At 44.6% G+C, this 72,089-nt stretch overlaps 1 protein-coding gene across 1 annotated transcript; it reads right to left on the reverse strand.

The window, feature by feature from the left end:
- Window positions 1-8,535: 8,535 nt before the first annotated feature.
- LOC135570953 (CXXC-type zinc finger protein 4-like) lies at window positions 8,536-45,336 on the reverse strand. The gene is given in 5 exon segments (XM_065016771.1): window positions 8,536-8,588; window positions 42,309-42,475; window positions 42,478-42,560; window positions 42,562-43,304; window positions 45,129-45,336. Coding segments are annotated over 4 exon segments (906 nt in total). The 5' UTR covers window positions 43,173-43,304; window positions 45,129-45,336; the 3' UTR covers window positions 8,536-8,543.
- Between the last annotated feature and the right edge of the window lie 26,753 nt (window positions 45,337-72,089).

Raw genomic sequence — 72,089 nt, forward strand, 5'->3', positions numbered from 1 at the left:
TCAGACCAAGCTGACTCCACACTCCAAGACTGCTTCCATCACGTGGACTGGGACATGTTTCAGATTGCGTCAGATGAAAATATTGACGAATACGCTGATTCGGTGTGCGAGTTCATTAGAACGCAAGGTCAAGATGTCGTTCCCATAGCAACGATAAAAACATTCCCAAACCAGAAACCGTGGATTGATGGCAGCATTCGCGTGAAACTGAAAGCGCGAACCACTGCTTTTAATCAGGGCAAGGTGTCTGGTAACATGTCCGAATATAAACAATGCAGCTATTCCCTCCGCAAGGCTATTAAACAAGCTAAGCGTCAGTACAGAGACAAAGTGGAATCTCAATTCAATGGCTCAGACACAAGAGGCATGTGGCAGGGTCTACAGTCAATCACGGACTACAAGAAGAAACCCAGCCCAGTCACGGACCAGGATGTCTTGCTCCCAGGCAGACTAAATAACTTTTTTGCCCGCTTTGAGGACAATACAGTGCCACTGACACGGCCTGCAACGAAAACATGCGGTCTCTCCTTCACTGCAGCCGAGGTGAGTAAGACATTTAAACGTGTTAACCCTCGCAAGGCTGCAGGCCCAGACGGCATCCCCAGCCGCGCCCTCAGAGCATGCGCAGACCAGCTGGCCGGTGTGTTTACGGACATATTCAATCAATCCCTATACCAGTCTGCTGTTCCCACATGCTTCAAGAGGGCCACCATTGTTCCTGTTCCCAAGAAAGCTAAGGTAACTGAGCTAAACGACTACCGCCCGTAGCACTCACTTCCGTCATCATGAAGTGCTTTGAGAGACTAGTCAAGGACCATATCACCTCCACCCTACCTGACACCCTAGACCCACTCCAATTTGCTTACCGCCCAAATAGGTCCACAGACGATGCAATCTCAACCACACTGCACACTGCCCTAACCCACCTGGACAAGAGGAATACCTATGTGAGAATGCTGTTCATCGACTACAGCTCGGCATTCAACACCATAGTACCCTCCAAGCTCGTCATCAAGCTCGAGACCCTGGGTCTCGACCCCGCCCTGTGCAACTGGGTACTGGACTTCCTGACGGGCCGCCCCCAGGTGGTGAGGGTAGGCAACAACATCTCCTCCCCGCTGATCCTCAACACGGGGGCCCCACAAGGGTGCGTTCTGAGCCCTCTCCTGTACTCCCTGTTCACCCACGACTGCGTGGCCACGCACGCTCCAACTCAATCATCAAGTTTGCGGACGACACAACAGTGGTAGGCTTGATTACCAACAACGACGAGACGGCCTACAGGGAGGAGGTGAGGGCCCCCGGAGTGTGGTGTCAGGAAAATAACCTCACACTCAACGTCAACAAAACTAAGGAGATGATTGTGGACTTCAGGAAACAGCAGAGGGAACACCCCCTATCCACATCGATGGAACAGTAGTGGAGAGGGTAGCAAGTTTTAAGTTCCTCGGCATACATCACAGACAAACTGAATTGGTCCACTCACACTGACAGCGTCGTGAAGAAGGCGCAGCAGCGCCTCTTCAACCTCAGGAGGCTGAAGAAATTGGCTTGTCACCAAAAGCACTCACAAACTTCTACAGATGCACAATCAAGAGCATCCTGGCGGGCTGTATCACCGCCTGGTACGGCAACTGCCCGCCCTCAACCGTAAGGCTCTCCAGAGGGTAGTGAGGTCTGCACAACGCATCACCGGGGGCAAACTACCTGCCCTCCAGGACACCTACACCACCCGATGTTACAGGAAGGCCATAAAGATCATCAAGGACATCAACCACCCGAATCACTGCCTGTTCACCCCGCTATCATCCAGAAGGCGAGGTCAGTACAGGTGCATTAAAGCTGGGACTGAGAGACTGAAAAACAGCTTCTATCTCAAGGCTATCAGACTGTTAAACAGCCACCATAACACTGAGTGGCTGCTGCCTACACACTGTCATTGACACTGACCCAACTCCAGCCACTTTAATAATGGGAATTGATGGGAAATGATGTAAATATATCACTAGCCACTTTAAACAATGCTACCTTATATAATGTTACTTACCCTACATTATTCATCTCATATGCATACGTATATACTGTACTCTACATCATCGACTGCATCCTTATGTAATACATGTATCACTAGCCACTTTAACTATGCCACTTTGTTTACTTTGTCTACATACTCATCTCATATGTATATACTGTACTGATACCATCTACTGTTTGCTGCTCTGTACCATCACTCATTCATATATCCTTATGTACATATTCTTTATCCCCTTACACTGTGTATAAGACAGTAGTTTTAGAATTGTTAGTTAGATTACTTGTTGGTTATCACTGCATTGTCGGAACTAGAAGCACAAGCATTTCGCTACACTCGCATTAAAATCTGCTAACCATGTGTATGTGACAAATACAATTTGATTTGATTTGATTTGATTTAGCTTGGAAAGGAGAACTGAATGGTCTCCCCCCGCAAACATCTGGATATCGGTACTGATTGAATATAGTAGTCACCAACACTGTAGAATCACTTTGTCAGTTTCGCCAAACTCTCTCCATCTATGTCTTGTACAGTAATACAGCTACAAATAATTGAAAATGTTAATGCATTTATGTGTGTGGGCTGTAAAACATTCAAGAACATTCAGGCAAATGGGTAGGTCTCTCCAAGTGCCTGATTTCAATCACTATGGTACGCAGGAAATTACCTGGCCCTCGAAAGTCCTACCTGGTACATAAAGGCTTGACCTTCTAAGGTCCTTCCTGTTACACCTGCATACGGGTAGCTGAGTCTTGTCTTGAGGAGACTTCATAACCTCAGACAATATGAGCCCAGGTGATTTTTTCCTCCCCCAAAAAACGTTTTGAAGTTCCTTAAAAACACTTCTCACCCTGAAGACTAAACTACAAACTCCTTTCAGAGGGCAGATGTGTTTTCTCTCTCTCTCTCTCCCTCCTCCTCCTCCTCCTACCTGCTCTTAAATGTGTACCGCGGCTCTAGGCCTGTCATATAGCATCAGCGCTCCGCTGATTACTTCCACCTTGTCTCCCTCGTCAGGGAATGATTCTGACACGCACTCACACCCCTGCTTTCTCCGCATCAATATGCGTGCGACGGAATAACTGCAGACAGTAAATAAATAATGAAAGAGGAGAGAGAGAGAGAGAGGGTGGGAGGGAGGGAGAGAGGGGGTGGGAGGGAGAGAGAGAGAGAGAGAGAGAGAGGGGAGAGAGAGGGTGGGTGGAGAGAGAGAGAGAGAGAGAGAGGGTGGGAGAGAGAGAGGGAGGGTGGGTGGGAGTGACACATCGAGCTTCCCTCTCTTTTCTCTCTGTCTCGCTTCCTCTCCTGTGTGGTGTGACTCACCCAGAGTGGCCAAGTGTTATGTCGTGCACTGGGGAAGGATCGCGCACGTGTGTGTGTGCACTGTGCATACATGAACTATCGCCTCACAGACGGAGTTGGATGTGACGGTGTAGGTTTGATGGGTTTTGTTTGGAGAAAGAGACCATTTAGAATACACATTAGGATGAACATAAAACGGATAGAAAACACAGCAGCTGTATACTTTGGAATTAATAGCTAGCTAGGCCCATCCGTGTACATACAGTACATTAAAATGAGCACATGACCTGATCAGGAAAATCTCTTGGCCCTAAACCACAGCCTGTAGTGATAAACGCATGTCTGGTCAGATCACGTGATGAAGAAAAACACCTGGCCCTTAAACTAAAACATTATTTTAGATGAGGTGGCAGTTAAAGATGCACTATGCAGAAATCACTACGCCAATTTCTGGTTGCTAAAATTGTAATAGTTCGCCTGATTTCAGTTTATGTAAAAAGTAAAAAATAAGTATAGTGTAGAGAATCATTGTACCATCTAACTGCTGTTAAATATATTTTCTATAACCAACAATATAGCATTTTCAGCTGTTTGTGGCTGGTGTACAAAACCGAAAGTAAAAGATGCAAAAAAAAAAAACTTAAGAACAGGAAGCATAGAAATAACACATATAGAACAGCACTATTGTTTCTTATACATGCTTTCAATAAGAATGAATGATCTATAAATCACATTTCTATGTGAATTTGGTCAGGTCACCTAAAAAGTGACATATTGCAGGTGTAAAGGAGGAAAAAACCTGCACCGTCAGGATACAGACGCATCACTTCCGCCCAACTGGAAACTCCATATTTCCCATCAACAACATTCCCATTCCCTGAGCAGCGTTCCAGTATTCACTCATTCCAAGAAAGTGACTGTGCGTTTTTCCCTGTGCTAGTCCTGTGTGCCAGGGATAACTCCTTAACGGTGTGAGCATCCCTCCCCCTGCAGTCAGAAATCCCTAAAGGGATTACCAGGAGGACCACAAGGACTCCAAATCTCAGTGAAGGGCATGGTTGGGGTAAGCATCTAATCTCCTGGATGTATTCCCCTGGAAGATAAAGGGCATCACCATAGAAATAGAATCCATAGAAAGGGCTTGCAAAGCCCACTCATTATGCCATCATGGATTTCAATGGAGAAGCCCGTTCTATATTCCTATGGGCAACTCACTAATTATAACAGTGTTCAGTTAGGTGGTGTAGGTTTGTTGTTTAGGGCTGGTTTCGAGACACAAATTAACTTTATAGTCTGGACTAAATTGCCTACTCAATGGAGAATAAAATTTCTGAATGCAGGGAGGGAGGGATGCTCACCCGGTTAAGGACATGTTTTTGGGCCTAGGTCGAGGTTTCATTTTGATCCGGGAAAACGGACATTAGAGTTTCCATTCTATGACCCATCCACCTAATGAAATCCTATGAAGCGGGGCTGGAAATGATTTTGAACGTTCTAAAACCAGATAGAAAGTATTTAGAAATGATAATCAACCTACATATTTTTAAACACCTGCACTTTTTCTGGCCCACAAATTGCTTTTGACAAACAAACTGATTCGGAAAAAATGTGTGGCCCTCTGCTGATTTTTAAAATCCACATGTGGCCCTCGAGCCAAAATGATTGCCCACCCCTGCTGTATAGAGTCCTCCTGGCACAGCCTGTCTCACCAAGTCCCCATCCCTAGCTCCATTCCCATCTCCATGGAGATGAGCGCTGCACACATTTCATGGGAGAATACTCAGCTCATACATCTTCATCCCGTTTACTTTACCTTTTTTTCTCCCACCTCCCCCACACACACACACACACTCTCAGTGCAGGAGGGGGAAACGGTACACAGGGGCCTGAGGACTTTAAATCCCAGTTTCCAGACTGATCCAGGAGAGGAGAGGGAGGAGAGAAGAGGGGGATTAGAGGAAGCCAATCTCTGATATGGTTTAATCTCAGCGGCCGGCGCTCCCGATGCACGTTATTTATCACCTTCCCATCACCGGCGGTGGCGGGGATTTGCCACACAGACGCATCTGCCGCGGAATGCACGCAGAACGATTTCCAATGTAGCTCTCTCTCGGGCCTTTTGCCGCCAACAGCTCAAGACGCAGGTTACGGCTGCGTGGGTTTCGTTACCGAGGAGGAAAAAATCGGTCCCGGATGATTTCATCTTCCACCGTCTCCTCAGCGACCCCAGTAATTCACAGCAAACGCGAATGCACCCCTCTATCCCCTCCTCCACTGTCCCCTCACTACTCTCGCCAACCCCCAGACCTGGAAATCATTCGGGCTGCACAAGCCATCTCAGCGTGTGACAAACCACATGGGATTTCACTAGTTCTTTAAAGCCTGCTGCCTCTGGGAATGACTCTCTTCCACCATGCGACATTTTAGTATTCCGGGGGAGACGTGACTAGGGATGCAACCAATGCCGTTTATATATCCTCTCCTCGTTGTTGTTTGAGTGATGCTTCGCAGCAGCAGCAAATGAGAGAGGAAAAACATTGCAGGTGAATCATAATCCAATATTTAATTGTACAATATGAGGATAAAAATGTTGCGTTATTCGTTGACATTCAAAATATTTGTTTTTAGTCCTTTTTTTTTATTTTAACACATAAAAGCATCACAACAACAATATACAAATTCTTGTTCATCTTTAAAACCAAAACACATTTACACATGCAACAATAGGGTTTTGAAGACGATGAGTCATTTATTGAATCATTTTTGTCGTTTTTGGAATGTGTTCACTTCTTGCTTCAGCTCAACAGACATTTGTTGTTATTGTGGTCTCTGGAGGAGAAAGGTATGGAAAGTCCCGTACTTCCAGAATAACTGTAGTCAGACAGATACTCACAGTGAACATATATCAGTTATAATGTATACAACTGTTGTCAGATATGTAAACTGTACTGTTGACTTAATATTCCATTTGAATCATGTTAATTTAACCTCAGAATTCCTTTACTAGTATTATTAATAACTCCCTTTTAGACAGCTTGGGTGTAATAACCGGTAACACTTTACTTAGTCTGCAAGTATATATATCATAAACCTCATAAGACATTGTAACGGACATTACATACTTATAAACAAGTAATAAAGCATTATGCCTGCTTATAAACAAGTAATGAGGCATTATACCTGCTTATAAACAAGTAATAAAGCATTATACCTGCTAATAACAAGTAATGAAGCATTATACCTGCTAATAACAAGTAATGAAGCATTATACCAGCTTATAAACAAGTAATAAAGCATTATACCTGCTTATAAACAAGTAATAAAGCATTATACCTGCTAATAACAAGTAATGAAGCATTATACCTGCTAATAACAAGTAATGAAGCATTATACCAGCTTATAAACAAGTAATAAAGCATTATACCTGCTTATAAACAAGTAATGAAGCATTATACCTGCTTATAAACAAGTAATAAAGCATTATACCTGCTAATAACAAGTAATGAAGCATTATACCTGCTTATAAACAAGCAATAAAGCATTATACCCTCTAATAACAAGCAATAAAGCATTATACCTGCTAATAACAAGTAATGAAGCATTATACCTGCTAATAACAAGTAATGAAGCATTATACCTGCTAATAACAAGTAATGAAGCATTATACCTGCTTATAAACAAGCAATAAAGCATTATACCTGCTAATAACAAGTAATGAAGCATTATACCTGCTAATAACAAGTAATGAAGCATTATACCTGCGTATAAACAAGTAATAAAGCATTATACCTGCTTATAACAAGTAATGAAGCATTATACCTGCTTATAAACAAGTAATAAAGCATTATACCTGCTTATAAACAAGTAATAAAGCATTATACCTGCTTATAACAAGTAATGAAGCATTATACCTGCTAATAACAAGTAATGAAGCATTATACCTGCTTATAAACAAGCAATAAAGCATTATACCTGCTTATAAACAAGCAATAAAGCATTATACCTGCTTATAAACAAGTAATGAAGCATTATACCTGCTTATAAACAAGTAATGAAGCATTATACCTGCTAATAACAAGTAATGAAGCATTATACCTGCTAATAAAGAAGTAATAAAGCATTATACCTGCTTATAAACAAGTAATGAAGCATTATACCTGCTTATAAACAAGTAATAAAGCATTATACCTGCTTATAAACAAGTAATGAAGCATTATACCTGCTAATAACAAGTAATGAAGCATTATACCTGCAGGATATAAGTAATGAGGCATTATACCTGCAGGATATAAGTATAGTGTTACCTATAAGATGACCTTTGTATTTCAAACAGAAACCAGAAGATGATCAGGAGGTGGCAAGACAGTTACATGAAATAGCGAATCATAACACCATCTTTGCAGCGTATCAAAACCAAAGAGAAACAGTCTCTCACAACCACCCCTTTGTCCAGTAACTGTAACACAACGATGCTTCTTTTTGTTTTCCAAAAAAGTACAACTCGCTACACAAGACAATGTGCCCTGTTTTTCAGTAACGTGCTGGACAAAAACTGAAAGAAACCCCAAATGAAAGCATCTAAATAATAATGCCGTTCTCTCTGGCATTGTGCGTCACTTATATGATACATCACATTTACCAAGGAGGACCTTATAGTTTCCCTCAGTCAGAGGCGCGCACACACACAAACAGGGAATGCAAGCATTAAACAAAATGACACATTTTATAAAAAATAATTCCGCTTCGATATAATAATTTGAAAGCGGAAATAAAGGGGAAAACACAAGCAGAATAATCAACTTTAAAGATTATTGCTCCAAGGTTGTGTGTGTGATCACATGATCAATCCCAGCAGCGGCCATCTTTGTTGTTGACGTATTGGTGATGATTGTCCATTGAGTCCTTTACATAAGATTGACTGTAAACTTTACAGCCAAACAACACTGAAACACATTCATATACACCCCGAAAATAGACATTAATATGATACTGTCAAAAGGTACAATAATTACACAGGAAAGGAAATGACAGAGTTAAACCAACACCATAATGTTTATCGTTTCATCTTTTGAGTTTCTGCCTCCTGGTTTTTAAAAACTGGGAGGGTTGTTTTGGGTTCTCTGAACCCCCAGTGCTTCCTGCAGTGATGTCATCAGAGTTCTAACTGGACCTCTGACCGCGTGTTGATGTCACTGGTCCGGGCGCTCTAAAAGAACCACCGGAATGCCTCGCCATTGTTGACTGGTGTCCTCTGTAGGAGAAACGAAAAGAGCAAAGGCAAACGGTTAGCAACAGTTACCAAGGCGAAGGGAAAAACTGTATCTTCTTTTGAGCATTTAAAACCAAGGGAAAAAATGTGAGTACAGTATGCAAGGCCACTGGGGCACCAGGAGGCCTACTGTATGTTGTCTGAGGTGGCCCAGATTTCACCTTAGAATCTTTATTTTCTCTCACAAAGAACACTTTGTTTGTAGAAAGACCACAACAGCTGAGCAGTCAAACCACTCACTTCTTCAACCCCAGACATACCTTAGTTATCCCCGTCTGCCTCACTCTAAGAGCGTCCCAAGGTTAAAGACACCTCAGTACCTACCACCCACCTCCCAAAAAAACACCCACACCCAAATACATCACTACACCATGATGAAATATTCACCACAAAATTCCCATGATGCAACAATGAGGCGTTTAATTACGGGAAGCTCCAGCCGCAGTGAGGAGAACCAGCGCGTCATTTCAATTTGGGGCCGCGCCAGCCCCCTACACTGGAGTGACAACCACTTCCTTTTTGGAAACCAACTACCATTTTTAATTCACAACATAAAAAAGAGTCCCGGAAATCCCCATAACCAATTAGCTGTTTTTGTGTGTTTTCCCCTCCAGCTCGATGGAAACGGTGGTGTCTGATTGAAACAAAAAATCACTTTACTCTGAGCAGAGAGGAGTGGAAGAGGAGGGGGAAATGTGATATTTCAATATGAGTATAATCACTGACTCTTCACAGAGGAGGTGGATGAGTGTCTTAGGGCTAGGTACTCTGATATAACTTCAAGATGTGGGCTGCATTAACAACAAGTAGCTAGCCAATTCTGGTGCTATGATACAGTATGTCATATAATCCTACGTGGGATGAGCTTAAATATTGAGTACGCAAATGATGTATTCATTCAATCACCCGTTGATGCATATAACAAAAGATCCAGCAACATACAATTTATTCAACTTTCCTTCTGTATTTTGTCAACAAACTGCCATGTGAGATATACCAGGTACACAACTTTATATTGCAACATTATATTGCAACAAGTAACAATACATATATTGCAACAATAAACAAGGAAGCAAATGCACATTTCCCACCACAAAACAGGTGTTTCTCAGAAAGTCACACAGATCGGACCTCAAGGGGAATATGGGTGAGATCCAGCACTGTGTTAGTGAACCGGAGTGATGGGTTAGTGGCAAAACTGCTAAGCACTTGTGTAACAACAACCAACTAATTGATGTACCAGCAGTCAGTCAGTGAACCAATGACGCAGAGGGAGGAGGCTACAATTCTATCAATACGGCCAAACACTAACATTACTGAATACAGGCCTACAAATTCCTGCAGTATACAGAGAAAGTAAGCAGTTGTACAATTAGAAAATACATGTTTCATTCCTACAGTATACAGAGAAAGTAAGCAGTTGTACAATTAGAAAATACATGTTTCATTCCTACAGTATACAGAGAAAGTAAGCAGTTGTACAATTAGAAAATACATGTTTCATTCATACAAATTCCTACAGTATTTAGCTGGCTAATTGAAAAAATGCCACTTTACCACTTTAGTAATGTAGGTTAATTTACAGGCCCAGTTAATGGAATTTACAGACTACCTCCCCTCAGTGTAACCGTCAGCCAACCAGGAAAGCATTTCAAGTACATCTTATGGCAACATTATTCAATTAGTAAGGTTCAACACAACCATGTATTCATTTATTCAATTAACACACTTTTTTAGGTGTTTTTTTTCTCTGCTCTTTGGTTGAGTGCTCTGTTTACCATTATTTCAAGTGGGCTAAAACGCAGGATAACCCCACACTTACAGGAACCTTTTCCCCCACTACTTCCCACCTGTACTGGCAGGCTAACGCTTACTGTCGCCTGTTAGGCGATACAAAACGGCTCAATGAAATACTGGAGATCACAACATGGAAATGACTGAATGTCCTCAAAGCTTCTCCTCTGGTTGGAATAGAGGTGGGAATGGAAGACAGCAGAATCCAGGAGAATGGAACCGGTCCAGACGCAGCTAACAGAGAGTTAGCCAACATCAGAACGTGTCATGCTATAACAAATGCTGAAGTAACATACTGAAAGAGAATATAGCAAGGCTGTGAAGGTTACGAACACATGGTTCCACAAACGTCTCAAACTATCTATGAATGAAGGCGAGTGTCAGAATAATGTCGGCTAATACAAACTGAAAGAGTGAAAATGTGAAATTTGGAGTGAAACGTGGAGAAAGGAGACAGAGATTCTTGGCAACAGAGAGAGCTACAGAGCTGAAGCAGACAGCTAGAGTGTGTGTGTGAGAGAGAGAGAGAGAGAGAGAGAGAGAGAGAGAGAGGAGTGGGAGAGGAGTAAAAGTAATCCATGAGCACGAGACGCATTTCCATGTTCACACGTAATAAGAAGCGGCCCAGCCATGGAAAGAACCTGCACCAGAGCAGATCCTTCAAATTAAACCCCAAAATAAGAATGTGAAAGAAATAGATGGGAGTGCCGCAATGTGTTAGAATGTAGATCCTGGTTATTGGACTAAGAGCAAGAAAAAACAATAAGCAACATGGAACCCTGTGCTGAAGCTCACTCCACCACCACACTCCTAAAACATGATACTTTACCAGAGGGCATTTGACATGACAGAGCCATGCCAAACCATGCTGTACTGAGCTAGCCGGGTTACACATCCACCACACTCCTAAAACATGACACTTTACCAGAGGGCATTTGACATGACAGAGCCATGCCAAACCATGCTGTACTGAGCTAGCCGGGTTACACATCCACCACACTCCTACTAAAACATGACACTTTACCAGAGGGCATTTGACATGACAGAGCCATGCCAAACCATGCTGTACTGAGCTAGCCGGGTTACACATCCACCACACTCCTAAAACATGACACTTTACCAGAGGGCATTTGACATGACAGAGCCATGCCAACCCATGCTGTACTGAGCTAGCCGGGTTACACATCCACCAAAGTCACTCCACCACCACACTCCTAAAACATGATACTTTACCAGAGGGCATTTGACATGACAGAGCCATGCCAAACCATGCTGTACTGAGCTAGCCGGGTTACACATCCACCAAAGTCGCTTGAACCATGCTAAAAAAACTAGAAGCACAAGCATTTCGCTACACTCGCATTAACATCTGCTAACCATGTGTATGTGACAAATAACATTTGATTTGATTTGATACTGAAAAAAAGGACACTGCTAAAATAAATGATGGAGCCAACACTGTTTGCTTTGGGTCGAGAAAGTGTAAAAGGTATAAGCTTCCCTAGTCCAGAAACATGACAGTTTGTTAGGTAGAAGACTGAGGCAGTGAGAGAAAGGAGGGTAAGGGAGGATGTTTATGTTGATCCATACATTCGGTCATTGATCAGTCCCTGGATGGAAGTGTGATGCTCCACTCTCCACAATAATGACCCTGATGTGGGCGCTCGCCATGTCTCCGTTTGTTTGTTAAGTCCTGCGCTATCGATCTATTTGGCGGTGGGGACTCTTGAGTGCTGCTTGCATTGTGTGTCTGAGACAGAGTATGTGTGTGTGTTCTCAGATTCCCTCGTTCTCCCAGGTCCCTTGCCTTGGCTCACTGCAGTGACCAGGCACAAAGGCAGCTCAATTAGCACAGCTCCACGTCTCCTCGCCTCCCGCCTGCCTCCACAGCATCCCATCGAAATCACTCCATCAACCCACCGCAGAGAGAAAGGAGGCAGAGAGAGGGGGAGAGAGAGTAGATAAATGGAGAAGAGAAATAAGATGAGGGGAGGGAGAGAAAGAGATGGAGAAACGAAACAGAATGGCACAGCGTGTGAGAGCAGAGAGAGAGAGAGAGAGAGAGAGAGAGAGAGAGAGAGAGAGAGAGAGAGAGAGAAAGGGAAAAGGAGGGTGAGGAGGGCTGATAGTGTTGCTCCCCTGTCCCCAGCGTAACACTGAGGTTTCACCTCATATCAAGCCAGAGTAACGCAGCGGCTCAGCCTCATGTCAACACCACTGGAACTCTGACGCCACCAGAGGAGCATAACTACCCAGCTACAATAACACACAGGTAAGGAACATAATGTGAGCTCCTACTGGGTTGGACTTTAACCGAGTGAAGAGATTCACAACTCCCCTGAAAAATACAAATGACTCCAAACCCCCAAACTGGAAAGGCCCTGACATTTAAAGCAGAGCCACAAAGTTCAGGTAAATATCTTTAAAAAGGGACATGGGGGAGACAGGAAGTCAGAGTTCACACGGACTGGAATGTGTTCCGGGTTGCCTCAGAATAACATTGAGTTCACGAGGAAGTGTTCCCATTGTGACTATTAAAACCTACCCTAACCAGAAACCGTGGACAGATTCGTGCAAAGCTGAAAGTGTGAACCACCACATTTAACCACGTCAAGGTGACTTGGACGATGGCCAAGTACAAACAGTCCAGTTATGCCCTCCATAAGGCAATCAGACAAGCAAAACGACAGGAAAAGTGAAGTCAAAGTGAGACAAAGTGAAGTCGCAATTCAACGGCACAGACACAAGACGTATGTGGCAGAGACTCCAGACCATCACGGATTATAAAGGGAAAACCAGCCACGACGCGGACACCGACGTCTTGCTCCCAGACAAGCTAAACACCTTCACCCGCTTCAAGGAAAACAGTGCCACTGACGCGGGTCACGGCCACTCCTGAGGATTGTGAGCTCTCCATCTCAATGGCTGATGTGAGTAAGACATTTAAGCGTGTTAACCCTCGCAAGGCTGCCGTCCCAAACGGCATCCCTAGCCGCGTCCTCAGAGCATGCGCAGACCAGCTGGCTGGAGTGTTCACGAACATATTCAATCTCTCCCTATCCCAGTCAGTTGTTCCCACTTGCTTCAAGATGTCCACTATTGTTCCTGTACCCAGGAAAGCAAAGGTAACTGAACTAAATGTCTATTGCCCCGTAGCACTCACTTCTGTCATCCTGAAGTGCTTTGAGAGACTAGTTAAGGATCATATCACCTCGACCTTACCTGACTGACACCCTAGACCCACTGCAATTTGCATACCGCACCAATAGATCCATGGATGACGCAATCACCATCGCACTGCACACTGCCCTATCCCATCTGGACAAGAGGAATACCAATGGAAGAATGCTGTTCATTGACTACAGCTCAACCTTCAACACCATAGTACCGTCCAAGCTCATCATTGCGTTTTGGGCCCTGGGTCTGAACCCCGCCCTGTGCAACTGGGTCCTGGACTTCCTGACAGGCCGTCCCCAGGTGGTGAAGGGACCCCAGGTGCATGCTCAGCCCCCTCCTGTCCTCCTAGTTTACATGACTGCGTGGCCATGCATGTCTCCAACTCAATCATCAAGTTTGCAGAGGATACAGCAGTGGTAGGCCTGACTACGAACAACAACAACGAAACAGCCTACAGGGAGGAGGTGAGGGCCTCCCCCTCAACAAAGCGAAGGAGCTGATCATGGACTTCACGAGGCTAAAGAAATTTGGCTTGGCCCTAAGACCCCTCAAACTTTTACAGATGCACCACTGAGAGCACTCTGTCGGGCTGTATCACCACGTAGAGCAACAACGGCACCCGTCCGCAACCACAGGGCTCTACAGAGAGCGGCGTTGTCAGCCCAACGCCTCACCAGGGGCACACTGCCTGCCCTCCAGGACATCTACAGCAGCCGGTGTGTCACAGGAAGGCCAAGATGATCATCAAGGAACTCCGCCACCCGAGTCACGGCCTGTTTACCCCGCTACCATCCAGAAGGCAAGGTCAATACAGGTTATTAAAGCTGGGACAAAGAGACTGGAAAAAACAGCTTCCATCTCAAGGTCATCAGACTGTTAAATTGTCAACACTAGCCGGCCTCCGCCCAGTACATTACCCTGTACAATACCTGCGACCAAGTCGTTCTTTCTTTGCTCTGTGGCAATGTTCTTATCCCTGCTTGCTGCTAACCAGCTACACAGTCACGACATCTGCAGCCAGAATAACAGCAAAGTAGCTGTTTTCTATTGCCATTCATTTGGATACATCCATAACAATAAGCTGATAATGCCTGGTAGAGCTAGAAAAGCTTGCCTTCTCGTCAGAACACTCGTCAACTCTGTTAATTACGAGGAGACCGTATTGGATATCAAAGACTACGGTAAAAGCTAGCTAAATATTTGTTGGTAGCAAACTTGCCAATATGACAATCGAATTCAAAAATATCAGTTGCTGAAAACAGCTGGTGAAAATAGCAACATGTGGGAGGATTTGACAGTTTTAATGGCGGAGAGAACCGGAGAAATGAATTAATGTTCATCACTCACCACGTTAGGCATCAGATGCTCAACAAAAATGTGTCTCTAATAACAAATCAATACTAGCTAACTTTTGTCCTCGTTGGACCTGCGTTTACAATGTAGTTTTGTATAGTTGTTGGTTTAGCTTTCTGTGACTGTAGAGAGTATGGTCTGAATGTGTAAGCACATATTGCATCTTGATTTCAAGGTGTCCTGTTATCTGGTTTTAATGTCCATACTAGAATACCCTTCTAGCCAATCAGAAACAAGTATTCAACAATGCTGTGGTATAAATATATGTATACTCCGGACTCTTCCTAATATTTCTTTATTTCTAAATTCCATTATTGTACTTTTTAATATGTGTATTGTTAGATATTATTGCAGTGTTGGAGCTAGGAACACAAACATTTTGCTAAACCTGCAATAAAATTAGCTAAATATATGTATGCGACCAAAAAAAAATAGATTTGCACTAGTCTGGCCTTCCTCTCCTAGAAGGATACAGTGAGGTCCTGACGACAGCTGATGCTGATTGGCCATGGCAGTGTAGTTAATGGTGGGAGTCTGGCGTGTCCTGATTGAGGAGAAGGGGTGAGAGGAGGAGGGTTGAAAAAGGGATGAGGGGAGGAAGAGAGTTGAAAAGGGGAGGGAGGAGGGGGTGAGAGGTAGATGGGGGGGTAGGGGAGGAGAAAGGTGGGATGAGGAGGAGAGGGCTGCTGACTCATAATCAACCCCCCTGATCTGATAGTCTGTCAGGGCTGTTGTGATAACACATACCAGATAGCACCCAAACACATCCCTCCTCCCTTTCTCTTTCTCACATTCACAGTCTAATGCGCACACACACACACACACACACACACACACACCCCGGCAGGCAGGCGTCACACAGAGCAGAGTGTAGCATTGGTAGGGTCCAGAGATAAACCACTCAAGACGATGAGGACGATAATGGGCCACGCTGCAGCACCTCAAATTCAATCAACGCCCGCACGTCAATGCGAATGAGCGTAAAAGTGAAATATGCTCGCCGCGCGCTAAAGACGCCACCCAGGGCCGGGCTTGAAACATCAACATCTAGGAGAGACGAACAGAGGGGGAAAAAAGGAGAGAGAAAATGAAAATACTGTCTCTCCCGCCCTCTCTACACGGCTCAGCAGTGGCGGCTGCTTCCAGGAGGAAGAGTCCCACTGGCATTCAGAGCAGCCCTACTTTAACCACAGACGGTGAATAAATTACCCTTTTGAACTTGGGGTGATTGCAAATGTGCCCTGGTTCCCTTGAGACATGTCTGGCACTAACCTTCTCTTACAATCTCCCCTTCCCTTCCCCAAACACACACACACACACACACACACTCTTACCCACCGCTACGGTCATGAAACTTAATTCAGCCGTAAATACGCCAGACCATTTCTGAGCAGTACTAACTCCCTGCTCGGCCACACACTCTCTCTTTATGCTTCTGACTGAACAGAATATTCAAGGAACTTTACTATTTTCTCTCCCTCCGTCTCGCTCAAAGAAAAAGAAACTGTGCTAGGGATGAAAAAAAAGAGTCTGGGAAAAATGTGTGAAGTGTCTGAAAAATCAGAGCAGAGGGAGAGAGACAGACAGACACAGAGAGACAGACACACATAGAGAGAGTCACACACAGATAGACACACACAGAGACAGACACACACACACACACACACACACACACACACAGAGACAGACAGACACACATAGACAGACACAGAGAGACAGACAGACAGAGAGAGACAGACACACATAGAGAGTCACACACAGATAGACACACACAGAGACAGACACACACACAGAGACAGACAGACACAGAGAGACAGACAGACACAGAGAGACAGACACACATAGAGAGAGTCACACACAGATAGACACACACAGAGACAGACAGACACAGAGAGACAGACACACATAGACAGACACAGAGAGACAGACAGACAGAGACAGACACACATAGAGAGTCACACACACACACACAGACACACACACACAGAGAGACAGACACACATAGAGACAGACACACATAGAGACAGACACACACAGACAGACACAGAGAGACAGACAGACAGAGACAGAAGCTTCTCAGGAGACACACATAGTTCATTGTCACTGGGCAGACCTCCTTCCCCTCCACACTCTCACCAGGGGAGGCTGAACTGAAGTGAATAGCAGTCTGGGGAGAGTGGTGTTCTTCTCGGCTGCCTGATGTGCTCCAGAACGCCTCATTATAACACACAGCCCCCATCCATACGTTACCCTGACACAGCCATTATTTATTAACGGCTAGACTGACTGGGAACCAGGCCACCTTCCAACAACTGCTGCAATCCTTTGGAGGAGTCAATCCTGACAGCCCTGGTGTTCTGCTAATAAAATACAACACACACAAAGCTATAGATACACACGTGGGGACACACACGCACCCGCTCGTTGACACTAGGCTAGCAGTCTCTCCCAACGCGCTGCCCCTCAACTGTAATGACAAACACATTCCACACGCCGTAACAACTGCAACCCAAACTGAAACTCAAGTACAAGCGAAGGTCAAACTATTTGGTTCTTTTTTTCCGCCCCAAAGTTCCCGCTGCCACAAAACACAGCAACGCCACGTCAAGGCAAAGCAGGCTGCTACTGTCTAGATAGGCCCCTTCATCATGTCGGAACATCTTGAAATTAAACGGTTAAGAGGAGAAGAAAAAAATCACCTTGATGAATTTCTTTACGCTCTTAAGTGGAGGCAGACAAAGGTAAAGAGGAAGGATGTGGGGGAAAAAAGAAACTCAAGCTGTCAGAACCAACCAAAGTGTAGCCTAGGTAGGAGAGAGAGCCAGTCACAGATTCTGGGCCGCTCTCCCACGGCTGTGTTCCAAATGGCAACCTATTCTCTATACAGTACATCGCTTTTGAACAGGGCCAATTGGCCTCCAGTCAAAAGTAACGCACCAAGTAGGGAATAAGGTGCATTTGGGACACAGCCCAGTTCTCCCTGCCTGGAAGAAGTTTCAGCAGCGGTGCAGTCAGCCTTAACTGATGGGTTATATACTGCCTGTCACGTCCTTCTGAGGGAATATTGGGGCGTTGCAGAGACTCACACCTGGAAGGTACGGCAATCCATCACCACCTGCACTCTGAGGGGTGTGTGTGTGTGTGTGTGTGTTTACGTGCGTGCTTCAGATCTCATCGACGCTTCTAGCCAATATACCAGCCACCCAATGCCTGTTTATAACCCAATCCTCATCCATCCAAGGCCGCCATCGCGGACAGATCACTCTCCTACACGCCATTGCTCCACTCCCAACACACACACACACACACAACCTCGGCCGCCTTCCCTGCATCAAACGTCAGTCATAACGCAACACCCCCCTTCTACATCCATCTTCAACCAGAGAGAATATTACCTACGCAACGATAACCATCAAAAAGTGTTGGGTTGGTCTGGGGGGGGGGGGGCTGGGACAGAGACGTAGCAAAGGGAATAAACCATTTGCGCTGAGATGAAATCCTCCTCTTCCTCTCCAGCATCAGATGCATCACTCTTCCTCGTGGATTAGCAGTATGGTTTGTGGCCGAGGCCGTTTGCTCCACTACACTAGATACACACGTTCACAGTGCAACAGATGAACTAGTGTTAGCCAGAACGGCTGAGCAGCAGCAATAGTCACAGTGCAACAGATGAACTAGTGTTAGCCAGAACGGCTGAGCAGCAGCAATAGTCACAGTGCAACAGATGAACTAGTGTTAGCCAGAACGGCTGAGCAGCAGCAATAGTCACAGTGCAACAGATGAACTAGTGTTAGCCAGAACGGCTGAGCAGCAGCAATAGTCACAGTGCAACAGATGAACTAGTGTTAGCCAGAACGGCTGAGCAGCAGCAATAGTCACAGTGCAACAGATGAACTAGTGTTAGCCAGAACGGCTGAGCAGCAGCAATAGTCACAGTGCAACAGATGAACTAGTGTTAGCCAGAACGGCTGAGCAGCAGCAATAGTCACAGTGCAACAGATGAACTAGTGTTAGCCAGAACGGCTGAGCAGCAGCAATAGTCACAGTGCAACAGATGAACTAGTGTTAGCCAGAACGGCTGAGCAGCAGCAATAGTCACAGTGCAACAGATGAACTAGTGTTAGCCAGAACGGCTGAGCAGCAGCAATAGTCACAGTGCAACAGATGAACTAGTGTTAGCCAGAACGGCTGAGCAGCAGCAATAGTCACAGTGCAACAGATGAACTAGTGTTAGCCAGAACGGCTGAGCAGCAGCAATAGTCACAGTGCAACAGATGAACTAGTGTTAGCCAGAACGGCTGAGCAGCAGCAATAGTCACAGTGCAACAGATGAACTAGTGTTAGCCAGAACGGCTGTGCAGCAGCAATAGTCACAGTGCAACAGATGAACTAGTGTTAGCCAGAACGGCTGAGCAGCAGCAATAGTCACAGTGCAACAGATGAACTAGTGTTAGCCAGAACGGCTGAGCAGCAGCAATAGTCACAGTGCAACAGATGAACTAGTGTTAGCCAGAACGGCTGAGCAGCAGCAATAGTCACAGTGCAACAGATGAACTAGTGTTAGCCAGAACGGCTGAGCAGCAGCAATAGTCACAGTGCAACAGATGAACTAGTGTTAGCCAGAACGGCTGAGCAGCAGCAATAGTCACAGTGCAACAGATGAACTAGTGTTAGCCAGAACGGCTGAGCAGCAGCAATAGTCACAGTGCAACAGATGAACTAGTGTTAGCCAGAACGGCTGAGCAGCAGCAATAGTCACAGTGCAACAGATGAACTAGTGTTAGCCAGAACGGCTGAGCAGCAGCAATAGTCACAGTGCAACAGATGAACTAGTGTTAGCCAGAACGGCTGTGCAGCAGCAATAGTCACAGTGCAACAGCAATATTCTGGCATGTTTATCAAACACAGTTAGGCTTTTACTCATAAATCATACCAAAATAATGCTCTAAACATGTCATTTAACAAAACCACAATGACTAATCCTATATTATAAACTGGGCAGTTCGAGCCCTGAATGCTGATTGGCTGACAGCCATGGTATATCACGGGTATGACAAAACATTTATTTTTACTGCTCTAATTATGTTAGTGACCAGTTTATAATAGCAATAAGTCACCTTGGGGTTTGTTGGTGCATGACCAATATACCACGGCTAAGGTCTGTATCCAGGCACTCAGCGTTGCGTCGTGCCTAAGAACAGTCCTTAGCAGTGGTAAATTGGCCATATACCACACCCCCTTGGGCCTTATTGCTTAAATAACAGTCTTAATTCTAAGAGTTGCATGTTTCTGCTAACCCATCTACTAGTAAGGGCATAAGGGCAGTAAAAGCCTTGTCGAGTGCAGCCCAGCTATGGGAATGAAAAAGTCGGGCCAATCCTATAGATGAACCCTTCTCTTTTCAGTAGCCATGAGTCCTAGGCCTATCAGTACAGAGAGCCATCAGGATATCAACCCCCACATTTCATCAACACCCATGATGACTAAGTGTAGCAATACAACTGTAAAGTGTTATCGCCCTCCAGGTTCCCTCGGAGAGTTCATCAATGAGCTTGATGCCTTGATAAGCTCCTTTCCTGAGGACGGCTCACCTCTCACAGTTCTGGGCGACTTTAACCTCCCCACGCCTACCTTTGACTCATTCCTCTCTGCCTCCTTCTTTCCACTCCTCTCCTCTTTTGACCTCACCCTCTCACCTTCCCCCCCTACTCACAAGGCAGGAAATACGCTCGACCTCATCTTTACTAGATGCTGTTCTTCCACTAACCTCGTTGCAACTCCCCTCCAAGTCTCCGACCACTACCTTGTATCCTTTTCCCTCTCGCTCTCATCCAACACTTCCCACACTGCCCCTACTCAGATGGTATCGCGCCGTCCCAACCTTCGCTCTCTCTCCCCCGCTACTCTCTCCTCTTCCATCCTATCATCTCTTCCCTCTGCTCAAACCTTCTCCAACCTATCTCCTGATTCTGCCTCCTCAACCCTCCTCTCCTCCCTTTCTGCATCCTTTGACTCTCTATGTCCCCTATCCTCCAGGCCGGCTCGGTCCTCCCTCCCGCTCCGTCGCTCGACGACTCATTGCGAGCTCACAGAACAGGGCTCCGGGCAGCCGAGCGGAAATGGAGGAAAACTCGCCTCCCTGCGGACCTGACATCCTTTCACTCCCTCCTCTCTACATTTTCCTCTTCTCTCTCTGCTGCTAAAGCCACTTTCTACCACTCTAAATTCCAAGCATCTGCCTCTAACCCTAGGAAGCTCTTTGCAACCTTCTCCTCCTCCTGAATCCTCCTCCCCTCCCCCTCCTCTCTGCAGATGACTTCGTCAACCATTTTGAAAAGAAGGTCGACGACATCCGATCCTCGTTTGCTAAGTCAAACGACACCGCTGGTTCTGCTCACACTGCCCTACCCTGTGCTCTGACCTCTTTCTCCCCCTCTCTCCAGATGAAATCTCGCGTCTTGTGACGGCCGGCCGCCCTACAACCTGCCCGCTTGACCCTATCCCCTCCTCTCTTCTCCAGACCATTTCGGAGACCTCCTCCCTTACCTCACCTCGCTCATCAACTCATCCCTGACCGCTGGCTACGTCCCTTCCGTCTTCAAGAGAGCGAGAGTTGCACCCTTCTGAAAAACCTACACTCGATCCCTCCGATGTCAACAACTACAGACCAGTATCCCTTCTTTCTTTTCTCTCCAAAACTCTTGAACGTGCCGTCCTTGGCCAGCTCTCCCGCTATCTCTCTCAGAATGACCTTCTTGATCCAAATCAGTCAGGTTTCAAGACTAGTCATTCAACTGAGACTGCTCTTCTCTGTATCACGGAGGCGCTCCGCACTGCTAAAGCTAACTCTCTCTCCTCTGCTCTCATCCTTCTAGACCTATCGGCTGCCTTCGATACTGTGAACCATCAGATCCTCCTCTCCACCCTCTCCGAGTTGGGCATCTCCGGCGCGGCCCACGCTTGGATTGCGTCCTACCTGACAGGTCGCTCCTACCAGGTGGCGTGGCGAGAATCCGTCTCCACACCACGTGCTCTCACCACTGGTGTCCCCCAGGGCTCTGTTCTAGGCCCTCTCCTATTCTCGCTATACACCAAGTCACTTGGCTCTGTCATAACCTCACATGGTCTCTCCTATCATTGCTATGCAGACGACACACAATTAATCTTCTCCTTTCCCCCTTCTGATGACCAGGTGGCGAATCGCATCTCTGCATGTCTGGCAGACATATCCGTGTGGATGACGGATCACCACCTCAAGCTGAACCTCGGCAAGACGGAGCTGCTCTTCCTCCCGGGAAGGACTGCCCGTTCCATGATCTCGCCATCACGGTTGACAACTCCATTGTGTCCTCCTCCCAGAGCGCTAAGAACCTTGGCGTGATCCTGGACAACACCCTGTCGTTCTCAACTAACATCAAGGCGGTGGCCCGTTCCTGTAGGTTCATGCTCTACAACATCCGCAGAGTACGACCCTGCCTCACACAGGAAGCGGCGCAGGTCCTAATCCAGGCACTTGTCATCTCCCGTCTGGATTACTGCAACTCGCTGTTGGCTGGGCTCCTGCCTGTGCCATTAAACCCCTACAACTCATCCAGAACGCCGCAGCCCGTCTGGTGTTCAACCTTCCCAAGTTCTCTCACGTCACCCCGCTCCTCCGCTCCCTCCACTGGCTTCCAGTTGAAGCTCGCATCCGCTACAAGACCATGGTGCTTGCCTACGGAGCTGTGAGGGGAACGGCACCTCAGTACCTCCAGGCTCTGATCAGGCCCTACACCCAAACAAGGGCACTGCGTTCATCCACCTCTGGCCTGCTCGCCTCCCTACCACTGAGGAAGTACAGTTCCCGCTCAGCCCAGTCAAAACTGTTCGCTGCTCTGGCCCCGCAATGGTGGAACAAACTCCCTCACGACGCCAGGACAGCGGAGTCAATCACCACCTTCCGGAGACACCTGAAACCCCACCTCTTTAAGGAATACCTAGGATAGGATAAAGTAATCCTCTCACCCCCTCCCCTGAAAAGATTTAGATGCACTACTGTTCCACTGGAGGTCATAAGGTGAATGCACCAATTTGTAAGTCGCTCTGGATAACAGCGTCTGCTAAATGACTTAAATGTAATGTAAATGTAAAGATCAGTCAGATCGATATATCACCCGAGTAACAAAAGCCTTTTAAGATCTTTATTTCAAATAAAAAGACTCATAAAATGGTAAATAAATATTAACAGGTCATGAATATTTAAACAATTAAAAGCTCTTGAACTTGAAGCAGTTGAGATTTAAATCCTCCAGCCAGGTCTTAAAATGGCTGCAGACAGTACAGGTGTTGAACACACACACTGTTAAGCAACGTTGTACTTCTATAATGATCCTGTAAGTGCTATAACCAAACCGCTATAGGACACCTTTAACAAGCTTTATGAGAGAAGTGTCTCATGAATGTCCTTGAAATGACTTTAGCCTCTTATTAAGCAGCTGATAAAGACGATTACAATTTTTTTTTTAAATGCAAAGCGAGACATATTAAATAGTATATTAATAAATGACAGGAATGTAAAGTGTCAAACTATTCCATTGGCCCTTGAATAGGCCTTTCCCAAAGCAGCATGTACAGGAAGCAAAAGGTTGGAATAAAGCTGTTATTTTCACCTGAGCCAGATCTTTCTTCCACACCATCTGTCTTCCAATGAGAACGCACGACAGACACCACCTCAAAAAGACATCAACCAACCAATCAAACCTCATCTCAATCTGCAACACTGCACTAATACGAGCAGACAGAGAACCTTAGTTACCCAAGTCACTCCTCTAATAGTAGAACAGTGGGTTAAATGTGCCCTGGCGTGCACCGGGCGAGCGTGCGCGTCCCACGCTCCAACTGATCATGCATCCTCGGAGCAAATCAAGCTAAGTGTGTTGCGGATGTTTCGTGAGTAATGAGGAATTTGGGAGGTTTTTGCTGACTGCTCGATACGGAGTGGAGGGCGGGGGTGTATGTTGGCATGCTTAAGAGAGCTGGTGCTCAGGGGGTGGGGGGTCACAGGAGAGGGATTGAGAGAGAGCGAGAGAACAGATAAAAAGAGATTGAGAAGGAAGAGAGTATGAGAAACAGAAGGGGGGAGACAGAGCGGGGAAGAGAGAGAGAGAGAGGAGGAGGAGGGCAATTAGCATAGATGCAATACTGGCGCGGTCCTCCGACTTGATATTTGACCTTCTGCGAGAGCCTTGCCAAATATCGCCCTGAGAGACCCAGACAACCATATGGCAAAGTGCCGCCGGAGGCCCTGCTCAGTTTGACTCTCCTGGGCCACCGTATGCTAATGTGGGGGAACGTAATTACACTACAGTATTCCTATAGGAGCTGTACTTTACGGCGTCACTATAGCAGCAGATTTACACTGAGATAGCAATTGGGACTAATTTCATCTTGGGGGATGAGTGGAGTGGAAATGTACAGTTTTATCCAGTTTAGCATTGGGCTGGCAATGGGATGGAGGTGGAACCACTGCGTTAGAATGACAAGAACAGACATTCCCAGTCAAATTGACAAGGTCTAAAGTTTTTTTTACCATTCTAGGGATTCTATTTCTATCAAGTGACCCAGTAAGAGTAAAACCTGGTCTAAACATGGAAAGGTAGTCCTATTGTTTATGCTATATATTTCACAGCTCTACTGTCAATGCTATAGTCAGTCACACTTCACTGCCATAATGTCTGTTAACGTCCGTAATATCAAAATAGTTATTATTTTGAATGAAAATAGCCTAGTGTAAAATAAAAACTAAAACCCCCACAGTCCAACATTGATGACCCATGTATTGATCTGTATCAACCCAGAAACACCACTCGTCATCAAAATCCAGTACAACGAAGGGACAGAAACCTTTGAAAGGAGGATTTGTACATATTTTATTCCTTTTTTAGTCTGAAGAATGTATTGTTTTGAGCCCTGTAAAGAAACTAATTCAATATAAAAAGTACTCGCTATTCAGCCTCTCTGACAAAGAAGGAACGGATCAAACTGCTCCCACTGTTTAAAAAAGGCACTCACCGTCTGTGATATATTAGAAAGAAATTAAACAAGTCCTTGTTGCTCTCGAACGCTGCTCAGACAACCACCCCCATTTATCACGGCTTGTAAACCCAACACATAGAGTCAGAGGGGGCTGACCTACTACAGAGGGGCTGGGGGGGGGGGGGGGGGGGGGTTGGCCCAGTGGGTCAGTCAGACCTTTACGTCTGCAGCTCCACAGCAGATAAGATCACATTGGCTGTGTTCAGTAGGGAGAAAACATTTGGAAGTGGGGAGGTGCTAGTCTGGAGTTCTCCAATAAGAAACTCAATATGTTTGTTTCACAGACCAAAACATTTCTAATACTTTGTACCCTACAGGACTCCATTTAAATTAGCCTCACCTAATTCCCCTTGTGAAACTAGCAGCCCGGCCAAGCCTTCCCGCAGAGAGCTAGCCAACACTCCACTGGGAGAAAACCCTATCTGGGGTACTTTGGAGCGACAGAGGTTTCCAGAAAGCAAAACGAAGACAGAGAGAGAGGGTGAGGTCAGTGGCGTTCTAAAATGGGAAAAACAGACAGACAGAGAGAGAGAGAAAGCAAACAGGGGGAGGTTAGATGGGAAGGAAACCGAAAACCAAACTACGGGACACACGTCAAGTGTGCAGGCGCAGGGTACCTGAGGGATCTGGAGGAAACTTCCAGCCCTTTGAACGAGCCATGTCAGTGAGCGCCTGTTGGCATGGCGGCCAGAAGAAGCCATGTGTGGCTGGTGGAAAGAGGGCCTAAGGGAGGCAACATATTGCCAGCTCCTCTGAAATGTTAAATCAAAATGCAAAGTAGGAGAGCTGAGTGTGTGTGTGTGTGTTGAGTGAGAGCAGCTCTCCACAGATTCTCCACAGCATCCAGAAGAGGAGGACTGGCGCCAACATACAGGTCTGTACTAGGGGGGGGGGGTCTAAATTAGGAGGCAGGGATATTTATGGAGAAAACTACATATAAAGCATACCGCATCACAAACAGTACAGTTTTAGTTGTGAAAACCCCTGATGAAGGCTATGGGCAGACAGTCATCAATAAAGGACTGCAGAATAGCCTCTTCACTGTAGTTGAGATGTGAATTATACTGTACAGGTACTGTAACACCACACAGAGATGAGTAATTTTCTGGGAAAATTAACCAATTAAAATTAGACAATTAAAAAAAAGCCAAAAAATTTGATAGCAATTACCTCTCAATTAACTATTACCACTAATTAGCAGACACTATGACCATACAAAAGCGGCAACAACATTTGACCTAACAAGCATTAACACATTCCCGGGGGCCAAAGACGTGGATGTTGATTATGGCAGCCCCCTGCACCTCTCTGATTCAGAGGGGTTGGGTTAAATGCGGAAGACACATTTTAGTTGAATACATGCAGTTGGACAACTGACTAGGTATCCCTCTTTCACATGCATGTGTAACCCAACAGGTGTCTAACACACGCTAAGCCACTATTAGTATAGCCCATGGCTAATTAACACACAATTATTCAGTATGTTTCATTATTTAATAGTATAGTAATAGTATTGATACATGATCAAATTTAAGACTGAAATCAGAAGACATTTAGACCGTAGACAACAGTATAGACCAGGGTTACTCAATTCTGACCCTACGAGATCCTGAACCTGCAGGTTCTCTGTTCTACCTGATAATTAATTGCACCCACCTGGCGTCCCAGGTCTAAATCAGTCCCTGATTAGAGGGGAACAATGAAAAAACTTAGTGGAACTGGCTTCGAGGTCCAGAGTTGAGACTAGAGACTAAAAATATTTTAAAAAAACATTGAACTATATAGATTAGAGGTCGACCGATTTAATCGGAATGGCCGATTAATTAGGGCCGATTTCAAGTTTTCATAACAATTGGAAATCGGTATTTTTGGACACCGATTTGGCCGTTTAAAAAAAAATTTTTTTTACACCTTTATTTAACTAGGCAAGTCAGTTAAGAACACATTCTTATTTTCAATGACGGCCTAGGGGCAGGGGCAGAACGACAGATTTTTACCTTGTCAGCTCGGGGATTCGTTTTTGCAACCTTCCGGTTACTAATCCAACGCTCTACCACCTGCCTTACATTGCACTCCACGAGGAGCCTGCATGGGTCACATAATCACTAGTTAACTACACATGATCGATGATATTACAGGTTTATCTAGCGTGTCCTGCATTGCATATTAAATTTAATATCGAATCACAGCCTACCAAACGGGTGATGATTTAGCACTGTCGTTGCATAGACATTTTTTATTTTTTACCCCGTTTTCTCCCCAATTTCGTGGTATCCAATAGTAGCTACTATCTTGTCTCTATCTACAACTCCCGTACGGGCTCGGGAGAGACGAAGGTTGAAAGTCATGCGTCCTCCGATACACAACCCAACCAAGCCAAGCCGCACTGCTTCTTAACACAGCGCACATCCAACCCGGAAGCCAGCCGCACCAATGTGTCGGAGGAAACACCATGCACCTGGCAACCTTGGTTAGAGCGCACTGCGCCTGGCCCGCCACAGGAGTCGCTGGTGCGCAATGAGACAAGGATATCACTTCCGGCCAACCCCTCCCTAACCCGGACGACGCTAGGCCAATTGTGCGTCGCCCCACGGACTTCCCGATCGCGACCGGTTACGACAGAGCCTGGGCGTGAACCCAGAGTCTCTGGTGGCACAGCTGGCGCTGCAATACAGCGCCCTTAACCACTGCGCCACCCGGGAGGCCATCAATGTCTTTCTTTAAATCAATACACAATTATATATTGTTAAACCTACATATTTAGTTAATATTGTCTGCTAACATGAAGTTCTTATAATTAGGGAAATTGTTTCTCTTGCGTTCCGTGCAAGCAGTCAGGGTTTATGCAGCAGTTTTGGCCGTCTGGGTCGTTGTGAACTGTGTGAAGTCCATTTCGTAACAAAGGCCGTAATTCATTTATCAGAATTGTACATAATTATGACATAACATTGAAGGTTGTATAATGTAACAGCAATATTTAGACTTGGGGATGCCATCCGTTAGATAAAATAGGGAAAGGTTCCGTATTTCACTGAATAAACGTTTTGTTTTCGAAATGATAGTTTCCGGGTTCGACCATAACAATGACCAAAAGCTCGTATTTCTGTGTGTTATTATGTTATAATTAAGTCTATGATTTGATATTTGATAGAGCAGTCTGACTGGGCGATGGTAGGCAGCAGGCTCGAACCATTCATTCAAACAGCACTTTAGTGCGTTTGCCAGCAGCTCTTCACTGTGCTTCAAGCATTGAGCTGTTTATGACTTCAAGCCTATCAACTCCCGAGATTAGGCTGGTGTAACCGATGTGAAATGGCTAGCTAGTTAGCGGAGTGCACGCTAATAGCATTTCAATCGGTGACGTCACTTGCTCTGAGACTTGGAGTAGTTGTTCCCCTTGCTCTGCAAGGGCCGCGGCTTTTGTGGAGCGATGGGTAACGATGCTTCGAGGGTGGCTGTTGTCGATGTGTTCCTGGTTCGAGCCCAGGGCGAGGAGAGGGGACGGAAGCTATACTGTTACACTGGCAATACTAAAGTGCCTATTAGAACATCCAACAGTCAAAGGTATATGAAATACAAATGGTATAATAGAGAGAAATAGCCCTATAATTCCTATAATAACTACAACCTAAAACTTCTTACCTGGGAATATTGAAGACTCATGTTAAAAGGAACCACCATCTTTCATATGTTCACATGTTCTGAGCAAGGAACTTAAATGTTAGCTTTTTTACATGGCACATATTGCACTTTTACTTTCTTCTCCAACACTTTGTTTTTGCATTATTTAAACCAAATTGAACATGTTTCATTATTTATTTGAGGCTAAATTGATTTTATTGATGTATTATATTAAGGTAAAAATAAGTGTCCATTCAGTATTGTTGCAATTGTCATTATTACAAATACAATTCAAATTAAAATAAAATAAAACATTTAAAATCAGCATCGTCTTTTTTTGGTCCTCCAATAATCGGTATCGGCGTTGAAAAATCATAATCGGTCGACCTCTAATATAGATACACATTCACAGTGTAACCAGCCAACACATTCACAGTGTAACCAGCCAACACATTCACAGTGTAACCAACCAACACATTCACAGTTTAAGTAACCAGCCAACACATTCACAGTTTAATTAACCAGACAACACATTCACAGTTTAATTAACCAGACAACACATTCACAGTGTAACCAGCCAACACATTCACAGTGTAACCAGCCAACACATTCACAGTGTGTAACCAGACAACACATTCACACAGACAACACATTCACAGTGTAACCAGACAACACATTCACAGTATAACCAGCCAACACATTCACAGTGTAACCAACCAACACATTCACAGTGTAACCAGCCAACACATTCACAGTAATTAACCAGCCAACACATTCACAGTTTAATTAACCAACCAACACATTCACAGTGTACACCACAGTTTAACCAGCCAACACATTCACAGTGTAACCAGCCAACACATTCACAGTGTAACCAACCAACACATTCACAGTGTAACCAGACAACACATTCACAGTGTAACCAACCAACACATTCACAGTGTAACCAACCAACACATTCACAGTGTAACCAGACACCACATTCACAGTGTAACCAACCAACACATTCACAGTGTAACCAACCAACACATTCACAGTGTAACCAGCCAACACATTCACAGTGTAACCAACCAACACATTCACAGTGTAACAAAGCCAACACATTCACAGTGTAACCAGCCAACACATTCACAGTGTAACCAGCCAACACATTCAGTGTAACCAGACAACACATTCACAGTGTAACCAGCCAACACATTCACAGTGTAACCAGCCAACACATTCACAGTGTAACCAACCAACACATTCACAGTGTAACAAAGCCAACACATTCACAGTGTAACCAGACAACACATTCACAGTGTAACCAACCAACACATTCACAGTGTAACCAGACAACACATTCAGTGTAACCAACCAACACATTCACAGTGTAACCAGACAACACATTCACAGTGTAACCAGCCAACACATTCACAGTGTAACCAGACAACACATTCACAGTGTAACCAGCCAACACATTCACAGTGTAACCAACCAACACATTCACAGTGTAACAAAGCCAACACATTCACAGTGTAACCAGACAACACATTCACAGTGTAACCAACCAACACATTCACAGTGTAACAAAGCCAACACATTCACAGTGTAACCAACCAACACATTCACAGTGTAACCAGCCAACACATTCAGTGTAACCAGACAACACATTCACAGTGTAACCAGCCAACACATTCACAGTAACCAGACAACACATTCACAGTAACCAACCAACACATTAATTAACAGACAACACATTCACAGTGTAACCAGCCAACACATTCACAGTGTAACCAACCAACACATTCACAGTTTAATTAACCAGACAACACATTCACAGTTTAATTAACCAGACAACACATTCACAGTGTAACCAGCCAACACATTCACAGTGTAACCAACCAACACATTCACAGTGTAACCAGCCAACACATTCACAGTTTAATTAACCAGACAACACATTCACAGTGTAACCAGACAACACATTCACAGTTTAACCAGCCAACACATTCACAGTGTAACCAGCCAACACATTCACAGTGTAACCAACCAACACATTCACAGTGTAACCAACCAACACATTCACAGTGTAACCAACCAACACATTCACAGTGTAACCAGACACAACACATTCCAGTGTAACCAACCAACACATTCACAGTGTAACCAACCAACACATTCACAGTGTACATTCACAGTGTAACCAACCAACACATTCACAGTGTAACAAAGCCAACACATTCCAGTGTAACCAGACAACACATTCACAGTGTAACCAGCCAACACATTCAGTGTAACCAGTGTAACCAGACAACACATTCACAGTGTAACCAGACAACACATTCACAGTGTAACCAGCCAACACATTCACAGTGTAACCAACCAACACATTCACAGTGTAACCAGCCAACACATTCACAGTGTAACCAGACAACACATTCACAGTGTACATTCCAGTAACCCAACACATTCACAGTGTAACCAACCAACACATTCACAGTGTAACCAGACAACACATTCACAGTGTAACCAGCCAACACATTCACAGTGTAACCAACCAACACATTCACACATTCACAGTAACCAACCAACACATTCACAGTGGAACCAGACAACACATTCACAGTGTAACCAACCAACACATTCACAGTGTAACCAGCCAACACATTCACAGTGTAACCAACCAACACATTCACAGTGTAACCAGCCAACACATTCAGTGTAACCAGACAACACATTCAGTGTAACCAGCCAACACATTGTAACAAACCAACACATTCACAGTGTAACCAACCAACACATTCACAGTGTAACCAACCAACACATTCACAGTGTAACCAGACAACACATTCACAGTGTAACCTACCAACACATTCACAGTGTAACAAAGCCAACACATTCACAGTGTAACCAGACAACACATTCACAGTGTAACCAGCCAACACATTCACAGTGTAACCAACCAACACATTCACAGTGTAACAAAGCCAACACATTCACAGTGTAACCAGACAACACATTCACAGTGTCAACACATTCACAGTGTAACAAAGCCAACACATTCACAGTGTAACCAACCAACACATTCACAGTGTAACCAGCCAACACATTCAGTGTAACCAGACAACACATTCACAGTGTAACCAGCCAACACATTCACAGTTTAATTAACCAGACAACACATTCACAGTTTAATTAACCAGACAACACATTCACAGTGTAACCAGCCAACACATTCACAGTGTAACCAGCCAACACATTCACAGTGTAACCAACCAACACATTCACAGTTTAATTAACCAGACAACACATTCACAGTAGACAACACATGTAACCAGCCAACACACAGTGTATAATTCCAGTGCCACCACACATTCACAGTGTAACCAACCAACACATTCACAGTGTAACCAGCCAACACATTCACAGTTTAATTAACCAGACAACACATTCACAGTGTAACCAGACAACACATTCACAGTTTAACCAGCCAACACATTCACAGTGTAACCAGCCAACACATTCACAGTGTAACCAACCAACACATTCACAGTGTAACCAACCAACACATTCACAGTGTAACCAACCAACACATTCACAGTGTAACCAGACACCACATTCACAGTGTAACCAACCAACACATTCACAGTGTAACCAACCAACACATTCACAGTGTAACCAGCCAACACATTCACAGTGTAACCAACCAACACATTCACAGTGTAACAAAGCCAACACATTCACAGTGTAACCAGACAACACATTCACAGTGTAACCAGCCAACACATTCAGTGTAACCAGACAACACATTCACAGTGTAACCAGACAACACATTCACAGTGTAACCAGCCAACACATTCACAGTGTAACCAACCAACACATTCACAGTGTAACAAAGCCAACACATTCACAGTGTAACCAGACAACACATTCACAGTGTAACCAACACATTCACAGTGTAACCAGACAACACATTCACAGTGTAACCAACCAACACATTCACAGTGTAACCAGACAACACATTCACAGTGTAACCAGCCAACACATTCACAGTGTAACCAACCAACACATTCACAGTGTAACAAAGCCAACACATTCACAGTGGAACCAGACAACACATTCACAGTGTAACCAACCAACACATTCACAGTGTAACAAAGCCAACACATTCACAGTGTAACCAACCAACACATTCACAGTGTAACCAGCCAACACATTCAGTGTAACCAGACAACACATTCACAGTGTAACCAGCCAACACATTCACAGTGTAACAAAGCCAACACATTCACAGTGTAACCAACCAACACATTCACAGTGTAACCAGCCAACACATTCAGTGTAACCAGACAACACATTCACAGTGTAACCAGCCAACACATTCACAGTGTAACCTACCAACACATTCACAGTGTAACAAAGCCAACACATTCACAGTGTAACCAGACAACACATTCACAGTGTAACCAACCAACACATTCACAGTGTAACTAACCAACACATTCACAGTGTAACCAACCAACACATTCACAGTGTAACCAGCCAACACATTCACAGTGTAACCAGCCAACACATTCACAGTGTAACCAGCCAACAAAACAAGGTGACACACTAACGTCATTCTATAGGAGAAGAGGTTCAAACGGACACAGATTTGATTGACACCAAGATAGACAAACTACTAAAACAGAAAACCGACACCCAGTCACAGCGTAGCCAGAAAACAGCCAGCCAACGATGCAACGTGATACGCTGAAGGCAAAGCGTTTAAAACTGAACTAATCTAAGCAGACGACCCCCTGCTCAGTCATCCAGCTCCACACTGATCAGACACAGAAAGTAAAATAAACCAGCTCCTTTCCAGATCCTCCCACTGCTCTTCACAGTGGAACTACTCCAACCATCTCTCTCAAAGCTTTCCAGATCCTCCCACTGCTCTTCACAGTGGAACTACTCCAACCATCTCTCTCAAAGCTTTCCAGATCCTCCCACTGCTCTTCACAGTGGAACTACTCCAACCATCTCTCTCAAAGATTTCCAGACACTGACAGAGATTTGAACTACTCAGAAAACCATCTCTCTCAAATCCAAACCAGTGGAACTACTCCAACCATCTCTCTCAAAGATTTCCAGATCCTCCCACTGCTCTTCACAGTGGAACTACTCCAACCATCTCTCTCAAAGCTTTCCAGATCCTCCCACTGCTCTTCACAGTGGAACTACTCCAACCATCTCTCTCAAAGCTTTCCAGATCCTCCCACTGCTCTTCACAGTGGAACTACTCCAACAATCTCTCTCAAAGCTTTCCAGATCCTCCCACTGCTCTTCACAGTGGAACTACTCCAACCATCTCTCTCAACCTTTCCAGATCCTCCCACTGCTCTTCACAGTGGAACTACTCCAACAATCTCTCTCAAAGCTTTCCAGATCCTCCCACTGCTCTTCACAGTGGAACTACTCCAACCATCTCTCTCAGTGTGACAACCATAGAATAATTAATGATATAGTTCTATGGTGACAAAAACTACTTCCTTTTAGAATATGAACAACATTCTATAGTTCTATGGTGGATTCTAGTTCTACAACCATAGCTATACAATACATTTGTCATTGAACGTAAACAGCAAAAGTGACAACGGCTCTATATACAACGTCCTTCCTGGTTTGTGAATGGAAAATACGCCTCCTGATGTCATCAACAGAGGCACCATCCATTCTATCCTCTTTGCTCGGGGGGCAGCGATTGACTTCACTCCTCTAGTGACATTCTCTAACCCCGAGGGGTTCAATCACAACAACAACAACAACAAAAAGCCTTAAAATGTCTCGCTGCAGACGGTATCAGATGCTTGGCATGAAATATTCATATTTGAAAGCAGACCCGGAGTAAAGGGAGGTGGTGGTGATAGGCGTGGATCTGACTTGCAGAAATGGAGACGCTTTAACCGCACTGACCGATCTCTATATCCACCACAAATAGATGACAGAAACTCACTTCCTTGTCAATTCCCTTGGATGAGAGAAAGAGAGGCAGAGGGATATTGGAAAGGGTTTTGTCAATGGCTGTGTTTGAAATGGCCCCCTATCCTCTACAGTATATAGTGCCCTACTGGTAAATAAGGAATAGGGGTCCATTATAGTGCACTACATTGAGAATAGGAAGCCATTTCAGACCCAGACAAACAGGTTGTTTTCTCCTGATTCTTCCTGAAAACAAGACACCTCATCATTGCACCTACCATATTCTAAATGATTAGCTATCTGCAATGATAGCTGAGAAACACTATATTACAATTAGATGAATATCCTTCTGTAAATGTGCTAAGACCTAAACTGCCATGGTTGACGCAGTGGCCTCGTTGCACTTACTAACATCCGCTCTTCTCCCTTCACACGGGTTCCCAGTAATGACGAGATACCTTTAAGTTCTCTGCCAGAGCCGACCATCCATAATTTACCATCTGTTTAAAATTTAAAGGTGCCACACATTAACGTCCTCAGCACCTGCACTTTCACGCTGTCCACCCGCCACGCTCCGTTGCGCTCCCTCATCCCACCTTCTTCCCCGCTCCCTCATCCCACCGTCTTCCCCGCTCCCTCATCCCACCTCTCCTATTATTCAGGCCAATGACAACGAGTTCCCTCTCTCCACCGAGCTGTGGGATGTTAAATCAAAACGGGGGCAGAGGGAGGAGACGGGGCCGCGGGGCTGTAAGGGCACCTCCGATTACACCCCAGACTTAATTGGTGGCAGTGGCAAAACTATCAATTCTTTAAGGGCTTTTTGCTAGCTGCTGGCGGGACTGGGAGTATAGCCTAGCGGTGTTGCAAATGAAAGCTGACAGAGCCACCGCTGCTGCAAGACAAATCTTAATCAAATAAATAAATGTTAAAAAGACAAGAAGGGAACAAAGACCGAGAGACCCTGGCTTCTCATGAGTAGCCCCGGGTAGAGGGTAGCATGCAGGAATGCAGCAGGGAGGAGAAGAGAGGCTAGGTATGTATAATTAAGCGGTCTGCGTGGCAGCTCGGTTGGCAAAATCCTATTGTCTTGACAGAAGCTTAAGGTTGCCCTTCAGGTTGAGACCACGCGCGTGTGAGGAGGCGTGAGGGGCCTCATTTCCCCCTCCGTCTTTTATTCCCTCACTCAGACCTCCGTCAAATTAAATCGGTGGTTTTAAAACTCAAATAAATCCAACAAGATAGAAGATCCGCCGATCTAAAAGGCCGTCTGTCCCTCAGGGTTATTTCATTCTCGCCACCCTCCACTCTACCTCGCTACTCTCTGCCTGAAGAGATTGGCTGGGAGGGGGGGGGCGACTCTGCGTTATCTCCAGGGAGGCAAAGGTTGGGGGAGAGGGAGAGGGAAGAAAAGGCCACAGATTGGTCCTTATCTATTCTGAGCACACCTAAAACAAATTAGACTCGGGCGCAGTCCCCGACGCGTCCGGCGATTATTTGGCACGGCCTCTCTCTCATTAAGAGGCTTGAGATGGATCCCTGGCTCTATTTTCTTCAAGGTCCTGCCTCCCACCATTTTAGGGTGCCTTATCACAATTTAAAAAATGTTGTTTTTATGCCAGAGGATGTTGTGCCGCTGCTGACCGCCGACGTTTCATCTCGCCATTTCATGTATTTCACAACACGCCACAAAGAGAGAGGAGGACGAGAGAGAGCGCTGCATGCACGCCATTTTCCGTGGCACTCTGTTTTTCCTGGGGCCGATGCCATGGCGGTGGCCTTTCAGATTCGCTAATTGAGAAGCGGTTTTCTGTTCAATGGGATTGTGCTCCATTTCTCTCTCTCTCTCCTGCATGTTAAGACAACCCATGGTATCAGAGATAGCCTGTAAACACCTTTCCAAGGCTAGCTAATCATCTCCTTTTAGTATATAGTGTCGCGGTGAACAGTGGCTCTGTTTACAAGATACAAGGATACATTGGATGTCTCAGAAACTCAATCAATAAAATATTACTTGAAATGTCTGAGGAATTGTCCCCTTGTCTCTCAAGCAGGCTAGGAAGACATACTCTTGCTGTTGACATCTTGCAGTAAACGTGAGCCTTATAACATCTTGTGAACAAATCTCAGATGTATTGAATCGTTCTAAATGGGATAATATGTATTTATTGGCAAGATGGTAAGGAGGTTAGATTGTACAATAGAGCACCCATTTGTCAAGTAAAGTGAAGAACTAGCAAAGAGACTGGGAATAAAGGAAAATGGAGCAGACCGCCGGCCTCCGAATTTGTTTGACTGAAAAGGATACGCTGTAGATCTGTACCAAGTACTACAATCTGAATGGGGAGTCTTAGGGCCTCACCCTGTGCTGAATAGAAAAAGATGCTGCTGAACATTTCTCTGGTCTGTGACATCACAAAGCACTATGATACACCAACACACTCAGGGAGGGAAAGAGTCCTGCACAATGCCTTACTTCTCAGCGCACAACACAGCAGCCATCTTTAAAAACTAACAAGCCAACCGTCCACAATCACAGTTTGTCGTCGTCTTAACTCGCGCATCGCTATTCGTATGAATTTGTGAAGATCGCTCAATGAGCAATAGTAGCTTTAGCACGTGGGGGAAACGGAGTATCTCATTCCCTCTGACAGCCCCTAGCGATCTTTCAATAATTCATGGTGCATTTAAGCTGCATCTCTCTCACACTTTTAAACTGTTTATGAAGACAACCTCTGAATGGGGCTGGTAGAGAAATGGATACACATTAGTCCTGGAACATGAGTCCTTCCCTAAAATCAACTACAGTGTAACAGTGTGATAGCGCTCCACACACTAAGTGGTAAGCCTGAAGTAAAAGAAGAGATGAGAAATAACACCTGGGTTCAGTCAACACTTCAGTTGGAAGGTGCCTTCGGGAGCAGGACATAAGCATTTGGGATATACTCAGAAACTGTCACAGCCCTGGTGAGACCTGGTCTACCGTACCAGGGCTACAATGACATTGTGTTTAACTGCAGGACGCAGGGCCCCCTTGCGGAGGAGACTTTGGTCTCAATGGGACTCCCTGTTGAAATAAAGAGGAGTATAGGTTCTCTCAGACACACGAACACGACTGCACCTAGAACCCTGGAGCCACACCAGGCAGAGTTAGCTGCTGGGGAAATATTAGGTTGAGTGAGATGCCTCCTCTACACCACACTAATCCATTTTGGGGTCAGACAGAGAGAGAGAGACAGAGAGAGACAGAGAGAGAGAGACAGAGAGAGAGAGAGAGAGAGAGAGAGACAGAGAGAGACAGAGAGAGATGGAAAGGATGGAGAGAGACAGAGAGAGACAAATGGAAGGGGAGAGAGAGAGAGAGAGAGAGAGAGAGAGACAGAAAGAGACAAATGGAAGGGGTGAGAGAGAGAGAGAGAGACAGAAAGAGACAAATGGAAGGGGGGGTGAGAGAAAGAGACAAATGGAAGGGGTGAGAGAGAGAGACAGAAAGAGACAAATGGAAGGGGAGAGAGAGAAAGAGACAAATGGAAGGGGTGAGAGAGAGAAAGAGACAAATGGAGAGAGAGAGAGACAGAAAGAGACAAATGGAAGGGGTGAGAGAGAGAGACAGAAAGAGACAAATGGAAGGGGTGAGAGAGAGAGAGACAGAAAGAGACAAATGGAAGGGGTGAGAGAGAGAAAGAGACAAATGGAAGGGGTGAGAGAGAATGAGAGATTGCATTGCTTGCTGGGTGTCTGTATAGCACTGACATCGGCTGATGTAAAATACATTTGATTGATTGATTGATTGATTGATTGAGGGAGTAAGAGAGAGGGAAAGAGATATGGAGACACAAAGAGAGAATGAGGGAATGACAGATTGAGAGAGCGAGAGAAGCAGACAGACTGCTGCAGAACAGAACAGCACAGCGGTGACACAGGGCAATCCTCCAGGGTCCTGCATTAGTGCGCTAAATTAAAGGGGGTATTAGATTAAATTGGCTCTCCGATTTCAGGGGTGTGAGTAAAATTCTGATTTGCATTTATCCAGCGCTACTTAAGATATAATTAGTTCAGGGTGATTCCCATGTGGAAAACACTGACAACCAAATCTAACTGGCTTCTGCCGCTAGCTTATAGTCTCTTCCTCCCTTCCTAGGTGAAAGGTACAAGCTGCTAATGTTTACGTGTGTGTGTGTGTGTGTGTGTGTGTGGAGTGGGGGACTGTGACTGTGTGAGTGTGACTGTGTGAGTGTGCCTGCGTGCGTGCGACTGTGTGACTGCGTGCAACCCCGTGACTGTGTGCGTGTGACTACGTGCGTGCGACAGCATGACTGTGTGTGACTGCGTGCGACCGCGTGCACCTGTCCTGAAGTCTATACAAACTCGCTCGAGTGCTTATTTTCACCACGTTTGCATCTCAACATGGAACCATGCAGGATTGTTTACAGCACTGAGATGTGGTGAAAAAGGACTGAATCTGAACATATCAAAAATACATCCAACCCAAGTGGGTATGTAACTAACTTCACACCTTCTACAATGCCTTTGAACCCCAACACACACACACACACAGCCTCCTCGGCACAACCTGATTCTATAATTACAGGTACCGAGACATAAATAATCATTACCGTTACCGGTAGAAGAGGAACCCCATAATCTGAATGACAGAACTCACAATTCAAGTACCTATCTCTCTTTTAAAAGCAAGTTTGGATTTGTTTTTGTTTTTCACACCCTCCCTTCCTTCCATGGTAATTCCAACGGTCTTAGTTGGCAAATGGATGTTTTTCCCGAACCCAGCCAAACCATCCATCAGGCATGAAAGGGCGTCTTCCTGAACACCTCGTTTGAGAACACCTGTTAGGACCCGGGATGTGGAGTCAACATCAAATGAGCCTCTATTAGACACCTGCAACCGCCAGCATTTAACGACATCCTGTAGTCATTTTTTTCACTTTTCCTGTTGAAAAACTAAGTAAACACACATGCTAAAGGATACCAAAAGAAATTGCTGCACAAAATAGTGTATTTTAGACAACTTCAAACTTCCAAGGAGTAGGGCATTCAAAGAGTTGGTCTGAAGTGACTGTGATGTCATCAGCCCCCCTTGCTTGAGGAATAGATAACAAAAAATAAAAGCCCCCCCCCCTCCCCCAGGACCACCTACTGAGATCTGCCTTTTGTTAAGTGAACTGGGTGTTAAATGAGGTGAAAAGGAGACCGGAGTAGGACTTTAAAAGCCACAACAAGCAGGTTTCAGAGGGAGGTGCAGAGGGAATATGTCTCTTGTGGTTAAAGGAGTTATATGTCGTAAAGCTGATGTTGATGTACTGGTAATCAAGCCAAGTATCAATAACACTAACCTGGTCCCAGGCTGTATAGCCAACGCCTAAGGTCTTTGTCAACAGATCAGGGACCAGTCTAGGAAAACACGGACCTACCTGTAACACGGGTAACAAGGATTGTGTGGTTTAATGGAGGCAGCAAAGTGATCAATATTTTACCACATGCACCATACAGTCAACACTGAATGCAGCCTGATGTAGTCATCGCACGCTAGAAATATGGGACCAAATCATTAACTTGACTAAAGTGAATGCACTATAAATCCATCCAAACGTGACACCTTCAAATGGGGGACGAGATACATAAAGTGCTTTCATTTCTAAATGGTTAAACAGACGTGCATGAAAATACCCTCAAATAAAAGGTGACATTTTGTACTATCCCCTCATAAAATATTTGATCTCAAATCCAAAATACTGGAGTGTAGAGCCAAATGTTTAGCTTCTCCGTCCAAATAAATACACAGGGTAGTATATGCGTGTACCATACAGTCTAAACTGAATCCAAAATTTGAGGTAAACAAACTAAACCTCCATAGTGTACCGTTAACACAGAAACCATTAACTCACAATCCTTCAGATGGACCTAGAAGACAGTTCAGGACAGTATCATTACTAATTCCATCATAACATTCAGTCTGAAGCATGGAACCAGCCAACAATCTCACTTTCTTATACACAGTCTGTTGGAACCAAACAAAATCCTGAACAAATTGGCGGTATGATGAGTAAATAATAAAAAGATATCCTGGGTCTTCACTAGATCCACAACATGCATTCATCTGCATATTCACTCAGATCCTGTGCATCATTCAGGAGTTATGAATCAATGTTTCCATTGTTTTCTATAAGGTAGGCAAGAAACATCAAGGGAAGCAATAAGAAAACCGCCTAACAAGGAACCTCGTGCTTTCTTTAACCCGTCTCCTCCTCTTCATCTACACGGATTGAAGTGGATTTAACAAGTGACATCAATAAGGGATCCTAGCTGGTCACCTGGACTCACCAGGTCAGCCTACGTCATGGAAAGAGCAGGTGTTCCTAATGTTTCGTACACTCAGTGTACGTCTGTATCTCCAAAGGAACAACAAGCTTTCAACACATTCATAACCACGACCAAGTTCTGAAAAAGGACTATTAAACGTTGGAGAGAGACGTACTGTACAGTAAGTTATTCAACAGTAGACCAAGTGATATTATATTAGGACCCCTTTTTAAAAACTCGGCTCTACCTGCCACTTAACTATTGAACCAATCGCTGGCCCGTGCTGGCCTACCGTGCCATAGTGTGTGGTGGTGGTGTACCACAATAGAAACCTGTGTTGTGTCAGAGGAAGTCATTGCCATGAACACAATCTTACAACTATCTGTATTCCACCACAGTCCTTTATAAACTAAATGTCAGGCGCCAAATAAATCTATTAAAATCAGCAATTAAAAAAAACAGCCCTGCCCTCTAAATGTAGAGGGCACTGAAACGAAAGGCTCTCGCTAGCTGTCAATTCTGTTTGTTCATTTTCTCTCTTTCCTTCCTTGGTCTAAAAACCAAAAACACACCAATACTAGTTTTTCCAGCACTATCCCATTACTGTAAGTGCATCACCCCAAAAACTTCCAGACATCTTTGCATCACAATTGTTTTCTAGGGCCCATCATTACTGTATTCAAGTATGTGAAAAGTATCACCCCTAAAATATTGATCCACATTCGGTCATAATGGTCTCAAATACAATAGAAAATGATTTCACCTCAAAAACCCGCTATCCTCAATCAATTCCTACAGGATCAGGCGAACAGAATGTGTCTGGGGGGGATTTTATTTCATTACACCCCTCCCTCCGTATTAAACTAGGGGAGTGTTATGAGACGGACGCCATCAGCGGGCCCTGCCATCACTCTCACGGTGGTCGGCCCTGGTGCTTTGTGGGTAATCGATCTTCACCGTCCAGAGACGGTCTCCATAATTGGTTAAAATGACCGGGTGCAGAGAGGGATGACTCTCTCACCCCTCTCTCGCTCTCTCTGCTGAAAACCATTTCCCAGCTCTGGCTTGGAGCCGAGCCAAGCCCGGGGTTGTTCGGATGCGTTCCAGCCCCAGCCTGACTGGCAGCAATTACGGGGTGTCTGAGCCAAGCTCAGCTTGCGCTCCGCACAAACACCCTAATTACTGCCAATTAGGCTAGGCGGGTAGGCAGATTGGAGAAGCCGGGGGGGATGTTCAGGCATGGGTGGGCATGGAAACTATTTTCAAGGGCTTAGAAAACGTGACTGGATGAAAAGGTTAATACTTTGGAGTGTGGGGGGAGGGAGGGAGGACGGTGAAGGAGGGGAGAGAAGGATAATAACAAAAGAAAGGAAAAGGGGAGGAGTGAATGCCCCTCCTGGTTTCCTGGTTCTATTTTCTCACCTCCAGCGACGAGCCGGGTTTCTTTTTCAGCTCCTCACATTTCCTGAACTTGCAGATCTGGTGGCCCGTCTTACGGTTCCGACAACTGCTGCACACGCCGCAGTTGATTAGCCGCCGGCAGGGCGCGCACACCCCGCACCGCTTCCTTTTCTTCTTCGCTGGGTTCCGCCGGACGCAGAGGAATTATTCTGTGGGCAGTCTGCCAGATTGGCAATTTGAAACGCACTGTCTGTAACGGCTGCCGAGGCTGCGGGGGGAGTGAAGGGCTGTCATGACGATGACCCCGGGAGGTAATGAGATGCCCCCTAAAGCCGGAATGGCGGAAAAAGTTCCGACACGTTCCTGGAGATTCATTATCTCTGCTTCGCCGGCGCCGCATTTCAGCTTGTTCATGCATTCTCCCGCTAAAGGTCTGCAGTGTTCGGGGGATAAGGTAGAGAGGAAATTATTATTTGCCATTTGCTGTAGCGTTTCTGGCGGCACGCCATGCTTCCCCGGCCTCTGGGAGTCATTCCTGTGCATGCTGGTCCTATTAGGGTTTATTGTGGCCGATTTCCTCCCCCAGAGCATGGCGTTATCGCAGTTCCACGGGGACATGCCTATCCGGGCACTGGGGAAAATGGGGGTCGTGATGCGGGCGATCTTGGCCGTCTGGCCGAACGCGCCGTTGGTTTTGTAAAAGTTTGCGAAAGAGCGGTACCGTTCCATCTCGGCGTTATAATCCAAAAGTTGGCTTAATCCACCATCCTGGAGGTTCTGCAAGTTCTGCAGGTTCTGCAGGTTCTGAAGGTTATCCTTTTGTAAGAGAGACACGTCTGCGTTCTGTCCGGTCTCAATGCAGAGAGCATTGTTTATATTAGACATGGCTGGGGGACGGTTGAGCAGGGTTCACTGGGGAAGAGTCCGGGGTCGCCGTCAACGGTGGCCTTCGTCAAACTAGAAGCTGCTGGTTACCACCAACAATATGTTACCATCCTGCTTCTGTCTCCTCCAGCACTAGAACACAAAGAACAAACAATTACAGACACAACAGGAAAACAACATCCTCAGCCTAATCCATTTCCATTTTTCCATGAGATAAAAAGCAGATAAAAGACGTTTGACGAATCAGCTGGCATGTCATTCATTTTCTTCTTTCCGACTATTTTAGAATGAAACGCATCTCAAACTATTGCGAGCAGATCCTTATCTGGTGACAATAATATAATAGCTGTGACACACCAACATGTCATAACGGGATACAGGAATTAGCATGCTCGAGAAGACAGCACTAGCTTCGTGTCAGAGAGAATGTCAAGAGATTTTTTTTTAAATACGGTTGTCAAAGGATTCCTGGATATATTGAAATAAGTCTTATCAATTCTGTATTTGATGGTATATTCTGGCAGAGGATAAACAAATACATATGGATGGGATATAAACGACACCAGTCACTTTAACAATATAAACACAATATTCAACCAAAAAGTATCATCCATGCTCACTGAAACTAACTACTCTGGAACGTCAACACAAAACCAACCTGTGTAAACCCACTCCCGTTCGGCCTCTTAATAGCACCTGCTTTTCATTCATGGATCCCGGGTTCTATTACACTGACAGCGGAGAGAGACCACCACTGGTGCATTTCAATCCAACCCGTGAAGCCACAGACAGACCTCCACAGACAACCGTAGTGTCAAGTGCCTTAGGGGGGGGAGAGTCCATTTCCTCTCTTCCCTCCCTCTCTCCCTCTCTCTCCCCCAGTCTGTCTGGAATTGGTTTCCACTGATAAAAGCCCCATTAGACACTTCTCTCTTTCCCCCTCCCTCCATTAACTTTTGCAGGCTCTTTCATTCTTTGTTTAATTGCCAAAGCCAATCCATTGCGGGTAAACACTGAAGCATTTTGAGTCTCTTCCATGGTACAACCCAACAGCTAGCTCCCAAAATGAATGATAAATATCCACACAGGAACAGTGGAACCACTGAGAGAGAACATATCTACAACTGCCCAGCAAGCAGTAATTGTGCTTACATCTCCTCTACCACAAAATGAAATGACTGAATTATGAAAATCATGCCAAATAATGGATTAACCGTTTTTGTTTGATTAATATTCAACTTGAGGACAAAGCTCAAATATATCATAATTTTTCTAAAATCACAATATTAAACAAATGTAATAGTAACGGTTTGAACACAATGACAGCCTACCTGATAATATGAAGCAAATATCCATACAAATGCATAATATAGATATAGATAGATAGATAAGACAGATAGTAGGTGGAAACAAAAACATGCCTTGGTGTGCCATCCCAAAAGCACCCCACCGCCACCAGTAAACAAAACCGGCCATGCCTCAATGATCGGCCCTGCTCGCAGTCATTATTACTTAATCAATTCACCCCAGGAGCAAAATAGGCAGCCCAAAGGCAATCAAGTCACGACTATCGATTCTCAGCCTGTAAACAAACTTTGGAAAGACAGAAATGTTCGATACTTAGAGAAAGAGAGGGAGGGCGAGAGAGGGAGACAGAGAGAGGAGCACAGTAGTGTACGTCCGATGACGACTGACGAGCCCTTGTGTGACTGCTGTGGTTTCCATTAATTATCGCTAGTCTGGTCTGTCGGAGACCAAAGGTCATGCAGAAACAATCCATAGAAGGCTCTGGACAGTACAAATAAACCGTTACAATCAATCCGACAGCGCCTGGATCACTTTACCGACAGCTTTAGCCGACGTAAATCGGGGGGGGGGGGGCAGCAGTCTCAGAAAAGCATGCAAAATATCATATGACGCTGCCTGTACTGGGTAAAATGGAAGAGCATCACCTACCTACCAGGTTCCTGGCGAGAAGAGATTCCAGACGCCTAGCAGTCGGCTGCCAACACAGAGCGGCACATTACCGCAAGGCGCGATGGAGATACAAAATAACGCGAGGATGTGGGAAGAGCACAGCCACACTGAAAAAGAGCGCTCAAAACAAAAGGAGCATGTTTACAGACTTATTTTCCTGGCTTGAGAAAAAAAGTACAAAAAAATAGCAAACTTAAAGCGATAGCTTATCGAGCTTTTTAGAAGAAAAAAAACGGTTTATTATTATAAAACCACGGCGCTATAGGGGGGAAATAACGGTGCGTTGTAGGTGTTTCCTCTGCTTGGTCCGAGGTGTATTGTGTGTGGCTGCCTAGTGTTAGCTCCGCGCTGTCTCCTGTCGCTGTGTGTGGCTGATTGGTGCTGAGGTGAGGAAGCTAGGATGTGGACACCTACTGATCATTGGTTAGAAATTACTATAGAAACACTAGGAGCACTCGGGAGGGGGCTGGCTTAGGGCCAATGACTGTGGCTTAGGGCGCTCTGCCGGGAAATAACTCCGGGAAGCTGCGTCTTAACCTTTTGTCGTTCCCTTTCTCTCCTCTTCCATTTCATTCGGACACGCGAAGCGTTTAGAGGGTTGTCATTTACAGTATGCGTCTTTTAATAGGGATTTGCGCTTCGCGTGAGGGAAATCTTGTCAAATTAATTGGAATTGAGCGGTCCAGTGATGAAGATAAAATGCCTCCTATCAGGGTGTTTTTTTCTCTCCCCTCTCGGTTAGAACGACTGCCATAATTACGAAGACCTGCGCGTGCCACCACGGGGATTCATCACGATTAGGCTATAAATCCTTCCCGATGGCCACAAATGCATGGCTCCCGCGTAGAAACACATGGATGCACGGCACATTTATTCTATGTGCCCATGTGAGATGCACTCCATTCACAATATTATGGAATATAATTTCTCGCTAATGCACGTGAAATATGGTAATGTAATGAATAATGAAATTATGGCGCCAATCAATTACCGAGCCAATCATTCAACCAACACAAATTAGGCATATAGATGTGCAGTTGGTGGTGTAGGCTAGCCTGAAATGATTAAACATCCCTCAAACTCAAGGTAATTAATTTCATGAATAGACTATGCATGAAAAGTGCCAACACAATGCGATTTCAATAGATCTGGGCTATTTGCCCAAATAGAAGTTGATCCCAATTTGACCGAAATCTACCTTTAGTTATAATTAGTGACAAAGCTGTCAGATCACTTGTCAACTTTAAAATGTCTTGAAAATACACTTAAATAAGTAGCCTATTTTAAAACGGTAAACTTTAAAGTAAAAATTGCTTGCGGCTAAAACAAAGCTCTCCCAAACAGACAGCAACACACACCCCTGATTACAAATGACAGGCACCTGTGCGGCAATTAGCCACTCCCACAAATCAGCCAAGACAATGAGCGGAGCAATTAACAGAACGTCTGGAGCTATCTGCCACATTCATAACAACTGGGAACTCGAAAAATACGAGGTCAAATAATGACGTCAGTGATCTTCAGGTCGGAAAGTCGGAGCTCTAAAAAGAGGCTCGAGTTCCGGTGCTGGAATTCCGAGTTGGATGACCATTCAAATCGATTTTCCCCAGTCAGAGCAAATTTTTTTCCGGAGTTCCCAGAGATTGTGGCAATAGTAAGCACTGATTATGGAGAATGATTGAATGGGTAAATTACATAATTGTATACACATATGCTTCATAAATCTATAGTTTAAAAAGTAAAACAAGTTTAAATACTCTAAAAATTTAAATTTATTCCATTGTGAAGGACTACCCTTCACAGTTATACACTATATATACAAACGTTTGTGGACACCCCTTCAAATGAGTGGATTCAGTTATTTCAGCCACACCAGTTCTTCACATTTCGGCCCTGCTAGAGCTGCCCGGTCAACTGTAAGAGCTATTATTGTGAAGTGGAAACATCTAAGCGTGTCAACTGCTCAGCTGCAAAGTGGTAGGCCACACAAGCTCAGAGAACGGGACCGCCAAGTGCTGAAGTGCATAGCTCATAAATATCGTCTGTCCTCGGTTGCAACAATCAACACCGAGTTACAAACGTCCTCTGGAAGCAACATCAGCACAATAGCTGTTCATCGGGAGCTCCATGAGGTGGGTTTCCATGGCTGAGCAGCCACACGCAAGCCTAAGATCACCATGCGCCATGCCAAGCGTCGGCTGGAGTGGTGTAAAGCTCACCGCCATTGGATCTGGGTTTGGCGGATGCCAGTTGAACGCTACCTGTCCTAATGCATAGTGCCAACTGTAAAGTTTGGTGGATGAGGAATAATAGTCTCGGCAGTTTTTCATGGTTCGGCTAAGGCCCCTTAGTTCCAGTGAAGGGAAATCTTAACGCCAAAGCATACAATAGCATTCTAGACGATTATGTGCTTCCAACTTTGTGGCAAGAGTTTGGGGAAGGCCCTTTCCTGTTTCAGCATGACAATGCCCCCTTGCACAAAGCGAGGTCCACACAGAAATGGTTTGTCGAGATTGGTGTGGAAGAACTTGACTAGCCTGCAGAGCCCTGACCTCAAATACCATCAAACACCTTTGGGATGAATTGTAATGCTGACTGCGAGCCAAGCCTAATTGCCCAACATCAGTGCCTGACCTCGCTAATGATCTTGTGGCTGAATGGAAGCAAGTTGCCGCAGCAATGTTCCAACATCTAGAAAGCCTTCCCAGAAGAGTGGAGGCTGTTATAGCAAAGGGGGAACCAACTCCATATAAATGCCCATGATTTTGGAATGAGATGTTCAATGAGCAGGTGTCCATATTGGGGCTCCTGAGTGGCGCAGCGGTCTAAGGCACTGCATCTCATTGCTTGAGACGTCACTACAGACACCCTGGTTCGATTCCAGGCTGTATCACTACCAGCTATGATTGGGAGTCCCATAGGGCGGCGCACAATTGCCCCAGCGTCATCTGGGTTTGTCCGGTGTAGGCCGTCCTTGTAAATCTGAATTTGTTCTTAACTGACTTGCTTAGTTAAATAAAGGTTAAATAAAGGTCAAGTAGTGCACCTAAAAACGGTCAAATACATTGGCCCATATTAATGAAATGTCTCAGAGGGGGAGTGCTGATCTAAGATCAGTTTTCCCTTTTAGATCATAATGAATACGATTGTATGCACAGGGTGGATCTGATCCTAGATCCACACTCCTGAATAAGTTGTCTGCCTGAGCCAGTGGGATGCCAGTGTGGCCTATTCTATAAAAGGAGACGGGTACTAATGGATTGCCATCATTTTAATTTATAGTGTTGGCACTCGCCAGTGTAAGGAACAAGCCAAATTGGCATTTCATTCAACACGGCCTACCTCTGTAGTTATATGTAGAAAGTTGATTATATTTGTGTAGTAGGCTAATGCTGTAACTACACTATACCGACAACATTGTATTGATGGCAGTGTAGCCGTTGCCTTTAGCCTATACAGAAAACCATGCAACCTATTCTCAAAATAATCTTTAGATGATACATACATTAATATTGCCAAGTCATGCATCCTACTACGAGCTTACATTACACAGAGATCCCCCTCATGAACAATTACTAATAGAAACAACAGCAGTCCTTGTCGTTGGATACAAGGAACCATGTGGTGGTTAGCTATAACTCAACATTACTCGTATGCTCTTATTTCTGCCTCTAATTAGGGCTGGATTAAATCCATATTGCCGAAGTATCGCGGAAGATAAGAGGTCAAATGAAAAGGTCATTTCCGATTGAGCCGACATATGCAGCGTTTACCGTGAGCGAATTGAGTCTCCGCGGCCACGGAAACGTTGCCATTTAATTGTCAATCGCACTATAAAGCGGATCTTCAGTGCTACGGATTGAATAGAGCCCGTAGTCCTTTGGGAGTGTTTCCTGGTTAACCCTTCTATTACATGTAAACCATCAGTATCAGCCGTTGCACATTTACACATCTGTGTCTACGTTGCCTAACCATCACCGACTGAAAATCATTTCATCTTACCAGCGTCCACACCCCCCTGGGGAAATCTGCCTAGGTGGTCCTAACCTCTGTCTCGCTAAGCCACACAGGGCATTAGGAAGCAGGGTCTCGACTGGGGCGGCTGTGTCTCTAGGATAGTTGTGGGAGGAATGGGCTCCACGTGGCAGGCCTTTGTTCCTGGCCGTGTGCCCCAGAATCCCCCCCCCCCTCCTCCTCCTCTGGATTTTAAGTGAACTCCAAGGAGTAATTAATAATGACGATGCCAGATTTAAGTGTAGCCAGCGTTTAGTCGATGGAAATGGGATCCAGGAGGAGTAAGGTCATGGTATGTGAGACACGGGCGGCTGGGCCAGGCGGCCTGGGCGTGTGGAGGTTGGACATGGGAGGATTGGCAATGCGGGCTGGGAGTGTGTGTGTGTGTTGTGAGAGCGAGAGAAAGAGCATAATCTTTCTTGTTCTCCAAGTCCTCATATCTGTTGTCAGAGCCGCTTTAAATGAATTAAATGACTGAGTATATAAATGGCAATTCAACAAAATCATCAAAGTATGGGCATAAATTACACTCCAGGTTAAACAAGACGTGAAATTATTCCTAATATTGGTTAATGAATTCTATAAAAATAGAATGGCACAGTCTTATCATTGGAGCTGTTTCTCAATGGAATGATGAAAAAAAGAGATGGAAATGGGGAGGAGGAGCAACGTTATAGTGTTATTCATCCTGGAGGTGCATCTGATGAGCTCATCCAGTTTGCCTGTTATGGAGACTAGCATCCCCCTGAGCCCCCTAGAGCATGAGGAGAGAGAGGTAGAGCGAGAGAGAAAGGGGGAGAGATAGAAAAGGGAAAAAGAAAGAAAGACGGGAGAGAGAGAAAGAGGGATGAGACAGAAAGTATAGAGTAAAAAGAGAGTGATAGAGAGAGAGAAAGAGAGAATGTGAGAGAGAAAGAGAGAATGGGAGAGAGAAAGAGAGAAAGAGAGTGACAGAGAGAGAGAATGTGTGAGAGAGAGAGAGAGATGGAAAGAGAGAATGTGAGAGAGAAAGAGAGAATGTGAGAGAGAAAGAGAGAATGTGAGAGAGAGAGAGAGAGAGTGATTGACTGCAGGCAGGGAAGGGAACAAACAGTGTGAGGAGATTACTGCACGGCAGTGGCGTCGACAGTGATGCGCCTCCTCAGCACGCCAGCGACCTTGGCTGGTGTTTATTTAGAAACCTGCCTCATTTCCCCCTCCCCTCTGAGGTAATATATGGTGCTGTCTCACCTCACGCACATTATCCTTCCATCTGTGGCAACATGATGCAGATCACCTGTATTCACCCTGGCTATCTCTCTCTGATATACTGGGGCACACAAGCACGAGTGAGTGCACACACACACACACACACACACACACACACACACCGCTCTACCATTTCCCAGCTTAATTGGAGTGTGTACAGCACCCTTAATTATCTAACATGCAGGTTTGCTGACAGTGACACCGTGACCTGACCAACTATGACTCCTGGCACGTAGGCTGTGTCTCAATCCATAAGCAGCATTATTAAGATACCCTGGAAATGGCACTTTAAAAGGGCTATGTTAACAGCCTCAAAAGACAACATCCTTGTGTATTGAGACACAGCTGTAGTCTGCATGGAAACGATGACTCCATCTAACCTCAAGGCAGCCAGTGGTTGGAAAGTACGTTTTAGGAGGGCTAGTGTGTAGACAAAGAACAAAACATGACCAGCCACACAGATGTAAACAATAGGACAATGCAACAACGAAGAGCTTCCTTAGACGCCAGAAGGTGATTAACCTGACCAAAGATAACAAACAGGAAGCTTATTGTGGTAGAAAGGATTGGTTGTGTTTGTATGAAGAAGGGTGAGAGAGTCCAGACCAATGCCAGGTTTGGAAACTACACGGCACATTACACAGCGGGCAGAATTTGGCATGAGATGTCATCATCGGGTTCAAAACTGGTTTGGGATTGTAAAGACGTGAACCATATTACAACCAGGTGAAGACTTCCTATTTCTTGATGATGTCATAAAGACAGCGTTGAAAGTCATATTTTAGTTGTTATCTGGTCATACAATCAGTGAAATATGAATTTAAAAACATCCTTTTACAACCAGTATACAACCTGACCATGATTTAACATTCACAAGAGATGTCGTAATTATCACTAAACTAGTATTACGCAACAGTTTACCTGTCTCCTTTACTAACATCAGTGTATTAAAATGTCATCATTCTTGGAGTTGAGTTATCATTTTACCTAATCATTTTCTTACAAGTGCCAGCTGTTGGCATTTGGCGTTGTATAGACATCCACCTCAAACCAAGACGCTCTCTCAAACAACAACGTCTGACTTCATTAAACAAGGATCAGTGCTATCTGGGTTCCTTGGGACCTCCTTATCCTAAACCCTTACCCTAAACATAACCCTTACCATACCATTTTATATTTCAACTTCAATGGGGTAGGGACCTCCCAAGGATCCCGGCTAGCACGGACCATTAAATAAGTGACTGCCACGTGTAACGGCCAAAGTGTCCCCGTTTGCAATAGAACAGCGGCGTAATCATTAGTCAGAAACATTTTGCAATGGAAATGAGAGTTTCTATTTGACAAATTCATCTAGGTCCCTCCCCGTTTCGTTCCATTTGGTTCTGTTTGGTTCCTAGTGAACACACCACAGGAAAATGGGAGAGTGCTCTCGCTTTGCCTCCGTGCCAATATCAGCAAACACTGAGGCGTCGTGCTCATCTGAGGAAGCAGGTGAGAAAGCAGCCTTGGCAAATACAAAGACATTGGAGACGCGACGCTAAGCCAACCAGTCACACTCAGAATGTGGCTCAGGAGGACAAAGCTTCAAACGTGTATATTTTACACACCTTCTGCTCGCAGGAAGTCTTTACACACAGTGCTTATGCTCTTAGAAGGTATTTTCTTACTATCCACCACTATGTTATGTTTCACATCCGTACAGAACCACCTTTCTGTGCTCTGTCAGAGATGTGGAGTGATGGAGAGGCTGTGGTGTGGTGTAATATCTGATTTAACCTGAAGGTCTGCTATAGGTAGTTTAAGACAGGAAAGGCACTACCTGAACACTGGCCTATCTGTAAAGGGAAATACATGTTCAGTGAAAAGAGCAGGTCATCTCATTCTGTCCAAAACCTGGCAATGTTTTGAACCTGATCTTAGGTAAAAAGACAGTACTGTCAACACATTTGACGTACATCTGTGTCTGTGCCTCTTTTATGTCATAGAGATGGACAGGCTAGCAATATTCCATCATGCTGTCCCCCACTAGACGGAGGGTCAACGGTGTCCTCCATAAAATGGAGAAAACAGATCATCATAAAAAGCCTGCCAGCTAGATCAGGAAGAGGTTCAAAGAGAAGGTTGGAAATGTACACATAAAACGTCATGAGTGCTCTACGGGCTGCAGGAGCTGAGCCACAAACATTCTGGATCAGTTGAAAAATGTAGCACACAAACACACACACTTTCACAAACACGTGCATACCTGCACGCCCAAACACACACACACACACACACACACACACACACACACACAAATACAATGAATCATCATCTTACATCAACATCAAGCAACATGAACACAACTTTTGATTCCTCTCCGTCAGAACGTTCAACCATAACTAGCTTCTATTCATCTGACTGGATCCCGACATTGAAGACTCGGACAGACAAAGTCGACAATGGCAGACTCAGTATAAATCGGTACCGAGCACAATGGCGAGAGAAAAGAAAATCGATGTAATAGAGGAAAACAGTCTAAAAGCACCGCTCCTACAACGAGTGGACTCCGTGAGACGCAGTTTACTGCCACCTCTGTAACCCGCATAGCATGTCTGAGCAGCAGTGTTCTCTGAGATGCAGTTTGTCTCTGCACGTTATCAGCTTCCGTTTTACTTGGATTCAGATGCATCTGGGAGTTTGAGGTTGGAGACTTTGTGATATTGTCCCATTTTTTACTTAGGAAGTGAATGCAGGTAGGCCTACACACCAGAGCACAGCCAAACATCATTTCCTCGTGGTTTGTGGTTGATGGAGAATCCCATGTAGAACTAGAGAGGACAGTGTCGAAATTATTTAAAAGAGAACAATTTCTTATCCGTTTTTTTTTTGCACTAATTGTTGGATGGAGTTTGTAGCAAAAGTGTAGAAGCCTAGTCTAATTGTAAAAACACCAGTGTGTGTGTGGGTGTGTGTATTGGGGGTTTTGGCCTGGGGCTAGCAGTAAAGAACAACATCAAACAGGTAGCTATCAACAGTGAATAAGTCATAATCTCCACGCATCAAAAAGTTCAAAAACACAAGCTAAGTAGAAACATCTCAACTAGGCCAGCTGGGTGAAAACTGCACCTCTGGCTCTGAGGTGTCAGTCAATCCGTCTGCATTGGTGAGAGTTGATGATACACACACACACACACACACCAGCCTGTCATAGTACATACACACATGCACACACAGTTCTCCCCTCAAAATCATGGATGGATGAAGCATCTCTGAAGCAGACATGTCGGCAGCCCATAAAACAAACATGGGCAAAATGGAGGAGAGACTTGCTTGCTGCTCACGCACACTGCTGCATGTCACAGTTCTCTAATGAGAGGGCCTCCCTTTCCCCTCTTTGGAGAGCGCCGAGAGAGGTGCGAGGCGAACTGGGAATTAATTGTGAGGGGCGATGCTGGCAAGCGAGGAGCAGATCATTACCACACGCCTCCTACCGGAGCGCCGCGGGCAGAGCGCACAATTCCCATGATTCTACAGGAGGGATAGGATAGGGGGAGAGAGAGAGGGGGGGAGAAGGGGGAAGGGAAACAGAGAGAGAAATATACTGAACAAGAATATAAAAGCAACACACAACAATTTGAAAGGTTTTTCTGAGTTACAATTCATGTAAGGAAATCAGTCAATTGAAATAAAAAAATTAGGCCCTAATCTACGGATTTCAGATGACTGGGAATACAGATATGCGTTTGTTGGTCACAGATACCTTTAAGAAAAGGAAGGGGCGTGGATCAGCAAACCAGTCAGTATCAGCTGTGACCACCATTTGCCTCATGCAGCACGACACATCTCCTTCACATAGAGTTGATCAGGCTGTTGATTGTGGCCCGTGGAATGTTATCCCACTACTCTTCAGCGGCTGTGCGAAGTTGCTGGATATTTTGGAGGGAACTGGAATACACTGTCGTACACGTCGATCAAGAGCATCCCAAACATGCTCAATGGGTGAGTATGCAGGCCATGGAAGAACTGGGCCATTTTCAGCTTTGTGTACAGATCCTTGCGACATGGGGCCATGCATTATCATGCTGAAACATGAGGTGATGGCAGCGGATGTATGGCACTACAATGGGCCTCAGGATCTCGTCACAGTATCTCTGTGCATTCAAATTACCATCAATGAGATGCAATTATGTTCATTGTCCATAGCTTAAGCTTGTCCATACCATAACCCCACCGCAACCATTGGGCACTGTTCACAACGTTGACATCAGAAAACCACTTGCCCACACGATACCATACACGCTGTCTGACATCTGTCAGGTACAGTTGAAACCGGGATTCATCCGTGAAGAGCACACTGCGTGCCAGTGGCCATCGAAGGTGATCATTTGCCAACTGAAGTCGGTTACAACGCCGAACTGCAGTCAGGTGAAGACCCTGGTGAGGACGACAAAAAATGCAGATGAGCTTCCCTGAGACGTTTCTGACAGTTTGTTTTGTGCAGAAATGATTTGGTTGTGCAAACCCAGAGTTTCATCAGCTGTCATTAAACCCACAGTTTCATCAGCTGTCATTAAACCCACAGTTTCATCAGCTGTCCGAGTGGCTGGTCTCAGATGATCCCGCAGGTGAAGAAGCCGGATGTGGAGGTTCTGGGGGCGCGGTTACATGGGGTCTGCGGTTGTGAGGCCGGTTGGACGTACTGACAAATTCTCTAAAACAGCTTATGGTAGAGAAATTAAAATTAAATTCTCTGGCAACAGCTCTCATGGACATTCATGCAGTTAGCATGCATATTGCACACCCCCTCAAAACTTGAGACATCTGTGGCATTGTTTTGTGGGACAAAACTGCACATTTTAGAATCGCCTTCTATTGTAATTTTCCCAGCACAAGGTGCACCTTTATCATGATCATGCTGTTTAGTCAGCTTCTTGATATACCACACATGTCAGGTGGATGAGTTGTCTTGGCAAGGGAGTAATGCTCACTAACAGGGATTTAAACATATTTGTGCACATCACTTGAGAGAAATATGCTTTTTTTGTGCATATGGAACATTTCTGCGATATTTTATATCATCTCATGAAACATGGGACCAACACTACATGTTGCGTTTATATTTTTGTTCAGTGTAGATAGAGAGAGCGAGACGAGGAGGTAAGCTCTCTCCTCTATGTCAGGGTAAATGGATGCTAAACTTCTTCAATGTTGAAATGAAGAAGTGAATAGTTAAACCATTATACTCTCCTTTGGACATGGAGAGAAGGTCCTAGAGATACAGTATAAGACATGAGGACACCCTGTCATTATACTCTCCTTTGGACATGGAGGGAAGGTCCTGGTGGTCGTGTATTAGTGGTTCTGGGCTGCTTATGAAACTACAGGAACAGACTATTAGATGACGGTGGATATGAGGCTGGATATTGGATTTGAACACTGTAATGGAGATGTAATACGCTATTAAGGAACACACACCCACACATTTTTCCTGCGTGGTTGAGTTTCATGGACGACCCTTAAAAAGCCTCTCAGTACATGACATCAGGTTGAATACATTGGACACATTGCCCTCTGGTGGCGTTTTGACACATTACTAATTCCTACACAACAGGATTAGGGAGCAGTTCCTATTCCTTGTGTAACTGCAAAAAGCACTCAACTCTATTCCCAACTAATGGAAATGCAATTGACTCATACAATGCAGCATGTTGTTACTAGTGTAATACCAGTGTTACTATATACAGCATGTTGTTACCAGTGTAATACCAGTGTTACTACATACAGACTACATACAGCATGTTGTTACTAGTGTAATACCAGTGTTACTACATACAGCATGTTGTTACTAGTGTAATACCAGTGTTACTACATACAGCATGTTGTTACTAGTGTAATACCAGTGTTACTACATACAGCATGTTGTTACTAGTGTACTACCAGTGTTACTACATACAGCATGTTGTTACTAGTGTAATACCAGTGTTACTACATACAGCATGTTTTTACTAGTGTAATACCAGTGTTACTACATACAGCATGTTGTTACTAGTGTAATACCAGTGTTACTACATACCGACTACATACAGCATGTTGTTACTAGTGTAATACCAGTGTTACTACATACAGCATGTTGTTACTAGTGTAATACCAGTGTTACTACATACAGCATGTTGTTACTAGTGTAATACCAGTGTTACTACATACAGCATGTTGTTACTAGTGTAATACCAGTGTTACTACATACAGCATGTTGTTACTAGTGTAATACCAGTGTTACTACATACAGCATGTTGTTACTAGTGTAATACCAGTGTTACTACATACAGCATGTTGTTACTAGTGTAATACCAGTGTTACTACATACAGCATGTTGTTACTAGTGTAATACCAGTGTTACTACATACAGCATGTTGTTACTAGTGTAATACCAGTGTTACTACATACAGCATGTTGTTACTAGTGTAATACCAGTGTTACTACATACCGCATGTTGTTACTAGTGTAATACCAGTGTTACTACATATGGACTACATACAGCATGTTGTTACTAGTGTAATACCAGTGTTAGTACATACAGCATGTTGTTACTAGTGTAATACCAGTGTTACTACATACCGACTACATACAGCATGTTGTTACTAGTGTAATACCAGTGTTACTACATACAGCATGTTGTTACTAGTGTAATACCAGTGTTACTACATACAGCATGTTGTTACTAGTGTAATACCAGTGTTAGTACATACAGCATGTTGTTACTAGTGTAATACCAGTGTTACTACATACAGCATGTTGTTACTAGTGTAATACCAGTGTTAGTACATACAGCATGTTGTTACTAGTGTAATACCAGTGTTACTACATACAGCATGTTGTTACTAGTGTAATACCAGTGTTACTACATACAGCATGTTGTTACTAGTGTAATACCAGTGTTACTACATACAGCATGTTGTTATTAGTGTAATACCAGTGTTACTACATACAGCATGTTGTTACTAGTGTAATACCAGTGTTACTACATACAGCATGTTGTTACTAGTGTAATACCAGTGTTACTACATACAGCATGTTGTTACTAGTGTAATACCAGTGTTACTACATACCGACTACATACAGCATGTTGTTACTAGTGTAATACCAGTGTTACTACATACATCATGTTGTTACTAGTGTAATACCAGTGTTAGTACATACAGCATGTTGTTACTAGTGATTTACTATCAATTTCTTGTGAAGTGGTACTGATTTTGTAGATATAAAATAAAGATATAAAATAAAGAGTAAACTAATGTGATACATTCCCGGTGGCGACTTGTGTATTATGGCAAATTAATATTACATTTAATAATGTACATGATATAATCCTTACACTATACAGTATTGTTTATATTTATTTTTATTTAACCTTTATTTAACCAGGAAGGGCTCATTGAGATTAAAATATATTTTTCAAGAGCATCCTGGCCAGGATAGGCAGCACCAAGTCATTACAAAAATTACAGACAAACAACATGAAAAACTACAAGTAATCTAATAAAATTCACAAGAGTATAACAAAATCAAAAACAGCTAATTAAAAACATCGACATGTCAGGGAATCAGTCTCAAGATCATTCATCAGTGATTTAAAAATACCAATCGGGACAAGTTCTTCCGGTTTAATAGTATTTTGTAAGGCGTTCCAAAACGATGGCGCAGAGTACATAAAAGCCCTTTTACCAAATTCAGTTGGGACATTAGGAACAGTTAGCAGGATAAAGTCCAGCGAACGAAGAGACGACCCACCACATTTCTGAACAATAAAAATGCCCCCCAAAAAAGGTAGTAAACCCAAAATGGCTTTGTAAATAAAAGTATACCAGTGCCTGAGCCTACGAGTGACTAGAGAAGGCCAGCCAACCCTGGGAGACAAAGTGCAGTGGTGCGTAAGGGTTTTGCAGTTTAAAATAAATCTCAAAGTGCCATGGTAAAGGGTGTCAATTGATCTCAAACACTGAGCGGAAGCATTCAAGTTCATTGTAATGAACTTCCCACAGTAATTAATTTCATACAGAGGACAATTTGTAAGTCGCTCTGGATAAGAGCGTCTGCTAAATGACTTAAATGTAAATGTAAATATTGTTTCACACAGTATAAACACAAACTCACTTCAGGTGGACATTTGGCGAAAGTAGAAATGTTGCCATTAGAAATGGAAAGTTTGTTCCAAGTCAATCCAACGCACCTGCTGTTATTAGCAACAAATGCAATTAAAATTTTAATTGGGACCTATCTGTTACCACAAACCCAGTAACACATGACTCAGCAAAGACCGAACTCAGACATATGGCTACTAAAATGTAATTCCTAAAATAATAACTGTCAACACATTACAACACAAGTAATATTTGAGCGTTACACCATATTTCATAGAATTTCCCCCTTCTTAATACGAACCCCAGGTACATTTTGTTGAGCATTAAACAAAACAAAAAATAGAAAAGAAGGAGAGAAAAAAATGATGGATGAGAGCCACACCTCTTTGATGGTGGGTTTAATGGCCCCATTCAGTGCTTTGCCTTTCTCAGGACTCTGCCAATTAGAGCTTCTAATGAGACGGGTGCTGCTAGACCCCAGGGGAGGGTGGCAGGTCCAGGCCCATCACATTTACACATGAAATCACTTAGGCCATGTCTCACTGAATAAAATATCCTTATGTTGGAGATCTGTGTCTCTCTCGGTTGGTCTCGCTCTCTCTTCCCGGTCGATCTCTCTCTCTCTCTCTCTCTCTCTCTCTCTCTCTCTGTCTCTGTCTCTGTCTCTCTCTCTCTCTCTCTCTCTCTCTCTCTCTCTCTCTCTCTCTCTCTCTCTCTCTCTCTCATAAAAAAGCCCAACATTAGATGGGTGATTTGTTCGTTAAGCCAGACAGTGACAGCGTTCACATCACATGCCCTTGCCTCCCTCGGCATAAAGACATTAGGCTAAAACTTTCCCTATTTGCCCACAATCTCGTTCTGTGTTTTGAGCTCTCAGTTGCATTCACTGAGTCAGGAAGTAAACAATCAACATGTATGTTCATTTTGAGACTTCTCATGTCACATCAAACTATGAAATAACATATATGGAATCATGTAGTAACCAAAAGTGTTAAATAAATCCAAATGTATTTTATAATTGAGATTCTTCAAATAGCCACCATTTGCCTTGATGACATCTTTGCACACTCTTGGCATTCTCTCAACCAGCTTCACCTGGAATGATTTACCAACAGTCTTGAAGGAGTTCCCACATATGCTGAGCACATGTTGGCTGCTTTTCCTTCACTCTGTGGCCCGACTCATCCCAAACATTCTCAATTTGGTTGAGGCCGGGGGATTGTGGAGGCCAGGTCATCTGATGCAGCACTCCATCACGCCCCTTGGTAAAATAGCCCTTAAACAGCCTGGAGGTGTGTTGGGTCATTGTCCTGTTGAAAAACAAATGATAGTCCCACTAAGCCTAAACCAGATGGGATAGAGTATCACTGCAGAATGCTGTGGTAGCCATGCTGGTTAAGTGTGCCTTGAATTCTAAATAAATCACAGACAGTGTCACCAGCAAAGCACCCCCACACCATAACACCTCCTCCTCCATGCTTTACGGTGGGAAATACACATGCGGAGATCATCCGTTGGAACCAAAAATCTCCAATTTGGACTCCAGACCAAAGGACAAATTTCCACCGATCTAATGTCCATTGCTCGTGTTTCTTGGCCGAAGCAAGTCTCTTCTTATTATTGGTGTCCTTTAGTAGTGGTTTCTTTGCAGCAAATCAACTATGAAGGCCTGATTCACACAGTCTCCTCTGAACAGTTGATGTTGAGATGTGTCTGTTACTTGAACTCTGAAGCATTTATTTGGGCTGCAATTTCTGAGGCTGGTAACTCTAATGAACTTATCCTCTGCAGCAGAGGTAACTCTGGGTCTTCCTTTCCTGTGACGGTCCTCATGAGAGCCAGTTTCATCATAGCACTTGATTGTTTTTACAACTGCACTAAAATAAACTTTCAAAGTTCTTGAAATTGTCCTTATTGACTGACCTTCATGTCTTAAAGTACTGATGGACTGTCGTTTCTCTTTGCTTATTTGAGCTGTTCTTTTCCACAATATGGAATTGGTCTTTTACCAAATAGGGCTATCTTCTGGCTATCTTCTACCTTGTCACAACACAACTGATTGGCTCAAACGCATTAAGAAGGAAAGAAATTCCACAAATCAACTTTTAAGAAGGCACACCTGTTAATTGATACGCATTCCAGGTGACTACCTCATGAAGCTGGTTGAGAGAATACCAAGAGTGTGCAAATCTGTCATCAAGGCAAAGGGTGGCTATTTGAATAATCTCAATTATAAAATACGTTTTGATTTATTTAACACTTTTTTGGTTACTACAGGATTCCATATGTGTTATTTCATAGTTTTGATGTCTTCACTATTATTCTACAATGTAGAAAATAGTTAAAATGAAGAAAAACCCTTGAATGAGTAGGTGTTCTAAAATGTTTGACCGGTAGTGTATGTAAATTATAATTTGTGTGTTTGAGGAGGGGGGGGGGTGTTGCATGAGTGAGTGTGTGTATGTGCCTAAATCATGCCTAACCATGTACCATTCTCCCCTGCGGTGCACACACACCTGAAATTGATCATCAACTACTTTTCTCACGACATGTAGCCAGCGTGGGCAGCAGGAGCAAGGTCACATCCAAGGTCACACCACCATCAGCGCTGGGGTTTGGAGAGGGCTTTTGACATCAACACTCAGCTTCCTGTAGCGACACACACTGAATCACCAACCAACATACTTCTTCACCTCCTAAAGTGGCCTGTGACCTTAATTACTTAAAGCTACAATCCGGGACATGATCAGAATCCCAGATTGTACCTTAAACACTGTACACGTCTATCTCCTGTCCTGATTAATCCTAGCCTTAAACTAGTTCACCTGGTTTAACAAGGCTAGCAGAAGGCTGCTCTGATAGCTCATATCTATCCTCTAGTCTCCAAGATTATTCCAATAGGGGGCCGGGTGAAACCTTCCAGTTGTGCCCTGCTTGCTTCTGCCTGACAGGGTTAAGTGCCGTGGCCCATGTTGGTTCAGCAGTCAGTTCGGAGGGGGGGGGGGTGTTGACTGGTGAAAACAACATGCCTTGGAGCGTGTGTCGTGTGTGTCATGCTGGGCCAGGCCTGTATCAGGTGACGGGATGATTTCATGTCAGTGCTATCTGGAAAGACTGCCTCAGCTGTCACACACACACTCGCTAGTGGTGCAACGGATCACAAAACTCACGGTTCGGATCACGGTTTCGAGTCACGGATTGGATCATTTTTCAGACCAGCAAAACAAAAAAGAGACAAATATAACTTTGCCTTCCATTTATTACTTAAAGAACACGTAAAGCAAGGAACTTTCAATGTTTAAATTAAATCTTTAAATTAAATATTCAACACTCAATTGTTAAATTAAAGTGCAACATGCGGGTTTGTGGGTGGTTGTTTTCAGTCTTTGTGTGTCTGCACCAGATCGAACTGGTTTGTAATTTGAAGTGTTCAGTTTTTTTATTATTATTAAATTACGATCAACACTAACCACGCTGCGCTTTGGTCCTCTCCTTCTTCCACCGACGAGAACCGTTACACTGTGTCCAACGTCATCAAACAAAAGTAAAGAAAAGAAAGAAAAGCAGACCTGAGCTTGAAACTTCAAATTATTTTTCAAAAAGATGATGAGGTCTACATTGTCTGGCTGAGAGGGTCGACCTCTTTGCAGTTACTATGTCTCCTGCCGTGGAGAACACCCTCTCGCTAGGAACTGAAGTGCCAGGCACAGCCAGGTAGCGTCTTGTCATCATGGCAATGTGAGGGTATTTACACTCATTGCTTTTCCACCATGCCAGTGGATCACCAACCTTGCTGCCTTGTAGGATGACACCTCTTTGATGGTGTTGGCAAAAGGCTTGCCTGTGTCCTTACTCGCAAAGGTCTAGGTGAGACCGGGACTTGAATCTTGGATCCAGTGCAGTAGATCTATGAAGGTAGTCCTGTACATTAGGGGGGTATCTGGGGGTTCAGGTCCTCTAATGGCAGCCTTGACATCTCTAGTGATGGTGCTGTCTTCCTCACTTGGGGTCATGGATTGTAGAATCCTTGAATCCTTGTTTTCACCCCATACTGAAGTGGGTGCGCGAGGGGATTTCGTAGCGTGGCTCAAGCATTTTCACCATATTTTTAACCCTTTGTTTTCCACAACAGAGTACAACCTCATGTCTGCAGTGATAAACATCCCAATAGATTTGGTGATGGCTTTAGCCCGGTCTGATTCTGCAGCAAAGGGCTTAAATGTCGCGGTGAGAAGTTGTTGTCTCTTGGAGTTGGCTCCCGTCACTGACACACCAGGGTGATGAGGCTGTAAATGTGTGGTGGCCATGCTCCATGTATTTCTATGATCATACCTTACACACTGTAATACTGTTGTCCACCACCCTTCTCCCATCATCATATTTGACAGGGAAGCCAACATGCTCCCATACAAGAGACTTAAATGAAGATGGAGGCTTTTCCAGTTCTTCAGCTCCTCCGCTAGCTCCATGTCTGTCACTGCTCTCTTTTCTTCTTTGCTTTTTGCTACGCGAGCATCCAGGATTGATTAGTTGGGATTCAACATGCCCCGTTCACGTGAACAGTACACACAACTGCTGACATTTCTTTTCACTGCAACTCTGCATCCAGATTTAGGGAATTGTTACTTTTAAAAGTAAATGTGGCAGTAAAACGGCACTCTATGATTAAACTTTGCAATTGATCCGCGGTTCACATGCATGTCGAACCGTGGGGATCGCGGATCAACTACGGTCTGTTACACCGCTAATGCTCACACACAGACACTGACACACACACACCAACACGGACAAACACACACCGACATTGACACACACACACACACACAACCCGACACACACAAACACACACATACATACACACACACCAGGCTACACAAGCTATAAGACATCTGCTGTAACCGGCCAACAGCTCTGTTGCAGGCTGTTGCGGCAAACATTCCAGACGGACCAACGTGATGAGCAACACTAGCCCAGTCATTGTTCTCGCTCACACAGAGAGGGTCTCTATTGTGTCTCTGTCTGAGCTGGGAACATTGGAAAGGTTTCTCAATATTTGAAGGTTCCTCAAAAGAGCAGAGGTCCACTTACCGGAGTTATCATCACTAGGTATCGAACAGTAAATCTTTCATAATAAAATACAATAAAATAGAATTCCTATTTTCTAGATCCATAGAAATACAATTAAATGAATAGGAATGTATTTTCCAGGACTTATATTTCTATGGTCTAGCCTACCTATGAAGGGACTTACAGTTTTTTTCAATTGCTAACAAGCATCGGTCAAAACTGAAGCCACTTCTTCAAAACTATTCACACAGTCTGCATTACCAACATACATCCTGGCCAAACAGTTGATCTCACCTCCAAAACTCACTCAAACCACCAAAACACTTCATACATGTCTCAAAATAAGCTTGTTCGACCAGAACACGGGCAACAATTCTCACTCAGAAAGCAGACATTGTCACTCACAACACATTGACCTAAAAAACACTAACAACAGGGAGCATTACATAAATTATTAACTTTTCTCTTTGAAGTTAGAATGAATTTTCACATAAATCAGTATTTCATTATTGTGCCAATGTGCATCTAGGTGGTAGGTGTAGGAGTCAGGCACAGGAGAGCAGGGATGTCTGGGAAGCGTGTTTTTAATAAGAAAGTCCACCAACACAGGAATGGCACAATCAAAAGGTACAACTCCCTCGACAACGGAGAACCCGTGCAAACGCACGGAGGAACAAACAAAGTTCCGACACTCATACACTTCAGAACCCATGAAAACAAATAACAGGAATACCGAACCGAGCACCTCACAATAACAGACTACTCCCGCACAAACTTAGACAGGCAACAGAGTACATATATACACACAGAGATGAACCCAAATGAAACCAGGTGTGAAAAAGAACCAAAGACAAAACAAACAGAAAAGGAAAAAGGGATCAGTGATGGCTAGTAGACCGCCGAGCGCCGCCCGAACAGGGAGAGGAGTTACCTTCGGTAGAAGTCGTAACAATTACAGAATAAAAATAACACCTTTTCACTTTTAATATAACACTCCTACTGTACAGTACTGTGAGGGTACTAGTTCTCATCAACATGTATAATATAACACTCATACTGTACAGTACTGTGAGGGTACTAGTTCTCATCAACATGTATAATATAACACTCATACTGTACAGTACTGTGAGGGTTCTAGTTCTCATCAACATGTATAATATAACACTCCTACTGTACAGTACTGTGAGGGTTCTAGTTCTCATCAACATGTATAATATAACACTCATACTGTACAGTACTGTGAGGGTTCTAGTTCTCATCAACATGTATAATATAACACTCATACTGTACAGTACTGTGAGGGTTCTAGTTCTCATCAACATGTGTAGTATAACACTCCTACTGTACAGTACTGTGAGGGTTCTAGTTCTCATCAACATGTATAATATAACACTCCTACTGTACAGTACTGTGAGGTTTCTAGTTCTCATCAACATGTATAGTATTATCACTCATACTGTACAGTACTGTGAGGGTTCTAGTTCTCATCAGCATGTATAATATAACACTCCTACTGTACAGTACTGTGAGGGTTCTAGTTCTCATCAACATGTGTAGTATAACACTCCTACTGTACAGTACTGTGAGGGTTCTAGTTCTCATCAACATGTATAATATAACACTCATACTGTACAGTACTGTGAGGGTTCTAGTTCTCATCAACATGTGTAGTATAACACTCCTACTGTACAGTACTGTGAGGTTTCTAGTTCTCATCAGCATGTATAATATAACACTCCTACTGTACAGTACTGTGAGGGTTCTAGTTCTCATCAGCATGTATAATATAACACTCATACTGTACAGTACTGTGAGGGTTCTAGTTCTCATCAACATGTATAATATAACACTCATACTGTACAGTACTGTGAGGGTTCTAGTTCTCATCAGCATGTATAATATAACACTCATACTGTACAGTACTGTGAGGGTTCTAGTTCTCATCAACATGTATAATATAACACTCATACTGTACAGTACTGTGAGGTTTCTAGTTCTCATCAACATGTATAGTATTATCACTCATACTGTACAGTACTGTGAGGGTTCTAGTTCTCATCAGCATGTATAATATAACACTCCTACTGTACAGTACTGTGAGGGTTCTAGTTCTCATCAACATGTATAATATAACACTCCTACTGTACAGTACTGTGAGGGTTCTAGTTCTCATCAGCATGTATAATATAACACTACTACCTACTGTACAGTACTGTGAGGGTTCTAGTTCTCATCAACATGTATAATATAACACTCATACTGTACAGTACTGTGAGGGGTCTAGTTCTCATCAACATGTATAGTATAACACTCATACTGTACAGTACTGTGAGGGTTCTAGTTCTCATCAACATGTATAATATAACACTCATACTGTACAGTACTGTGAGGTTTCTAGTTCTCATCAACATGTATAGTATTATCACTCATACTGTACAGTACTGTGAGGGTTCTAGTTCTCATCAACATGTATAATATAACACTCCTACTGTACAGTACTGTGAGGGTTCTAGTTCTCATCAACATGTATAATATAACACTCCTACTGTACAGTACTGTGAGGGTTCTAGTTCTCATCAGCATGTATAATATAACACTACTACCTACTGTACAGTACTGTGAGGGTTCTAGTTCTCATCAACATGTATAATATAACACTCATACTGTACAGTACTGTGAGGGGTCTAGTTCTCATCAACATGTATAGTATAACACTCCTACTGTACAGTACTGTGAGGGTTCTAGTTCTCATCAGCATGTATAATATAACCCTCCTACTGTACAGTACTGTGAGGGTTCTAGTTCTCATCAACATGTATAGTATAACACTCCTACTGTACAGTAATGTGAGGGTTCTAGATCTCATCACATGTATAATATAACACTCCTACTGTACAGTACTGTGAGGGTTCTAGTTCTCATCAACATGTATAGTATAACACTTCTACTGTACAGTACTGTGAGGGTTCCAGTTCTCATCAACATGTATAGTATAACACTCCTACTGTACAGTACTGTGAGGGTTCTAGTTCTCATCAGCATGTATAATATAACACGCATACTGTACAGTACTGTGAGGGTTCTAGTTCTCATCAACATGTATAATATAACACTCATACTGTACAGTACTGTGAGGGTTCTAGTTCTCATCAGCATGTATAATATAACACTCATACTGTACAGTACTGTGAGGGTTCTAGTTCTCATCAGCATGTATAATATAACACTCCTACTGTACAGTACTGTGAGGGTTCTAGTTCTCATCAACATGTATAGTATAACACTCCTACTGTACAGTACTGTGAGGGTTCTAGATCTCATCACATAGTTTATGTGTCGGGGGGCTGGGGTCAGTTTGTTATATCTGGAGTACTTCTCCTGTCCTATTCTGTGTCCGGTGTGAATCTAAGTGTGCGTTCTCTAATTCTCTCCTTCTCTCTTTCTTTCTTTCTCTCTCTCGGAGGACCTGAGCCCTAGGACCATGCCCCAGGACTACCTGACATGATGACTCCTTGCTTTCCCCAGTCCACCTGGCCATGCTGCTGTTCCAGTTTCAACTGACCTGAGCCCTAGGACCATGCTCCAGGACTACCTGACATGATGACTCCTTGCTTTCCCCAGTCCACCTGGCCATGCTGCTGCTCCAGTTTCAACTTCCACCTGACTGTGCTGCTGCTCCAGTTTCAACTGTTCTGCCTTATTATTATTCGACCATGCTGGTCATTTATGAACATTTGAACATCTTGGCCATGTTCTGTTATAATCTCCACCCGGCACAGCCAGAAGAGGACTGGCCACCCCACATAGCCTGGTTCCTCTCTAGGTTTCTTCCTAGGTTTTGGCCTTTCTAGGGAGTTTTTCCTAGCCACCGTGCTTCTACACCTGCATTGCTTGCTGTTTGGGGTTTTAGGCTGGGTTTCTGTACAGCACTTTGAGATATCAGCTGATGTACGAAGGGCTATATAAATACATTTGATTTGATTTGATCAGCATGTATAATATAACACTCCTACTGTACAGTACTGTGAGGGTTCTAGTTCTCATCAACATGTATAGTATAACACTCATACTGTACAGTACTGTGAGGGTTCTAGTTCTCATCAACATGTATAGTATAACACTCATACTGTACGGTACTGTGAGGGTTCTAGTTCTCATCAACATGTATAGTATTATCACTCATACTGTACAGTACTGTGAGGGTTCTAGTTCTCATCAACATGTATAATATAACACTCATACTGTACAGTACTGTGAGGGTTCTAGTTCTCATCAACATGTATAATATAACACTCCTACTGTACAGTACTGTGAGGGTTCTAGTTCTCATCAACATGTATAATATAACACTCATACTGTACAGTACTGTGAGGGTTCTAGTTCTCATCAACATGTATAATATAACACTCATACTGTACAGTACTGTGAGGGTTCTAGTTCTCATCAACATGTATAGTATAACACTCATACTGCACGGTACTGTGAGGGTTCTAGTTCTCCCTCTCTCCTGCGTTTGACCACAAGTTCTCATCAACATCAACATCTTATTTCTTCTCTGGCGATGCATCTTGGAAAGTATCTTCTGGAATGTCTAAAACCAACCTTAGCAGTTTTCAGGAGAAGTGTTTCCCCACCCTGCCAGTCTTCAGAAGAAGTGTCTCCACACCCTGGCAGTCTTCAGAAGAAGTGTCTCCACACCCTGGCAGTTTTCAGGAGAAGTGTCTCCACACCCTGGCAGTCTTCAGGAGAAGTGTCTCCACACCCTGGCAGTCTTCGGGAGAAGTGTCTTCACATCCTGGCAGTCTTCAGGAGAAGTGTCTCCACACCCTGCCAGTCTTCAGGAGAAATGTCTTCACACCCTGTCAGTCTTCAGGAGAAGTGTCTCCACACCCTGGCAGTTTTCAGGAGAAGTGTCTCCACACCCTGGCAGTCTTCAGGAGAAGTGTCTCCACACCCTGGCAGTCTTCAGGAGAAGTGTCTCCACACCCTGGCAGTCTTCAGAACAAGTGTCTCCACACCCTGCCAGTCTTCAGGAGAAGTGTCTCCACACCCTGGCAGTCTTCAGGAGAAGTGTCTCCACACCCTGACAGTCTTCAGGAGAAGTTTCTCCACACCCTGGCAGTCTTCAGGAGAAGTGTCTCCACACCCTGGCAGTCTTCAGAAGAAGTGTCTCCACACCCTGCCAGTCTTCAGGAGAAGTGTCTCCACACCCTGTCAGTCTTCAGGAGAAGTGTCTCCACACCCTGCCAGTCTTCAGGAGAAGTGTCTCCACACCCTGTCAGTCTTCAGGAGAAGTGTCTCCACACCCTGCCAGTCTTCAGAAGTAGTGTCTCCACACCCTGGCAGTCTTCAGGAGAAGTGTCTCCACACCCTGCCAGTCTTCAGGAGAAGTGTCTCCACACCCCGCATTCATGGCTTCCAGTAAGGGCATCTGGTCATGTGGATGGTGATCATAAACCTTCCACCTCCATGCAGATAAAACCTATGGGGTTTAGGAAGGGGGAGAACGGAGGCAGGAATAGTACTGACATCCTGGGATATACAGCAAGCCAGTCTGACTGCAGCAGAGTGGTGGAATGCCACATGATCCCACACAACAACGACGGTAGGGGAGTTTCTGGCCCCTCTCTCCTCCGCTGGTACAAGTTGATTATGCAGCTCATCCAGAAAATAACTGAACCTCTCTGTATTGTAGGGGCCAATGAGTAGTTTGTGTAACAGCAAACCATCCTTGGACAGTGCTGCACACACATTGTGATGTTAACTCCTCTCTGGCCTGGGACATCCACTCTCTGTCCAATCACATTTCTTCCCCTGCGGCGTGTTTTTGCCAGGTTGAATTCAGCTTCATCCACAAAGATGAATGCATGTGCAGTTTGCCTGGCTTCCATCTCCATTACTCTCTAAAATACAGTAAATCCATAGTTTTACAGTAGTTTTAATTATGTATAGCTGTGTATGTACCCTGTTGGTTTATTGAACAGACATCTTACCTGGACATATTGATACCGGACTTCTTTCACACATTCACCGTTTCTCTCAAAGGGTACAACTGCTTCCTCCTTATTTAATGTTTCTCTAGGACTCTGGCCATTGTCGTTGTGCTGACCGTATTCACATTCCCAACAGTGATATTGTCGTTGAGCTGACCGTATTCACATTCCCAACAGTGATATTGTCGTTGTGCTGACCGTATTCACATTCCCAACAGTGATATTGTCGTTGTGCTGACCGTATTCACATTCCCAACAGTGATATTGTTGTTGTGCTGACCGTATTCACATTCCCAACAGTGATATTGTCGTTGTGCTGACCGTATTCACATTCCCAACAGTGATATTGTCGTTGAGCTGACCGTATTCACATTCCCAACAGTGATATTGTCGTTGTGCTGACCGTATTCACATTCCCAACAGTGATATTGTCGTTGTGCTGACCGTGTTCACATTCCCAACAGTGATAATGTCGTTGTGCTGACCGTATTCACATTCCCAACAGTGATATTGTCGTTGTGCTGACCGTATTCACATTCCCAACAGTGATATTGTCGTTGTGCTGACCGTATTCACATTCCCAACAGTGATATTGTCGTTGTGCTGACCGTATTCACATTCCCAACAGTGATATTGTCTGCCAGCACTCTGTCCCGAATTTCCTGCAGTTTTATTGCATTGTTGCCAATTACCATGTCAACAATTTCCTGCGCGTCTGATAATATTCTGCCTCTCCCTCCTGTGGGAGGCAACATTGGGATCCTACTGAAAAACACAAACCAATCAATATATTTCAAAATGTCAGTACATGTAAAAATGTGAACATACTGTATTGTACTGTAATATGAAGTTCAATTATCATTGAAGGATGCACATCTCACTGGGAAATTCATACTATTGATGACACTGTTGAACGCTGCAGATTTGGTAGCACCCTTCAACGGGCCTCTCTCAAAGAGAGACCATGGTTTACAACATGGTCAATAATTGTGGCCCTAGTCTCATCAGAGACCACCGCTCTTGGTCTTCCTCTCCTTTGTCCTCCACACATTCTCCCTCTCCCTGCCACTCTTCTATCCCCACCAACCTGTCTCCCTCTCCCTGCCACTCTTCTCTCCCCACCAACCTGTCTCCCTCTCCCTGCCACTCTTCTTTCCCCACCAACCTGTCTCCCTCTCCCTGCCACTCTTCTATCCCCGCCAACCTGTCTCCCTCTCCCTGCCACTCTTCTTTCCTCACCAACCTGTCTCCCTCTCCCTAACACTCTTCTTTCCCCACCAACCTGTCTCCCTCTCCCTGCCACTCTTCTTTCCCCACCAACCTGTCTCCCTCTCCCTGCCACTCTTCTTTCCCCACCAACCTGTCTTCCTCTCCCTGCCACTCTTCTTTCCTCACCAACCTGTCTCCCTCTCCCTGCCACTCTTCTATCCCCACCAACCTGTCTCCCTCTCCCTGCCACTCTTCTATCCCCACCAACCTGTCTCCCTCTCCCTGCCACTCTTCTTTCCTCACCAACCTGTCTCCCTCTCCCTGCGACTCTTCTATCCCCACCAACCTGTCTCCCTCTCCCTGCCACTCTTCTCTCCCCACCAACCTGTCTCCCTCTCCCTGTCACTCTTCTTTCCCCACCAACCTGTCTCCCTCTCCCTGCCACTCTTCTATCCCCACCAACCTGTCTCCCTCTCCCTGTCACACTTCTCTCCCCACCAACCTGTCTCCCTCTCCCTGCCACTCTTCTATCCCCACCAACCTGTCTCCCTCTCCCTGCCACTCTTATATCCCCACCAACCTGTCTCCCTCTCCCTGCCACTCTTCTATCCCCACCAACCTGTCTCCCTCTCCCTGCCACTCTTCTATCCCCACCAACCTGTCTCCCTCTCCCTGCCACTCTTCTCTCCCCACCAACCTGTCTCCCTCTCCCTGCCACTCTTCTCTCCCCACCAACCTGTCTCCCACTCCCTGCCACTCTTCTATCCCCACCAACCTGTCTCCCTCTCCCTGCCACTCTTCTCTCCCCACCAACCTGTCTCCCTCTCCCTGCCACTCTTCTCTCCCCACCAAACTGTCTCACTCTCCCTGACACTCTTCTCTCCCCACCAACCTGTCTCCTCTCCCTGCCACTCTTCTATCCCCACCAACCTGTCTCCCTCTCCTGCCACTCTTCTATCCCCACCAACATGTCTCCCTCTCCCTGCCACTCTTCTATCCCCACCAACCTGTCTCCCTCTCCCTGCCACTCTTCTATCCCCACCAACCTGTCTCCCTCTCCCTGTCACACTTCTCTCCCCACCAACCTGTCTCCCTCTCCCTGCCACTCTTCTATCCCCACCAACCTGTCTCCCTCTCCCTGCCACCCTTCTATCCCCACCAACCTGTCTCCCTCTCCCTGCCACTCTTCTATCCCCACCAACCTGTCTCCTTTCCCTGCCACTCTTCTATCCCCACCAACCTGTCTCCCTCTCCCTGCCACTCTTCTCTCCCCACCAACCTGTCTTCCT

This window comes from Oncorhynchus nerka, unplaced genomic scaffold, assembly GCF_034236695.1.
Source record: "Oncorhynchus nerka isolate Pitt River unplaced genomic scaffold, Oner_Uvic_2.0 unplaced_scaffold_876, whole genome shotgun sequence".
Classification (NCBI taxonomy): domain Eukaryota; kingdom Metazoa; phylum Chordata; class Actinopteri; order Salmoniformes; family Salmonidae; genus Oncorhynchus; species Oncorhynchus nerka.